A 60,948-nucleotide genomic window follows, 5' to 3' on the forward strand; every position below is an offset into this window, starting at 1 on the left:
ACAGAAGTAAACGCTACCTTAGCAGTAATTATAATACTGTAAATGGATTAAACACTCCAATTAAAGCCAGAGATTAAAAGAATAGATTTTAAAAACATGATGTAACTGATGATTCACTTTGTACTATAACAAGAGACCCACTTTAGGTTCAAAAACACAAATAGGTTGAAAGTAAAGGGGTGGAGAAGATAGACTGTGCAAACAGTAACCAAAAGAGAGCTGAAATGGCGATAGTACCACGAGACAAAATAAAACTCAATGCAAAAAAACTTTTACTAGAGGGGCACCTGGCTGGCTCAGTGGGTAGAGCATGCGACTCTTAATCTCAGGGTTGTGAGTTCGAGCCCCACAATGGGTGTAGAGATTACTTAAAAATAAAATCTTTAAAAAGAAAAAAAGAAAGAAATTTTCCCTCAAACATTAGCGAAAGAGAGATAGCAACCAAATGCAATGTATGCTTCTTGATTGGATCCTAGTTTGAACAAGTACCTGTGAAAGACAGCTAGAAGCAGAAAAGCTATGTGGTTTTCACTAAAACAGGGCTCTACTTAGTTCCACTGATTTGGGTTTAAACATATTATAGAAACCTGATCAAGCACTTGCTGTTCTCTCCTTTTGGAATACACTTGCCCTTTATTCTGCTTAGAAATTTCTGTTCTGGGGCACCTGGGTGGCACAGCAGTTAAGCGTCTGCCTTCGGCTCAGGGCGTGATACCGCCGTTGCGGGATTGAGCCCCACATCAGGCTCCTCTGTTATGAGCCTGCTTCTTCCTCTCCCACTCCCCCTGCTTGTGTTCCCTCTCTCGCTGGCTGTCTCTTTCTCTGTCGAATAAATAAATAAAATCTTTAAAAAAAAAAAAAAAAAGAAAGAAACTTCTATTCTTCCTTCAAGACCAAGTTCAGGTTACTTCCTTGGTGAACGTTTACATGTTCATCTCCCTCCCCCACACCCCCTCCCTCACCAAAAAAAAAAGTCTTCACTTCCTCTTCTGGATTCCCACAATATTCTGTTTATTATATCTAGTCTCATATTTCATTATGATTGTCTGCTTATAACTCTTTTTCTTCTTTCCCATCTGCTTGCCTTCCTTTCTAAATCATGCAGGTACCACTTTTTTATTCACTTACACACTTGTAGTCCCCAAAACCATTGGTAGAATGCCCCATATAAAATCTAACATCCATTCAATAGAACTGTACAATGTAGAAAGAAGAAAAACATACACCAGAGGAAAAGTTGAACGGGAAAACCTAAGGGCCCACATCATGTACTGGACCACAGTTTGGAGATCACTTTACTTAATGGGACATTAGGTAGTAGAAGTAAGGCCCCAAAAGACCTAAATTGTGAGATATCTTTCAGCTTCCATGGTTTTTTCCAGACCTAACTTCCTCTCTGACAGCAAGCTCTAACTCTCCTGTCTCCAACAAAGAGAGGAAAGCAAATCATAAATTATTCACTCAAATTTCCACTTAATGAGTTACCTGTTCCAGGAGTATTTCAGAGCAAATCTGAAGGATGGCCAGTGGTCAATCCAAAGGATTCAAGCTACTGATGAGATAGCTAATCAATATATGGAGATCTCTTGAATGGATTTCCCTCAAATTAAACCACATTAGCAATTACCTATGTCACACTGTACATAAGCTTATTCTTAAGTAGAAGCTATTTTTACATTTAGCATTTGGCAAATCCTTCCACTGTCATAATTAAAAGAACTCATTGTAGCCTCCACCAGGTGTTTTTTTTTCCCCATTATATTCTACCTGGGCTTTAGTGTACCAATCCCTAAGGAAGTCTGAGTAGATGAGCTTTTTTTGGAATCTGTGAATATCGCTGGCAAGAATGATCCACCCACACATTCCGAAAAGAATTACCAGTTTGGAGAATTGAGCACTGCTCCCATAATACTGGAAACTCCCTAGACTGTTTCAGTGTTGGGCTTGAAAAATCATTGCCTCTGGGACAAGAGCCACAGCTAAGAAAGACTAAGAGAAAAAAAGCTTTCAAGGCTTGGCCCTGTGAAAAGGATGCTATATCCATCCCATATGTGTCTTTCCAACCAAACCTGTCCTTGAACATTATCAGAAACAGCAATGACACAGTCTGAGCTCTGAAGGACAACAATCTCGAGTACAGAGAGTTGGGATGGGGAACGAAGAAGGTGTTTTATTTAAAACGTCATTCTTGGGGCGCCTGGGTGGCACAGCGGTTAAGCGTCTGCCTTTGGCTCAGGGCGTGATCCTGGCGTTCTGGGATCGAGCCCCACATCAGGCTCCTCTGCTATGAGCCTGCTTCTCCCACTCCCCCTGCTTGTGTTCCCTCTCTCGCTGGCTGTCTCTATCTCTGTCAGATAAATAAATAAAATCTTTAAAAAAAAAAAAAAAAGTCATTCTTTCCTTCCTGACAGCCAACGCCCCAGGAACCATGTAATCTGCATACTGTGAGGTAACCATGTTGTCTCTATTGCAAAACCTAAAAACTTCTGAAGAAATTTGGAATTTGGAAACCAGGAATTTGTAAAAGATTGGTTGTTACTATGTGCATAATGGTTAAAGAATGCTGGCTGTGAGGTCAAAAGACCTGAGTTTATATTCCAGCTCAGATGTTTTCTGAATATGACCTTGTGCAAGTATTTCCCCTTTCTGTGCTTCAGTTTTGTCATCTGTAAAAAAAAAACAGACAGTATCACCTTCTTTATAGAGTTAATAAGATGAGATCTAAAGTATTTGACACAAGGCTAGCACATAGTATTGCCCAATAGATATCTATTACAATTTATGACCTTTGATTGTTCATAAGAATCTCAGTAATGCAATACTGAGCCAGACTCAGGGCCTACTCAGCATGGTATTTTTCTCTGATGCTGGCAGCAAGGGGCATTTTGGGAGAGAAGAGAATGCTCTTTTTTGTTATCTCAAATGAATAAGGCTTTCTCTGAAAATATCTTTAAGTTCTTTGACTACCTCTAAGAATAATATCTCACTCATGAGTGTATCTACACCATTTTTGACATATTTATATTTGCAACTGGTACTATTTTTCTTACTTTTATCAAAATACTTTTAAAATGCAAAGGGATATCCCTTATTTTTTGTTTTTTAATTGAAGTATAGTTGACACTCCTTATTTCTTGTTTTATAATTTTTTAAGATTTTTTATTTATTTGAGAAAGTGCATACACATGTGCATGAGAGGGGGAGGGGGAGAGGGAGAAGCAGACCCCCTGGTGAGCACAGAGCCTGATGCAGGGCTCCATCCCAGGACCCTGAGATCATGACCTGAGCCAAAATCAAGAGTCAGATGCCTAACCAACTGAGCCACCCAGGCACCCCTTGTTTTCTGTATTTTGTGAACAGTTCTATATTTATCTTATCCCTTAGTCTTGATTTCATGTCTTGGTTCAGATTTTTTTCTATCAGCTTTAATTTCAGAGAATAAAAGCACACTAAGCTTTTAGCAGTTGATTATGTAGTTTCTAATTTATCCAGTTCAATACATCCTGGATACTTTTGAGTTCCTACTGCAAAGTGCAAAATTGAAACATGCAAAATATAAGATGGAGTTTCTATTTTCAAAAAGCTTAGAGTCTTCTGGATATTCAGTCAATGTAAACTTTTTTTTTTTTTTTAATGACCTGCTCTGACTGAGGCAGCTGTATCTAGAGAGTCAAAGCATTGACTCTGGAGCCAAATCACTAGGGTTCAAATTCTGGTTCTGCCACTTAGAGGATGACCTTGGGCAAGTTACTTATGTTCTCTATACTTCAGGTTCTTTCTCTGTAAAGCTGAGCTAACAATATTATCTAGGGTTGTTGTAAGGATAAAGAAGTTGTTCCTAGTTAAGCCCTTAGAACAGAGGCTGAGTGGCAAATAGTAAGCACCCAATAATTTGAGGTAGACATTAGAGCTGTTCACAAATATTCCTGTTGTCTCTTGCAGACACATAGAATGCATATATAGTAGGATCACAGTCCCCACCCCCTTTTTTAAAAAAAGGTTTTTTTTTTATTTATTTGAGAGAGAGTGCAGGAGAGAGGAGGAGGGGGCAAGAGGAGAGGGAGAAGCAGGCTCTCTGCTGAATGGGGAACCCAACTTGGGGCTTGATCTCAGAACCCTGGGATCACAACCTGCGGGGAAGGCAGATGCTTAACTGAGCCACCCAGGTGCCCCTTTTCTCCCCCTTTTAAGTTACGCATGGGGGCGCCTGGGTGGCTCAGTCGTTAAGCATCTGCCTTCAGCTCAGGTCATGACCCCAGAGTCCTGGGATAGAGCCCCGCACTGGGCTCCCTGCTTGGTAGGAAGCCTGCCTCTCCATCTCCCACTCCCCCTGCTTGTGTTCCCTCTCTCACATTCTCTCTGTCAAATAAATAAAATAAAATCTTTTAAAAATTTTAAAAAAAAGGAATGGTACTTTATTTTTTTTTTAAGATTTTATTTATTTATTTGACAGAGATAGAGACAGCCAGTGAAGAGAGGGAACACAAGCAGGGGGAGTGGAGAGGAAGAAGCAGGCTCACAGCAGAGGAGCCTGATGTGGGGCTCCGATCCCATAACGCCGGGATCACGCCCTGAGCCGAAGGCAGACGCTTAACCGCTGTGCCACCCAGGCGCCCCAGGAATGGTACTTTAGATTGGGTGGTCATGTGAGGCATCCCTAGGGAGGGGATGCTGAATTTGGAAATATGACTGTAAGAAGGAATCAACCCTCTGAAGATGTGGAGGAAAAGTGTTCCAGATGGTATGGCAAGTACAAAGACCCTGAGGCAGGAAAGAAGAGCATAGGGAAGAGTGGGAGATAAGCAGAAATAAAGGGATTATCATGGAGGCCCTTACAGGCAATAAGGTATTTGGAAGCTAATGGAGATTTTGAAACAGAAGAGTGATATAACTTAATTTATAATTTATATTTAAAAAGATCATCCCTGCTAGATGGAGGAATGAGTTAAGAGGCAATTTCAATAGTCTAGATAAGGGATTGGATAAGTGGCATAAGTAAAAGGAGTAAGAAAGGTCATGGCTGGATATAATTTGGATGAAAAGTGACAAGGTTCAGAACACACTCCCCCAAAATATAGCACCTTGGTATACTGAGTATTTTGACCTGAAAGAATCTGAGAAAACAGCAAATGCAGGAAACTCTCTCTGACCTTTCTCCACCGTGCTGCCTTGAAGCAGGTCCTAAAACCCCCATAGGAGAGGTGCCCTCCCTGTACCCAAGACAAGGACAGTGAGAGGAATCCAAACAAACAGCCCTTGCTAGTTTTCCCTAGTTTAGTATCCTTAGTCATACCCCCTTTTTTGTACTATCCCATTTTCCCATGACTCTCTATTCTTCATCAAACCTAATATTAAACACACACAGATTTACTTGTTTCTTCAGGTCTTCATTTCCTTATAAAGGCTTCCATGTCATGTAAAATTTATATTAAATAAATCTGTAGGCTTTTCTCCTGTCTTTGTCAGTTTAATTTTCAGACCCAGCGAGGAACCCTGAGGGGGTCAAAGGGGTATAATGATTTTTGGATGTGGGGAGTGAGAAAATTAAGGCTGATGGGAGATGCTGTTATTTCCTAAAATAAGGAAAGCTAAGGAAAAGGAACAGATTTAGGGGTGAAGACCAGGAATTCTGTTTTTGGACATACTATACTTGACAAACCTACTGGGCAGATTTTCAAGAAGGATAAATGAGATAATGTATTTAAAACACCTAATATATAATCAGTGCTCAAAAAAGTTATTTTCTTTCCAAATTTACTCAATCTCTGAAATTCAAGTGACCTAATAGAAAAAGAGAAGATAATATCTATGTTACAGATTCATAGTGAGCCTTAATACACTTAATATGTGTGAATAAAGGTTATCAATAATAACATGTATGTAGCTCTTACCATGTGCCAAGTGCTATTTTAAGTGTGTTACATTTATTAATGAATTTAATCCTCTCTAACTCTCTAAGGAAGGTGCTGTTATCTCCATTTTACAGATGAGGAATGAGGCACAGATGGTAAATAACGGGACCAAGTCTATATAGGTCGAGGGCAAAAGCTGAATAAAAATTTATTATTTAAAAATGTATTATTAAGTGCCCAATGTATATTGCAGTTAATAAATTTAGAAACAGAAGAAATGGATTATGCTGAGTATTTAACGAATATTTATCAACCATCTCATCTGTGTCAGGCAATGTACTAGGAACAAGAGATACAGCAATGAACAAAACAGACCGAAGTCCTGCCTCATGGTCTAGCCAAGAAAAAACTCAGAGAAAGAATGATGGCCTTAGCCTAGAAACATGTCAGCTCTGAATACAGAAGTGGGGAAAGCGGGGATCAGTTGGCAAACTATTGCAGCAGCCCCTTCAGCACACAGCCTGTGGTCTGTTCAAGCCAAAATGTTTTTAAATTTAAGTAAATCCTGAGCCTATCATGGGGCTCAAACTCACAACCTCGAGATCAAGAGTGACATGCTCCAGCCAGGCGCCCCTGTTTTTACATGTTTTAAGTGGAGAGAGAGGAGGCAAGGAAAAGGAGGGTTATAACTATGATGATCTGAACAACCTTGAAGGAGGAGGACATGTTCACCATGAGCAACAGGCCAGGCTGTAAAAGGTGCATTTGCTGCCTAGTCAGGATGCCACGTGGAGCCTATACTAAACTGGGAGGAATGGTAAAAAGACATCGACAGAGACAGGCAAGAGGTTAGAGGTCAAGGCTGCTGGATTTGACCGATTTTTCTCTGTAGGTGATAGGATGGCATTGAAGGAGAGTGAATTCATAGGAAATTCACTTCTGGATAGTTGTTTCTGACACTAAAAAATATGTGTTTAATATTGGAAGAGTTTAAAGAAATGTTTTGATGCCCACAACAAGAGCAGAACTCTAGAGAATTCTTTTAAAAGTAACCGTTAAAGAAAATGTCAGCCTTTTTATAAAAGCTCTGCCCAAGGAACCTTAGAAACTCTTTCTTTTAGGAGATGAACCATATCAAACACCGACGGAGATCTCCCAGTGCACTTTAAGCTCATTTTTGCTGGAAGGGAAATCTCATTTTTATCCAATGCAAGTTCTGGCCTAATTTTTTTGTTGCTGTTACCTTCATTTTTTTTTTCTTAGGGGAGAAATGAAATTTCATCTGTATATTTGCAAATTATACTCTGAAGTGTAACTGCAAAATGTGCCATGAAATAAATAAGGAATCTGGTAAAACATGGAGCCGGGAGGGCTGGGGCCCAGAGGTATGAAGGACTGGTTTGCTTAGGGGCTTTATTACCATGACAGAACAAAGGCCAAATAGGAACCTGAACCCGCTGAAAGTTAAATAACAAGACAAATGTGTACAGTAAAATGAGAAAATCTTTGAGAATGGAAAAGGATGTCTAAAGAGTTGGCCTTAGAAAGAGGAGAGCACCCTTAAAAAAAAAAAAAAAAAAAAAGGAGAGTAAACAGTTTTATCTTTCAAGGAAGGAAGAACTGGTTCTAAAAAACAAACCTGCCTGGCACTGAAATCATGTAATTGAAATGACTGAGTTAGCATGGATAAGAGACGACTATATGACAAATGACACGGAAATCAGGAAAATTCTCCACATTGTGGTTTAAGTACGGACTTAATGTTCATAGAGGGATGGTTAGTCAACTACACCTGTGGCTATTAATTGGTACTATACCTAGTACCTTTACCAGCATTTCTGGGATACCCATATGTCACTCACCCTGTGGAGCTGTGTAAGCCACTGAACTATAATAACCCTGGAATTATTTTATAAAACCTCAGAAAAAGAGATTGTTAAGGCATTTGTAATTGGCATGATTATATTTATTTCTCACTGAAACAATATTTTTAAAAAATGATTACCAATTTTTTAAGCGATTTCTTTAACTATTTAAGAGAGAGTGGGGGAAGGGCAGAGGGAAAGAGTCTCAAGCAGACTCCACTGAGAGGGGAAGCCCAGCTCGGGTCTCAATCTCACAACGCTGGGATCATGACCTGACATGACCGGAGCTGAAACCTAGAGTCTGATGCTTAACCAACTGAGCCACCCAGGCGCCCCATCCTATTAATGTTGTTTAAAATGGGTAATCATTGGGGTGCCTGGATGGCTTAGTTGGTTAAGCATCAGACTCTTGGTTTCAGCTCAGGTCATGATCTCAGCGTTGTGAGACTGAGACCCAAGTTGGGCTCCTCCCTGGGCATGGAGTCTGCTTAAGATTCTCTCTCTCCTTCTCCCTCTGCCCCTCCCCACCCTTCCACTCCCTACACACGTGCTCACTCTCGCTCTCTCTCTTTCCCTCCCTTGATAAATAAACAACATTAATAGGAAACACTTCTGTATTCATTTGCTGTTGTAACATATTACCATCTGTGGCATTAAACAACACAAATTTATTCTTATAGTTCTGGGGGTCAGAAGTCCAAAATGGGTCTCACTGGGCTAAAATCAAGGTGTCAGGAGGAATGCATTCCTTCTGGAGGCTCTAGGAGAAAACCTGTTTCCTTGCCTTTTCCAGCTTCTAAAGGCTGCCCACATTCCTTGGCTTCTGGCCCCTTCCACCTTCAGAACCAAGTCTCTTGTGCTGCAGCACTTTGCCTCCCTTTTCCACTTTTGAGGATCTTGTGATTACATTGAGCCCACCCAGATAATCCAAAATAATTTCCGTATTTTACTTATTTTCGCTTCTTTCTCTCTTTTTTTTTGTTTCTTTGTTTATTGGACACTTTTTTTTAATCTCCCTATTTTAAAGTCAGCTGATTAGCAAGCAACCTTAATTGCGTCTGCAACTTTAATTCCTCTTTGCCTGTAATGTAACACATTCACAGGTTCCAGAGATATCTGTTGGGGGCCATTATTCTGCCTGTCACAACTATATTGTGCAAGATGAACGTTCAATCTATCAACAATGCTGAAATCTTAGATTTGTTCGGCACCTTTACAAATTCCTCTATGTGCCTGAAAGGTAAATTTTGTACATAAAGGATGACCAAATGAATTGGTACACGTTTTGGGAGGATTCTTGGCTTGGAGGCCTAGGAAACTTTACTGTACTTTTCTGATTGACAGCTCAAAAGAAAAGATACATAACAACTATTGGAATACATATACTCTGTCTTGTCGGGAGAGTAACAATATACTAAAATCATTACATTTTGTCAAAACAATAAATGTTTACACTACAGACAGTAGAAAAAGTTAAGCATTTAATGTTTTAAAAGGATTTGATAAAGGAAACTAATTTTTTAAAATTTTATTTCAAGAGAATGAAAATAGTGAGAAAAAGGCAGTTTTGCTTCCAACTTTTACTCAAAACAAAAACAAAAACAAAACCCACAAATAAATTTGCAGTGATATTAGCCCACAGAAGTATTTTAAGGAGAAAAAATAAAAGCATTTTTTCACTAAATTGTATCCTTTTGTTCCAAACAAGTTATGCTTGTCTTGGCAAAACAGCCCCACCAAGTCTTGCCAACTTCTCCTTTGGGAGATGCGGGGGGGTGGGGGGGATGAGGCTAGACACCTGTCCCCAGTGGAAAAAGGAACACACCTAGAGAGCAGCTCAGACAAAGGGAGCCAAGGGAGAAAAAACAGTAATTGGAGAGGAGACTGCTTCCAATCTGTTGCTGGTTTATAAGGTAAATCTGATCCTGGAGGAAAGGGATACAGTAGCAGCACACTAAAAACTGGGACAAGGCATGTCTGTGCCAGATTGTATCTTCTTCAAGAAGTTTTGAAGCCCAGTTTGGATCAAATGACCAGCCTAAGATCGCCATGTGTCTGGCGCACATCTTATTCATTCATTCATTCATTCATTCATTCATTCATTCATTCACTCACTTATTCATATTGGGCACCTAACACCCTCTAAGCACTGTTGATAAAAAAGTGAACAAGGCATAATAGTACTTAGCACACTGCATTTATTTGCATTGGTTTTGGCTTTTTCTCTCTCCTACAGCAGCTTCTACGAAGGGGCCCTATTTCATTTTTGCATCCTCAGTGTCTAGAACAAGGGCCTGGCTAGGCGCTTAATGAACGAAAAAATGACTTTAAAGCATACTTTTGATAGAGGGCTATGTTCTCAAACCTGTAGCCCTATTTGGGGGGACAAGGGATGACCGGTACACATGATGAGAACGGGCAAGGCATATTTATTTGGAGTACATAACAGCAATCCACAGTTCTCCTGTGGCTTCTAGTCCTGAAGTTAAAGAAAGTACGGGAGTCCAGGGAGGGATGGGGAAGGTCCTCCTCCTCCTCCCTCTTCCCGCATGCGGAGGGCTGGAATTGGGGGACCCAGGAAGGGAGTCCTCGCAAGCCCGCCTGTCCGCCCACGCTCCTCACCAGGTCAATGGCCACAACGTCCCGCAGCGCCACGGCTCGCCGTATGGACTTGGGCGGGTTTTCGGTCAAGTAGATGAGCCGATCGCTGAGCACCACGTACTTGAAGGTGTGCTTCTCCGAGTCGGAAACCACGATGCACGGCTCGTAGGCGCGGATGGCGTCGTAGACCTCGGGCTGCAGCTGCCTCCGCAGGAACGCGTCCAGACGGCTATTCGTGTGCGCCGGGAAGCCAGACCTTGCGGGGCTGGCCATGAGCCGCGCCCGCGGCCGAGTGCCGGGGCGGCGGATGCCTCTGCCCAGCGACGCCCCTGCCCGGCCCCGCCTCCGCGCCGCCTGCGGTGGAACCCGCGCGCGCCACAAAGCCGCCCCCACCCACGCCGCTACCTTCCCCGGGCGCAGGGAGCAGGGCCCCCACCATCGATGCCCGTCCAACAGTGGACGGGGCGAGACGCTGGTCCCTCAGGTAAATCATCATCAAGCATCCTGTGGGCTGCGGGGCGGATATTTAGGGGCTCTCTTAGCCCTCTCATAACGGCAGCCCCAGCACCTCACCCCCGCCTCAGCTCTTGAGGACCACGCCATTTCTAATAGATGGTATTGATAAGGGAAACCACAATATCAAACTGGTTTTCTGTTAGAAACGAGATGAAATTTACCGATTTATTTTTAAATAGGCAGAATGACCCTAGAATCCTATGAAGACCAAGCACATAGATTTAGCATTTGATTGTAACATGGCCTGATACAGTCCTCTAGTTATTCATGAGTATAAACGGAGATCTTTTCTCTCCAACTAGTTGAAAGCGCTCTCTCTGGAGGAAATCTTATAAATTGATTTGGCACGCCCAAGCCTAAAGGGTATGCTTGTTTTCCCAAAGTGCAGGACAAAGCCCTGTAGATGGTCAGAGCTCAGTCTGTGTAGAATAAATGAATGGGTGAGGCCCGAATCTTGAAAAGTTGAAGACCAGAGGTGGAGGAATGCTAATTGTGCACCCTCGAAGCTGCATGGCAGTAAAAGTACTGCTTCGTTTTTACAGGTCAGGAGTCACTTATTATAACTTGGGCTAGAGCGTTGAGAAGGACATAGCAGAAACTTGTCGCTAATAACCCTAGGTAACAACTTTCATTTTGATTTCAAATTCTAGAAAAGTCATTCTCCCTGCCCATTCACCCAGAGTAATGGTACACAGTTGTGTGTGTTTTTGCTCCAGCTACCCACAACTCAGAATCAAATCATGTATTCTTTATTGCAGTTCATATTCCCCTCCTCATATTTTGCTGTTGTGTACTGTATGCTATAAACAATTTCAAATTTTGTGGGAAAAGTATAAACAAATTAAAATACATAAACAGGTATCGTAGACTAAATCACTGCAAAAAGGAACCGAGGAGAAATGTTGGGGTGGCTAACCAATTCTGAGGGAACTCAATAGAAGCAAAGAAAAACAGTATTTCTTTTATTGGAGAGATTCTATTTAGTGACTAAGGAGAGAAGTGCCACCTGCTGACAAAATCTCAAATGACCCAGCATTCCAAGTTTTCTTAGAATCTCATCAGACATCTGTCTGACTCTTCGTAATATCATAGGTGGATAAGAAGGGGGCCCCAGAGGCCTGACTATTTCCTCTAAAAATAAAGACTATCCCCTGTCTAAACCACTCTAAACAGTTTGTTGCCTCAAACCAACAGAAGGCAAAGGCCTTTTACCTTCACCAACGAGTTGCTGCCTCACAAGAGCTGTTCAGAGGCAAATGACTACATCCTACGTGAAATGTGAAGCCCAAGGGAAAAGGCCCCACTCCAAGCGGCTATTTAGTGTCCCTCAGGCTTTTGCTCCATACTCAGAACTAACAGATACAGAATGACTCCACCAGGACTAGAAAAGACCGTATATCTGACCTACCTGCCAAGAAGCCCGTCGTAAATGAGCGTGGCGACAAGGCCACTAGACTGAACAAACATTAAGATGAAGCACGTGAAGAAGGGAATTTGACAAAAGGATTGGTGATTAAGGTCACCTCAGTTAAACTTTTAAGTTTGTGGCACGCAGAAAGGGCAGCGTCATGGTTTCCGGCGTTTCGTGTTCTATACTGTTGCCAAGGTAACAACAAAGTTCAGATCGCAGGAAAGGGCATCAATAGAAAGGGTAGATCACTGGATTTGGAGTCAAGAGAACTGGGTTTATAGCGCAAACCCTGTTGTTCCGTATCTGTGAGATTTCTAGAAAGTCTCTTAACCTTTTTGGACTTCAGTTTCATCAGCCGTAAAATGAAACTACCAATACTTGCCTGGCCAACCAATTAGTTGGTATGAGGATCAAATGCAATGAATTATGAATTCTAAAAGCACTATAGACACATATTCATAATTTGTATTTCCTTATCTTTGGTAAGCTTTATGTGGATAATTGACATAAATACATCCAAGATAGGCAATTACTCTTTATCTTCCAAGTCCATCTAAATTCAAGAAGCATTTAGTGTAATTCCTGTGCAGTCAAGCACTTAATGGATGTTTTTTCGATGAAACTATCAAAAGTAATGGAACATTACTTATCCAGAACTAATCCCCAAGGCACTTTCCTTAACCAGAAGAACTTTCACCAGAACAGAGTAGCCTTAGGTTAAGGGATGGTCAGTTCAATTAGTCTAAAAGGGCAGTAGTTATGAACACAGGACTGTAGAGCCAGATGACCTGGGTTCAAATTTCAGCTCTCACATTCAGGAGCTAAATGATCTTGGACAAGTTAATTTCTTAGTGCCTTAACTTTTCCATCTTTGAAATGGGGTAATAGTACCAACTCTATAGGGTTATTATGAGGACTAGCAATGTTTCTGAAGTACTTTATGACAGGTACCTGAAACAGAGTAAATACTATTTAAGGGTTTTAAAAATAAATTGAACAAGTGTGTGATTTCCTAGCATATATATATGGGCCTTTGGTTCCCTATATACAAAGTAATATCAAATTCTTCTCTGTTGGATGCTAGCCTAAATTTTTAAACTTTAGATTAAGGCTCAAGACAAAAATCTAATCTGCCTATATACACACAGACAAAAGAATGGCTTTTTNAAAAAAAAAAGGGTTTTTTTTTTTTTTTTTTTTTTTTTTTAGTTTTGTTTTTGGTGGATAAGTGATCGGTGAGCCATAGGTCATAAGAGCCCTGTAAGGATTTCAAACTAGAAATACTCTTCAATTCAAGGCTCCTAAGTGTTTCCATCTCCCAATCTGAAACTAAAGACAGACAATATGCATAGAAAGAAACTTGAAATCTGTAGTAGGTAAATAGAACCTGAATTTTTAAAGGTGTCTGATTTAGGAATCTCTTGGTGTTTCTATTCAGTATCAGTGGATATTGACCATTTAAATAACTATTAACAATTAGCGATCGACTGACGTGGAGGAGAGATGTCGTTATAGTGAAGCCTAATGCACTATGCAGTGTTTTGGAATAAAAATAAAAAACTTTTTCCTTTACTAAATAATGCTTCAATGCTCTATTCTGCCTCAGGCTTCCTGCCTCACACCCACTTCCTCTAAGAAAAACCAATGATTGGACTAGGACCAGTAAAGACAGCTTACCTGACCTATTTTCCAACTTCTTTCTCTGCCAGGAAACCCATCTTGAATGAATGAGCTCTTGATGGCAATGGCACTGGACTTAACAAGCATTGAGATGAAGCATATGAAGAAGAGAAGTTGACACAGAGCTAGTGGTTAGCAGCTCACAGTTGTATTATTTTTTTATTCAATTCAATGCATCTCACAAATATTAACTGAGCAATTATTATCCATAAACAGGATCAAGATAAGATTTATTTTCAGTCTTCAAGAATTGAGTCCTAGGTAAGACAACCACACAAATTTAATACAAAACAAAAACATATCAAGATATATTCATGACGGGGCGCCTGGGTGGCACAGCGGTTAAGTGTCTGCCTTCGGCTCAGGGCGTGATCCCGGTGTTATGGGATCGAGCCCCACGTCAGGCTCCTCTGCTATGAGCCTGCTTCTTCCTCTCCCACTCCCCCTGCTTGTGTTCCCTCTCTCGCTGGCTGTCTCTATCTCTGTCGAATAGATGAATAAAATCTTTAAAAAAAAAAAAGATATATTCATGATATATAAGAGGTTAAAAAAAAAAAAGCAACATCAAAGAAATGATTAAATAAACCTGGTTGAAGAAATCTGGAAAATGCTTCATAAGGGACATAGCATTCAATAAATAAATGCTCAAAGAGTGAATGAAACTATTTTTTCCTCTTATTAGAGTCAGGTTTTTTTTTTTAATGTTTTTCTGATTATGAAAATACTACATGGTCACTATGGAGGATTTTTTACCCATTTATCTATTTATTTTACTTTTTTAAAAATTTAAATTCAATTAACATATAATGTATTATTAGTTTCAGAGGAAGAGTTCAGTGATTCACCAGTCTTCTATAATACCCAGTGCTCATTACGGTACTTTGTGGAGGATTTTTTAAAATCCAAAATGTACAAGGAAGAAAAAAAAATCATCTGCAATCTCACCACCTAGAGATAACAACCTTCCAGTACATATGAAGTGGGTTTGAATCTCAGCTCTGCTACTTTCAGTTTCCTTATCTATAAAATAGGGATAATGATAGTACCTACCTCATAGAATTATGAGGATTAACTTAGGAACACTTAAAGCTGTTTCTGGCACATAATAAATGCTCCAAAATGTTGGCAATTAATATGTAAAAATGTTGCTATATGCAAATATACATGCTTTAAATTAAAATGACTGCTATTTATCAACTTTTTAAAAAAGATTTTATTTATTTCACACAGAGAGAGATAGTGAGAGAGAGAGCACAAGCAGGGGAGCGGCAGGCAGGAGGAGAGGGAGAAGCAGGCAGAGTGAGGGGAAGAGGCAGGCTCCCCACTGAGCAGGGAGCCCCATCTCCGTCGGATTCTAGGACCCTGGGATCATAGCCTGAGCCAAAGGCAGACACATAACGACTTAGTCACTCAGGCGCCCCTATCAACATTTTGATAGCTGGCATTTTACGTTAGTCTAAGATGAGAAGGCCAGACTATAAAGTAGTCAAATTTAATAACCCTTTCCAGTCCTATTCAGTTGGATACCACCAAGAGCTGCTTTGTTTCAAAATAACCTAGGTTTTGGGACGCCTGGGTGGCTCAGCCGTTAAGCATCCGCCTTCGGCTTAGGTCATGATCCCGGGGGTCCTGGAATCGAGCCCCGCATCGGGTTCCCTGCTTGATGGGGGACCTGCTTCTCCCTCTCCCACTCCCCTTGCTTGTGTTCCCTTTCTCTCTCTGTCTCTGTCAAATAAATAAATAAAAAATATTTTTAAAAAAAGACTAGGATGTAAAGGAGTCTTTTTAAAAAATAATGTAAGTTTTCAAAATTGAAAGATATTTATAATCCTAGGTATTTGAACTACCATAAAGGGCCAATGTCACTACGTAAACTACAGATAAGCTGTAGATATTAGGTAAAGGGAATATACGTAGACTGAACATACTAAAGATTTTGGAGCCACTCAGACTAGGATTAATATTGAGTCTCCATAGTCCATGGTTAACGGACACAGGTAATGTAAGAATCAGTCATGCAATTATCTTATTGAGGTGTTTTTTTTTTTTTAAGATTTTATTTATTTATTTGACAGAGAGAGAGACAGCCAGCGAGAGAGGGAACACAAGCAGGGGGAGTGGGAGAGGAAGAAGCAGGCTCCCAGAAGAGGAGCCTGATGTGGGGCTAGATCCCAGAATGCCGGGATCACGCCGAGCTGAAGGCAGACGCTTAACGACTGCGCCACCCAGGCGCCCCCTATCTTATTGAGTTTTAACTACAGCTGGCACTGTCCTATGTGCTAGACTCCTGAGATACGCTGATATAGGACAGGAATCCATGCGGGACATTTTAAAATTACAAAGGTGATGAGAAAGTGATGGAAAATATTGTATACGTGAAATACATGGTGTAGTGTCTTGCACGTGGTGGGTCACTAAACAAATGTAGCTGTTAAATTGTTACATTAATTTTATTCTATTTCTTTTCCGAATTTCCCCTCTCAACTTTTGCTTGTTTCTCGCTATAGTCGAGTGACTGCAACCTAGTCTGTATTCAGTAGTGTATAATCAACAATGAAACGTAAATACCGAGCACTTATTGTGTGCAAACATATATTATCCCAGTCCTCACAAGAACCCTTTGAAGAAGTACTATTGTCGTCCCCATTTTACAAACGAGTAAACTGAAATACAGATTGATTATGTAAAGTGCCTCAAACAGGTCAAATGTGGGAGGGGAAAAGGGTTGGGGCCGGCATTCTAATGTAGATAGCTTGAGCCAATACGGCCTCTGAATAAACGAAGTAACAGTCCCAGAGAAGTAACCTACGAGTAGAACTCCCTAAGAATGCTCTCCTTTTCATGAATGGTAATATATTAGCACGTTTAAAGTGAAGTGTAAGAATTTTCAGCGCTCCTGAGAGGATCCTCACGCTCCTGGACCCTAGACACGTGGGACCATAGAAGAGCAATTAAACAACTCAATCATACGTGGTTTGGACCATACCATCTGGATCTCAGAAGCTCGGTACTCTAAGCTACCACCTAATGAAGCCTTTATGGAACATTCCAAGCCCACCCGACACGCAGCTAAGACCCACGCGAGATTCGGCGGCGTGGGAGGGACTCGCGCCGGTCGCCCCATCCCGGCATGCACCGCAGGCCCCGGCGAGCGCCCGGAAGCGCCGCCTGCCCGTTGCATGCCGGGAGTTGTAGGCTCCCGGCCGGGGCCCGCGGGCTGCCGTCCGCACTCTCCATGAGGCTGCTGGTGCTGGCCCGCGCGGCGCCGACACGGGGAGCGCGCTTCGCGCTGACTCAGCGGCGACGGAGGCGGCGGCGGCGGCGTTAGCCGGCCCCTTGCGCTCTTTCCCTTCCTGGGGCGCCGACCCCGCCCGCCTGCTTGCTAGCTTGCCGGCCGGGCGCCACGCAAGAGAAGGCGCCAGGGGACGCGGAGCGGCGCGCGGCCCCAGCCAGTTCGGTCTCCGGCGTTAGCGCTGCGGCCGTGGCGGAGGACGAAGGCGACAAGGACGAGGGCCGCTCTCCCCGCTCCCTGCGTGCGGCGCCGCTCCGCTCCGCTGACCAGCCCTCGGGAGTGCAGGCGGGGAGGCGGGATGGAGTGATAGGGAAGGTGACTCGGAGCTCGGGGGCGGCGGGACTCGGACCCGGCGGGACTCGGATCCAGCTGGGTCCGCGCGAGCCTGCGGGGAAGTTGGCCGGGCGAACTGGCCCGGGGAGCCCCCCGCCGAGGAGGGGCGCGGGCCGGGGGCCCTCCTTGGCGGCGCGCCCAGAGGCTGGGCGGACTGGGTGGGGGTGGGTACGAGCTGCGGCCGTCGCCGCGGAGCACGTCCCGAGTGCGTGGCCGCCCGTTGCCGGGTGTTTCATCACCCGAATTGCCACGAGGTTTCCTTTAGGGGAGGGACGGAGAGGGGGGTGAAGAAGGGGCAGGGGCGGCCGGGGAGGGTCGGCATCGTCTGTGGCCCCTAATGTAGTGAAAGTGGCCAGCCTCATTTGTAATAGCAGCATGTCCCACCAGTTTAAACTGCAGAGACCTCAAACTTGCTTTGCCCCCCCCCCGCCCCAGGACAAACAGGAGAAAAGTGTTATTTCTGTGTAGTAATTTGCCAGCACAGACACGCCATTTCTTCTCTTCCTTTCCTCGCAGTAATGCAGGAGTAGACAAGCGTGATGTTTCCCCGTAACCAGAAGAAACGAGTACTTTTTGAAAGTGCTAATTAGTTGTTACTGGGGGAAGTTACGTTTTATTAAAGCGACTTGTCAGCGTGGTGTTGAAAGACTGGAAAGATTCAGTCCTGGTCTTTGAACAGGTTTTAGTAGGTGTCGAGGAATTTCCCTAGATTGTTTGATTTTTTATTTAATGGCTATCAAAGAAAAGTTAGGGCTTAATATTTTAAGTGTGTTGCTTGCCTTCTCCCAAAACATTTACTAGATGCATAATTGAAATGTTTATCACATTGTAACAAAATGTGAAGCCTGCACGTCTATGCCACGTTAGAACATTATGTGTTGATGCACAACCTTTAACTGAGGGAACTGTTTACCTTTTCTGCACAGGTTGTAACTTTCAGTTGTTTGCGCACGTGTAGGTAATTCACCGTTTTATGGTTATGTTCCACTGCATATTGATTATTATACAAGTTCCTTCTCTATGGGGGATTCGTTCTGTACTGACAACTGTAACAAGTTTGTTTCCTTAGGTTATTCATTGGCCAGGTTTTTTAAGACCAGTGCTGTTTTCGCTTGATAGAATTAAAGTGACTTGACCAAGCTTAAGCAATTTTCCCTAAATTCAAGGAATCTTTTATAGGACTTTTTTTTTTTAAGATTTATTTATTTGACAGAGCACAAGCAGGGGAAGCAGGAGAGGGAGAAGCAGGCTCCCTGCTGAGAAGGGAGTACGGGTACATAGATCCCAGGATCCCAGGATCATGACCTGAGCCGAAGGCAGCCGATTACTGTCTCAGCCAGTCAGGCACCCCCCCCCCAAGGACTTTTTAATCTGGGATTCACGGGAACTCCAATTTTCTTTTTTGTGTTTGCATTTTTCCAGGGAATCATCAAATTTTCTTCTCATTTTTGGCAGGGATAGGGGAAGAAACACTGCCTTTTTTTTGTGTTTTCCCATCTGTTCAAATGCTCATTTATTAGTATAAGATGATAAATCTAGACTGCTCCAAGTAGTTCCCATTCCCCATGTGACTAGCTCTGAATTATAAATAATCTGTTGAGGGCCCACTATGTGCCAGGCATCCTTTACATACCTTATCTCATTCTAGTCTTTACAACTTTATGAGGTAGATGGTCTCTTCCCCACTTCATAGAGAGGCCTCTCTTTCACATTTCCTAATTGTCCATGTGGCCCCAGTTTGAAAATGACTAGATTGGAGTACAGTTCCAGGTATTTCCAAACCCAAAGCCTATGTTGTACTATGTCATAGAGACGTAGTGAGGAATATTTAAGACGGTCCTTTCCCTTTAAGATTATAGAGAGAGAACTGGTAAGCAGGCAGTGACAATATATCAGCATTAAGATGGGGGCATTTAATCCAGTTTGGGAGAATTGGACAATAGGGGTCAAAGAAGGGCTCTTGAAAGAGGTGACCTCTAAGCTGAATTTTGAAGGGCAGGCAGAGGTTAACCAAGTAACAAGAAAAGAGCAGTGAGTGCAAAGATGAAAGAAAGGCAGAATACCACTGGCCTTGCAGGGTTGGGGTGTAGAATAGCGAGGAGTCATTCAAAAGACTGCACCATAACCCTGAGGGCAGTGGAACTTGCCTTGCTGTAGTAGTCTAAACGAATGAGAATGATAGTAATCGTTAGAGAAAGGGCTGATCTTTTCCCTTAAAGGGCTCGAAGCACATAACCTGACTGACTTGTTTCAGGCAGACCCAGGGAAAGACAGGAAAGCATATTATAGTTGGAGTCCTCTAACCTGGATCAGATACTGGCCTCACCATTTCAAAAAAGCTGTTCGCCCCCACCCCCTGCCTTTAGTCTCTTGGCTACTTTAGGCTCTGATCTTCTCTTTGGTTTATGATAATTAAAACACCAAAAAAAAAAAAAAGCCCTACAGCCTTTTGATGGTAGTATAGGCATGGTCTCCCTACCTCATAGGTAAGAGAATAAATGTGATTTCACATCATTTAGAATTTGTTCCTTGTTCCCTTAGTTATACATTCTGTCAAAAATCAATTTGCATTTTGGGACTTAATCATGTTCTTATTTGAGAACTTTAGGCCGCATACTGTGAAAAAGTGCATTGCTTTTCAAAGACAAAAAAAAAGGTTCTTAAATAAGAGTAGTCAGTATTAAGTTCTGATTTATCAATTTTTATAGCTACTATTAATAGTGTTTTTTGAAATACGTTTCTAAAATTGTCCAGAGAGCCTATTGTTTAAAAGTTAAATGACTGGTGTTTCATCTTCTACTCCTTCCTCTTTCATTTGACTTAATCTTGAAGTACTTGATAGACACTCCCAATAAGGATATTGAACTCCAAGATTACTGTTTAGTCAGCCATTCTAAGCTATTTTTTTCCCCTAAAGGTTTGTAATAGTGGTGAATAGAAGTAGGCAAATTATTATAAGATAATCCAGATTTGTCCTATTTTAATATAGTTGCAGAGTTGCACTTTTAAGTACGGGGGATGATTACACTGCATAAATCAGATGCTTCTATTTAAAGTAGAAAAAGAATTACTTTCTATACTTGATGATCTTAAAGAATAAGAAAATTTGAGAACATTAATTATATTTGTTAGATTTTTAGAAATTACACATTTGTGGAGTATTTAGTAGGCCCATTCTTCTAAGACTTCGGTTCCTCCAGTTGTAATTTTGGATAGTTTCAAAAGAAGTCTTTCAACATTTATGCTGCTTTGCATAATGTCATTCCCTTGTTCCAATATTCTGGATAAGCATCAATTTTGTTTATCAAGTATTGTTTTCTTTCACCTTTTTTTGTGTGTGTGCAGATGTTTGTGGATTCTTCTGTGGGATCAGAGGGCACACCTATTGTAATCAGAAAACTCCAAGAATAGCAGCAGGGATGGATGAACAGGCTCTTTTAGGACTAAATCCAAATGCTGATTCAGACTTCAGACAAAGGGTAAGTTAAGTCAGCTTAATCATTTTTTAAAGGTTGTTACCACAGATTTGCATTAGAGGACTTGAATTTAAAAACAAAATACATTTGATGATGAAGATTTCATTTGAGTAGAAATGAACAGAGACAGACAAATTTGAGGTACTTGAGTATATTCTGAATACAGAAGCCCTGAGCATTGTGATTGATGTTCTTTTTAGTTGGCTCAACAAAGGTATTAAAATCTCACGTGATTCAAGGCGGCTCTTTATGTCACATCAATTATTTATTTCTAATTATTTAAAAGTTGCAGTGCAAAGGATTGCTTGAGGAACTTTCCATAGTGGCAGACATACGTATTTTATCTTTATATTTCCTGGCTTGGTCTGGACAAGTTGTTTAACCTTCATGTTAGTGATATTTAGTGTCCTTGTTATTTAGTCCAGGCAGACATGTAAATAAGCAGTTATGATATGCCATGTCTTCGGTTACATAAAATGATTAGATGACAAGGAATCCATTATGAGGTGCTGGGATATTTGAGCAAATATAAACGATTAAACATAATGTAGGCTATACCTGTAATCATAGCTATAGCTGAATGATAAAAGAAGAATTTAAAGAATAAGCCTATAATTATTTTTTAAAGACGTGGGTGTTTTGAAGCATAGGGTGAGTGGAAGGAGAAGTATTTTGTCTTTCTACTTCTCATAGCAAAGGATACTTTTTATAAATGAGCTAAATGAGTGTAACAGTCTCACTAAATATCATTGCAGTTTTTATTGTGCTTTTAAGGATAATTTTTGAAAAGATTTTATTTATTTTTTCGAGAGAGTGGGAATGAGTGTCCACGAGCATGGGGGAGGGGCGGAGGGAAAAGCAGACTCCCCGCTGAGCAGGGAGCCCTTGCAGGGACTCTATCCCAGGACCCTGGGATCATGACCTGAGCCAAAGGTAGATGCTTAATGGACTGAGCCTCCCAGGTGCCCAGGGAGAATTTTTTTTTAAATAAAAAAATCTCAGGTAGTTTCTAACATGGTTCCATGCCTCTGCTGTTAAATAAGTAACCAGCCATCCACATAAAGGAAAGTAACAGGAATTGAGATTTAAATAATCTGGCTAATTACAAGATACCTAACAAACTAGTTAAGACATCAAAAGACATTTGAAATCCATGTTTTCTGTGTGTAGACAAATTTCTTTATGTAGGAATTTACCTATCTTCAAAGCTTTAGTCACATAGTTGAAGTATCATAGATCTTTACCTTGGTATTACATGACTATAACCAAAAACCTTTTACTGTTTGTTTACTTATTAAATAGACTTTTCTGTTATTTTTTTATGATCCTTTTTGGAAATCATTTGTTTTTTATTAAATACCACTATCCAACAGATTATTTAAATGAGCAATGATTGTCTTTTTCAGAAAAGTAAATCCAAAGCATTGTTAGTGTTTTAATATAAAATTATGCTTTTTGTCAATAAAAATTAGTTCTGTCAGTTACAGGTTTATGTTAAGCATCCAGATTCAGGCTTAATTTGATATCCCGTTAAGCCAACCTGAGTGACAGAATTAATTAGGGTAAAAAAAGAAGGAATCTTAAGGAAAGTGAATTCTGATAGTTCTGATGTTGGAAATCAAGAGTATTGGAACACTAATTCATTTTGATCATAAGATAACTGTGCCAACCCCAATTCTCAGTTGTCTAGCGATAGTTCTATTTTTTTATAGGGACAGTAGCTGAAGTGACTCTCTTGCCACTTAGAGGCAGTAGAGCATTAGAGAAAAGGCACGAAATAGAAGAGAAGATACGAAATAGAAGAAAAGGTGATGAAAGATTTGACTTGTTCATAATTGCCACAAAATTTCACTTAAAAATGCTAGGAAATGGGGCTTCTGGGTAGCTCAGTTGGTTGAGCATCCGACTTTTGGTTTCGGCTCAGGTCATGATCTCAGGGTGGAGGGATCGAGTCCCGCACTGGGGCTCCTTGCTCGGCTGAGAGTCTGCCTCAGGTTATCTCTCTCCTCTCCCTCTACTCCTTCCCTATGCTCACTCCCGCTGTCTCTTTCTCAAATAAATCTTTTAAAAAAAATAAAAATACTAGTAATGCATGCATTCAGAATGCGAAGACTTTAATTACAAACTGAAAACTTGTGATTTTCACTTTTTTTATGGAATTGCTGTCTTTGGCTTAAAACTTGCTATTATTTAAAGAAAATGGTATGTCAGTGATAATTCTAGCAGCTGAATCCCCCCCCCTTCTTTTTTTGGTAAGCAAAATATTAGGTGGTAATGCAACATACATGATTGACTTCCACCTTGTCCTTAAATGGGACAATAAATGTTCCTAAAGGAAAGCCTAGGTTTCATGGAATATTGTTAAATGACAACTGGATTAGATTCTTTGCCGTGTCTGGGTTCTTCTGTTCTTAATTTCCAAAGATAGCCATTATTTATACTTAAGATAGTATTTGGTCATCTTCATCTACTTACCTTCATTTACTTGGTTCTTTATCAGTGGGAGCAGCCAGGAAGACCACATATGAAAACCCATTCCCTCATTCATAAAATTATAATAGAGCTTTTTTGCTTTTCTTTTAAAATCTCTAGCCTAAAGGAAAAAATTTTACATCTTGACTGTGTGTGTATAGACAGACATATATAACTATATATATTTTTTTATATATATGGTATATATGTACACACACAGAGAACAATTTACACAAAATAATAGCTATTTTTATTATGTACAATGCACTGTGATACTCTTTGTCATTTTTTGATTGCTGATCAAGACCTATAAAATTGATTTCATCACTAGCAGGGCACAAACCAGTTTTTAAAAATATTTACTAATTAAAATTAGGTTCCTCTCGGGGCACCTGGGTGGCTCAGTCAGTTGTGTCCAACTCTCAATTTCGGCTCCAGTCATGATCCCAGGATTGTGAGGTGGGAGCCCCACATCGGGCTCTGCTGGGAGTCGAGCCTGCTTGGGATTCCTTCCTCTGCCCTCTGCCCCTTCCCACCCCCCCCTTAAAAAAAAATTAGGTTCCTCTAATGCTTAATGTTCTTTCTATATCATTTCGAAGTTTGATTAGTACATCAGTTGCTTTAAAATTATCTAGCACTGTTTTTGTGTAATTTTCTTGACTGAGATACTTTTCACAGGTTGTTAGGATTACTATTTGTCCATTGTCGTATGTGACATCTGCATCTGTCATTGATGCCAGTTGCAACGTGCTAATGGAAAAGAGTGGCAGAAGTCATTCCCGTTTTCCCAGCAATTTGGTAGAGCACATGTACTTGATGCTGCATCCATTCTAGAGTATACTTCGTCTTTGTTTTTTTGTTTTTTTTTAAGATTTTATTTATTATTTGATAGCACAAGCAGGGAGAGAGGCAGGCAGAGGGAGAGGGAGAAGCAGCCCCCCCACCCCCCATGGAGCAAGGAGCCTAATGCGGGGCTCCATCCCAGGACCCTAGGATCATGACCTGAGCCAAAGGCAGACGCTTAACCAACTAAGCCACCCAGGTGCCCCTAGAGTATACTTGCTCTTATAACAAAGCCCTGAATTCATGAAATGAGAAACATTTCCTAAAGCTTTTCAATCATTCATACTTTTCTAAAATTTATATCATGCAGTTGTTTGGTTTGGGTTTGTTTTGTGTTGTGTTTTTTTTTAAAGATTATATTTTTATTATTTTGTTTTATTTACTTTTATTTTTAATTAATTTTTTAAAGTGAGCTCCATGCCCAGTGTAGAGCCCAACACGGGACTTGAACTCACAACCCTGAGATCAAGACTTAAGCTGAAATCAAGAGTTGGACGCTTAACTGACTGAGCCATCCAGGCACCCCTGGATTTTGTTGTGGGTTTTGTTGTTTTTGTTTTTTTTTTTAAGATTTTTTGAATTTTTAAGTAATCCTCTACACCCAGCATGGGGTTTGAATCCAGAGGTCAAGAGTTGCACCCTCCACCAACTGAGCTAGCCAGGCACCCCATGGACTCTAATTTTATAATTACCTCTTTAATAGCATTTTGCTATTAAATAAAAATGCCCTTTATATCCCATTTTATAATTGCATATGCCTCAGTAGCATAGCACTTAACAAAGCACTTGTGTATTTTTTCTCTTAATACTCAGAATTACCCATGGAGGTCTGCAGGGCATTTTTTTGTCTCCCTTGCTGTAAGGAAACAGATTTGAGTATCTAACTGATGGAATTTGTTCTTTACTTAACCTTTTTTCTAGGAATGACCAGTAGTTGCACTTACGCAGAAGCTAGAATTCAAAGTTTTAGTTATTTTTCTTCAGGTTGACTGATTTGTTATTGGTTTACTACTCCTAGAATATTTTAATATCAGTAGAGCACTGAGATCATCTATTCCAAATGCATTTACGGCTTTGCAATCTTACAGGCCCTGGCCTATTTTGAGCAGTTAAAGATTTCCCCAGATGCCTGGCAAGTGTGTGCAGAAGCTCTAGCCCAGAGGACATACAGGTAATTATACAAAATTTGCATGACTTAGAGGAATTGAAATTTCTGTGAGACCTGTATTTGGAAAATGTTTTCATAAAAATATTTATGGCTTGTGTTTTGGAAAACCATTCAGTGTAGAAATGAGAAAAATAGTAAACTAGTAATTTGGCCATTCCGGGATTGACTTTTCAGTAAAACTAGACTTTGCTTATGCTGTGTACCTGATAGCAGATCCCAGCTGGAATACAGTACGGTAAAAACTTCTTATGATGGGAAGTGATAGTTGGTTTTCTGAAAGGTTGGCAAAGGCGGTAATCATGAATTGTATATAACTTACTTTTTTTTTTAATATTAAAATATATAAACATTCAGTTGCCAGTTTCTTTATATGGGCCAAGGTCTTTCCTTTATGTATATTGCACTAGCATTCACTTCATCATTCTTACATTGATCACACTCAATCCATCCTCTAAATTTAGTTGAGGAACAATTAGTGCAGATTTCTAGACTTTTAGTCATTTTCTCCCACCTCTCCAAGTCTTCTGGTTATCTAGCCCACATCAAATATGCACAAGGTTTTTTACTTTTTAAAAATTTTTTTTATTTTAAATTTTTATTTTAATTCCAGTTAGTTACCATGCAGTGTTATATTGGTTCCAGGTGTACAATATAGTAATTCAGCGCTTCCATACATCATCCTGTGCTCATCACAGGTGTATTCCTTAATCCCCATCATGTACTTAACCCATCCCCCTACCCCCCTTTGGTAACCATCAGTTTGTACTCTATAGTTAACAGTCTGTTTCTTGATTTGTCTCTTTCTCTCATTTTTTTGTCCTTTGCTCGTTTGTTTTATATCTTAAATTCCAAATTTGAGTGAAATCATAGGGTGTCTTTCTCTGACTGATTTCACTTAGCATTATACATTCTAGCTCCATCCATGTCATTGCAAATGTCAAGATTTCACTCTTTATGGTTGAATAGTATTTCATTGTCTGTATATACCACATCTTGATCCATTCATCAGTTATGGACACTTGGGCTGCTTCTGTATCTTGGCTATTATAAATAATGCTGCTGTAAACATAGGGGTGCATGTATTCCTTTGAATTAGTGTTCTAAGGTTTTTCCTTTTTGCAATATGACTATGAAGTCTTTCTAAGGCATTCAACTTAGTTTTTACAAAAATAGGCACTCTCACACTCAGTTTATTAGTTTATATAATAATTAAGTTACTTAATTTAAAAAGACCTACAACTGACATAGTAAGGCTTAGGGAAACACAGCTGACTAATGATAAGCAAACAACTTGCTGGTATGAATAGACGCTCCTAGCTATTAGTGATAGCTTCTAGCTGGCATTCTCAGCATGCTGTGGCTGTCATACTTGCCACCTTTTACAGTCGGAATCAAGTGCTCCAACCCTCAAGTTAATTTTGAGAACATATACTATGTGCCTGAGAGGATATAAGATCTGGCGGGGTTTTTTGGTTTCTTGTTTTTTTTTAAGATCTGGCTTTTAATTAAAGGATTCCTGTAGTATACTTTTGAGTGGAAAATATAAGTCTTGTATAATTCATTAAGGCCTCAGTGTCATCCATGTTAAGAATAGAAACCATAAGTTCTTTTTTTTTTTTTTAAGATTTTATTTATTTATTCGACAGAGATAGAGACAGCCAGCGAGAGAGGGAACACAAGCAGGGGGAGTGGGAGAGGAAGAAGCAGGCTCATAGCCGAGGAGCCTGATATGGGGCTCGATCCCATAACACCGGGATCACGCCCTGAGCCGAAGGCAGATGCTTAACCGCTTTGCCACCCAGGCACCCCAGAAACCATAAGTTCTTAAAAGAGGTGCTGATTAAACCTGACTTAAAACTTTCAAAGATTAAGTTTCATCTTCTTGTGTGTGAAATTATTTTGTTTAGTTAATTCATGTGTTCTAGGTTAAGATATTGTCTATTATTATATTGACCAGTTAGCTTTATATATGAAAAAATTCTTCCATGACTAAGCCTGGTCCAAACCAACTGCCTTGGATGAACAGATCGCTGTTTACTAAAGAGATTTTATCAGAGATTGTAGCTGGCCTTCAGCCCCTCTGCATCACCCCTGGAGAGACCTTGAGAGTAGGTAATTGCTAGATCTGATTTTTGCTCCCTTTTTATAAGGGCAGTGTATTTGTAACTTGGTTTTCTGTATAAATTTTGGGGCTGAACTACCAGTCTGAGTGAGCCTGCTCGTTTTGGATTTGGCTGCAATGGAACTGTGTAGGATTGAATTTTAGGTATCACTTCAGTTACCATCTCTGATTTGACTCAGTCTCTGGCTCTGTGATCATTTGTCATTTTACACCCAGCCTTTCTATTGTAAAGTGTAGGAGTGGTTCCAGTAATCCTAACACCTAGAATTTAGGGGAATTCCTTCTGTTTGCCAAGCAGTATACTTAAGGTGAATCTTAATTTTTTTCATTTTTTTGCTTGTCAGATTTAATGGTACTATTGAGCGTGGAATAATATTTAAGTTCTAAACAGTGTAATAAATGAGATCGATAAGTAGAAAGTGTAAGTCAGAGGTCTTGTTTGAGAAACTTCAGCTGTGTTTCACTAGTACTGTTGATTTGTTTTTTCTACATTATATTCTGCTTATCTGATTTTCCTCTTTTCTTTTTCAGTGATGATCACATAAAGTTTTTCTGCTTTCAAGTATTAGAATATCAAGTTAAATACAAGTAAGGCTTTTCTGACTGTTTTGACTCTGAAATTTATGGGGAGAGGTCATTTTTTAAATTAGTTTTTCTCTCTTTGGGAAATCATGATACAGACTGTAAATTGAGAGTGTACGAGATACGTCCAGTTTATAGATGTAGTTTTGATTTGTCCCAAAGTGTTTTAGAAGTACTGAATTAATTGGTTACATATAAAAAAATCCAGACATTCCACAGAAAAAAATTCATTTTGATCTTCTCTGAAAAAATCGGATCTAGCAACACTAGACCCATTTCTACATGCCAACTCTGTTAGATGTTAGTGGCAGCGTGGCCACTGATATTTAGAATGCCTGCCTTAAAGAAGCAGAAATGGTGAATCAATGCTCAGAGGACCCTTCGTTTGCCTATTGATTTATTCTATAAGCCACAGACCTCAAAATGTAGACATATTTCCATTTGAGAAATTCCACTGCTGTCATTTTGTTTTAACATGAACTGGACCACAATTGCAAACTAAGGTAATGACACTACCTGTCAGGCCCACTCCTGTCTTTTCTTTAAAGCATGATGAGAAGCATTATTGATTTATTTTAGGAAATTTTAAGTTTCCTTTTCAAATATACGAGGCTGTTACTTTTTAAACCACAGACACCAAATATAGCTGTTATTATTTTTCTTCTCTATTTTGAACAGATATTCAGAGCTAACTACTGTTCAACAACAACTAATTAGGGAGACGCTCATATCTTGGCTTCAAGCTCAGGTAAAATAGTAATTTCATTCAGTACCTTAAATTACCAGATATTTAAATTTTTAGTTTTGTAAGAGTTTAGAACTTTGGCTCAAAAATGTTGATCACTTATCCTCCCTTTGATCCCTTACCTTTTTTAGGAAGTGCTGCTATCAAAGGTCTTGGGTATATGAAAACTTAGCAATAACTTAAAATTCTATCAGTATCTGAAACTTTCATGCTTTCCGTGACACATTGTTGAAACCTTGGTTTTAAGGTGGCGTTTTTGTTTTTTTTTTATTTAACTACTTGACAAAAACATTTTTGTTCACTCCTAAAGGTGAGCCCTCTACAAGAGAGTCATTAGAGTTCTTTATTCACATTGTGTTCTTTTTTGTTAATTTTAATCTTAACATACAAAATATTACTGTAGCAAGAATTTTTATTTTCCTTAAAGAGCAAACAGAAGAAAAACAGTTTAACTAGTAGAACCAAAAACTAGTAAAATTCTGCACGTGAAACTTTTCTTTAAAAGTGTAAGAATAAGAAGCAAACATAGTACATTTGTTTTTTTTCCATCTGGGTAATCACTTAAATACTTCGGTAATTTTCTAGCACATTTGTTGCACAGCTAATCTAGACCATGTTGAGGCTTGGTGAGTTTTTGCCTATTGATGATAAATAGGAAAATAGTGTGTTTGAGACTTTCCAACTTACATTTAATTTCATGGACAATTTCTCTTTGTCAGATGCTGAATCCCCAACCAGAGAAGACCTTTATACGAAATAAAGCAGCCCAAGTCTTCGCCTTGCTTTTTGTTACAGAATATCTCACTAGATGGCCCAAGTTTTTTTTTGACATTCTCTCAGTAGTGGACCTAAATCCAAGGGGAGTAGATCTGTACCTCCGAATCCTCATGGCTATTGATTCAGAGTTGGTGGATCGTGATGTGGTACATACATCAGAGGCAAGTAACTTCCCATTAATTGGTAGTTTTTAGTGTAGATTTTGTAAGAGATGATGGGCACATAATAAAAAGAACAGGAAGTTTTTCTTTGGAGACAAGTTTTCTGTTCTTCCTGGTTTGTTTTTTTCAAGTTCATTTTTTTAGTAATCTCTATACCCAGCGTGAGGCTCAAACTCACAACCCCAAGATCAAGAGTCGCAAGCTCTTCTGACTGAGCCAGCCAGGCACCCTCAAATTTTTTTTAATAATTCTAAATTCAGGGATGCCTGGGTGGCTCAGTTGGTTAAGCATCTGTCTTCAGCTCAGGTCGTGATCCCAGGGTCCTGGGATCGAGCCTGCATCAGGCTTTCGGTTCAGCGGGGAGTCTCCTTCTCCCTCTCCATCTGCCTGTAGCTCTGCCTGCTTATGTTCTCTCTGTCAAATAAATAAAATCTTAAAAAAAAAAAATTCTAAATTCACCCAACTTACTTTATTTTTTTTTAAACAGACTCCACACCCAATGTGAAACTTGAACTCATGACCCTGAGATCAAGAGTTCTACCAACTGAGCCACCCAGGCGCCTCTAAATTCACCCAACATTTTGAATTTTGTTCTGCAAAGGAGCTTGAACTGGGCTTCTTTTTCCCCAAGTGTATGTTGAAATTACAGTGTTACTTTAGATTTTTTAAACTATGAAAGCATTTTCTCCAATAAAATACACAAATTGGTTCTGTTTTATGAATTTTGGAGAAATGTGGTCTGTATTTACTACTGCTGTAGTTCCTGAGTGAGGAGGAATCATTGCTAATAAATCTGCTAGTTTCTTCTGTGTTCTCAGTCATAAAGCCCATCACCTTAGTCTTTCTTTATTCATTATCCGATATAACTTTCTCCTTATTCTTAACACAAAAGAAGTTGCTTGATTTGAAAAAGAAGAAAAGAAAAAGAAAAAAAATTGCTTGATTCAAATGTGTATGATAACTTAAGGTCATTATATGTCAGACACACTTATAACTTTAAAGGTTAGTATGCGTTTAAATTATTGCCATTCCTGGGACGCCTGGGTGGCTCAGTTGGTTAAGCATCAAACTCTTAATTTTGGCTCAGGTCATGGTCTCGGGGTCATGAGATCGAGCCCTGCGTTGGGCTCTGGTCTGGGCATGGAGCCTGCTTAAGAGTCTCTCTCGGGGTGCCTGGGTGGCTCAGTCAGTGAAGCATCTGCCTTTAGCTCAGTTAATGATCCCAGAGTCCTGGGATCGGGCTTCCTGTGTTGGGTCTCCCTGCTCGGGGGGGAGTCTGTTTATCCCTCTGCTCCTCCCCCGGCTTGCACGTGCTCTCTCTTTCTCTCTCTCAAATAAATACAATCTCTTTTTTTTTAAAGATTCCCTTTCCCTCTCTCTCTCTCTCCCCTTTCCCTTTCTCTCTCCCCCTCACCCATCTCTCTTTCTCCCTCTCTCTCAAAAAAAAAAAAAAAAAAAAAAATTATTGCCATTCTTGGAGCGTGCAGCTGGCTCAGTCGGTGGAACATGTGACTCTTGATCTTGGGGTTGTGAGTTTGAGCCCCACATTGGGTATAGAGATTACTTAGAATCTCTTCAAAAATAAAAAAAAAAATCATTGCTATTCTTGAAGAATTTATAGAGATACTGATTCACTGTGTTGTATACCTGAAACTAATGTGATGTCTTGCGTCAACTATACTCAAAGAAATTTCTTTTAATTAAAAACAAATTTCTATTCCCTTAAGTAATTTAAATATCATGTTTGCAGGGCGCCTGGGTGGCTCAGTCATTAAACGTCTGCTTTCAGCTCAGGTCATGATCCCAGGGTCCTGGGATCAAGCCCCACATCAGGCTCCCTGCCCAGCGGGAAGTCTGCTTCTCCCTCTCCACTCCCCCGGTGGTGTTCCCTCTTTCGCTGTGTCTCTCTCTGTCCAATAAATAAATAAAATCTTAAATAAATAAATAAATAAATAAATAAATAAATATCATGTTTGCATAATATTGAGAAGTACCTTTTATCATGTGCTTTAGATTTCTAACTAATGCTTATTTATAGTTTGTTTAATAAGAAATTAAATCTGGCTCTGAGGAATACAATAATGGAAAAAGGAAATTAAAAGAATCACAGGAAATGATTTTAGAGTTGATAAGTAGGAAATAGTGGCAGGGAATGTGTTAACAAGTCTAGAAGTTTAATTGTGAGGAAATTACTGTGTGCAACTAGTCAGATGTCAAAAATTAGTGCGATAATCTACTTTGCACATAAGGTGTTTTGTTTTGTTTTTTAGGAGGCCCGTAGGAATACTCTAATAAAAGATACCATGAGGGAGCAGTGCATTCCAAACTTGGTGGAATCATGGTACCAAATTTTACAAAATTACCAGTATACTAATTCAGAAGTGACATGTCAGTGCCTTGAAGTAGTTGGGGCTTATGTCTCGTGGATAGACTTATCCCTTATAGCCAATGATAGGTAAGTATGCTTATAGTTTTAAAGATCGAAACCTACAAAGTAGGGGCGCCTGGGTAGCACAGTCGTTAAACGTCTGCCTTCGGCTCAGGGCGTGATCCCGGCATTCTGGGATTGAGTCCCACATCAGGCTCTTCTGCTGGGAGCCTGCTTCTTCCTCTCCCACTCCCCCTGCTTGTGTTCCCTCTCTTGCTGGCTGTCTCTCTGTCAAATAAATAGATAAAATCTTAAAAAAAAAAAAAAAGAAACCTACAAAGTACAGTATATAAAACTAATGAGTTTGAAAACGTTGTAACATTTTTTTCCTCCTATTGATAGGTTTATAAATATGCTGCTAGGTCATATGTCAATAGAAGTTCTACGGGAAGAAGCATGTGACTGTTTATTTGAAATTGTAAATAAAGGAATGGATCCTGTTGATAAAATGAAACTAGTAGAATCTTTGTGTCAAGTATTACAGTCTGCTGGGTTTTTCAGCATTGACCAGGTCAGTAATTTTATGTATGAAGTTTTGAGAATTGTAGAACAAAGTAGGACAGGTACTAATTTAAATATGCTTTCCTTTTCTTTTCTTTACTTTTTTTTTTTTTTTTAATATTGTAAACTCTCCTTGACTATAAGGAAACATTGTATCCAGAAAGCCATAATGTTATCTGTAGCATTGGCCTGGACAGTAGGTTATACCATTTCTTAAACTTGAAGATCTGGGATAGTACCTGCAGTTGTGCATTTCTAACAAACTTGGAGTTGATTCTGATACTACTACTGATCTATACTTTAAGTAGCAAGGAACTATCCTATATACATTTTGACCAAATCTTGATTTAGTTACAAATGTTACATTTTCACCATACTTTTGAGTTGTTATTCATTTGAGCTGTTGGAGTTTAGCCCCAACAGAGTGAAGACTCTGAATGTGGTAAGTAATTTACAAACAGAATTTGAAGATTTTTTTTTTTACCTGTGACAGTGATAAAAAAAAAAATTTACTAAGAAATCTTTGTTTTGCTGTTAGGTCAGTAATACAGCTCTAGTGTTGTCCTTGCTGACAGAAGAATATTAGCGTTTTCTTACATTGCTAGTAATTGTCTTACTTAGTCTGTGGTAAAAGACCTAAAATGGTGAAGGTAGTATCTCTTTCTATAGGAGAACATCCTAAGGATAATTAATGAAAACAATCTGAAGTTTGAGTTCTGACTCTCACACTGGTATGACCTTAGGCAGGTGGTTGTAACAGCAGTTCTATATCTTGCAGCATAGTTAAGGCTCAAATTAAATAGTTTCAGAAAGGACTTATAAATTGTTATGCATCCTGTAATATGGCATTACAGCATATTTACTAACTTGAGCAGTTTGGAAGGAAGGTTTTGAAACCACAGATTTTTTTTTTAAGCTTTTATGAGATTGGCAATATCTGCAGGTCTGTAACCATTAAAAGTTGCTTGAAAGAGTACAAGTGGTTAATAATAGAATTCAAATTCTGGAAATTTTTCAATCAAGGTGGTAGAATGGCTAGATGTCTAATGTTCAGAATTGGATTTTATAATTGGCATTTGATTCATACTGAAGTTTAGAGCTTTTCTTCTCATGTGGGTGGGTTTTTTTTTGTTTGTTGTTGTTGTTTTTTATGTGGGTGGTTTTAAATTGAGGTCTCTTTTGATGGCTTAATAGGAAGAAGATGTTGACTTTCTAGCCAGATTTTCTAAGCTGGTAAATGGAATGGGACAGTCACTGATAGTTAGTTGGACTAAATTAATTAAGAATGGGGATATCAAGAATGCTCAAGAGGCACTACAAGCTATTGAAACAAAAGTGGCGCTGATGCTGCAGCTACTAATTCATGAGGATGATGACATCTCTTCTAACATTATTGGATTCTGTTACGATTATCTTCATATTTTGAAACAGGTGAGTCCTTGTTTTAATCTTTTTTACCCAGTAGATAATAGAGATGAGCCATAGAGAACTGTAAAATACAGGAAAAATGAAAGAAGAAAATACCCATAATTTACTAGCTAACGATATTTATTGTTAAATATTAATGTATGTCCATCTTTCCCCTGCCCCCAACTCAACTTCTTAGCCAGAAAATGGGAATAGCCAGTTCTAAAATTCACTAGACTTTAACAAGTTTCGAATTAGCTACAGGTTTAGGTTATTTTTTCATTTTGAATCTGTGTTTATTTTTTTCTTTCCTTTCCTTTTTTCATTAAGTAGGCTCCACACCCAGTGTGGAGCCCAGCACGCAGGCCTTGAACTCATGACCCAGAAATCAAGACCTGAGCCGAGATCAAGAGTCAGATACTTAACCGACTGAGCCACCCAGGCGCCCCTGTGTTTGTTTCAAATATAGTAGAAATTTTGTTAAACATTTTTCATTATTTAAATTACATATACATCATTTCTTATAAACAGTTTTTTTAAGTTAAAAATTTTCCTTTCCAGAGTTGCTTCCAGTAAGAACTTAAAAAGTGGATAGTAATAGTCTCCATATTATGGCGGGTAGCCTTTTAAAAATTAGTTATTTCCCATTATGTCATTAGATGACAAAACCATTCCTGTTTTACTTACATTTGATTAGTTAAGTCAAGCTTAAAATATTACTTCCTGTATTATTATTATAAATGTAACACATGTCAGCCTACATACCTTAAGAAATTTTAAGTAATGGGAAAGATATGAAGAAAGTAAAAATGACTCCTGGTAATCCCACTGTGTATCTCTTAACAGACCTCTAGCTTTTTTTTGCCTTGTTTGAAAACAAGGGAAGACCATATTTTACTGTCCTATAAACTTCTTTGGTGAATATATTATAAATATCCTTAAAGTTGAAATTCATCTACATGTCAGGTTATTTAGTAGGAATTGCTAGATCTTAGGTTAGGTGCATTTGAAATATAGAACGGTACTGCCAAACCTCCCTCCATGGAAGTTGTGTGCATGTTTAAAAGATCTTAATTGATTAGAAAAATATTTTGATGGGTGCCTGGGTGACTCACATAGTTAAGAGTCTGCCTTGGGCTCAGGTCATGATCCTGGGGTCTTGGGATTGAGCCCGGAGTCAGGCTCCCTGCTCAGCGGGGAGTCTGCTCCTCCCTCTCCCTCCTCCTGCACCCCGCTTGTGCTCCCTCTCAAATAAATAAAGTCTTAAGAAAGAAAACTGTTTTGATAAGCGAGTGTAACTTTAGGAAACCTAATAAATTATTCTTACTTTTTAACAGCTTCCAGTGCTCTCGGATCAGCAAAAAGCTAACGTAGAGGTAATTGACTTCTTTTGCCTATAAATCGATATCTGCTGTCTTTCTTGAAATATAGCTTAATTTCAAAGTATATCAAATTAAAGGAAACTGACAAAAGACATTTTATTCTTAATTTTAGGCAATCATGTTGGCTGTTATGAAAAAACTGACTTATGATGAAGAATATAACTTTGAAAATGAGGTAAGAATTTTACATTAGGGAGAGATCTGTTTTAATTCATTATTTACTTACCTCAAGTTAACGTTTTAAGTTCTGATTATTTTAGAGTCCTTTAAAATAAGAAGTATTTTAACAATCACTCTTGCTTATCATTGACTTCAACCTTAGGTGAAATGAGTAGAAGCTTCATAAGCCTTCACAATACCTTCAAAAAATACCTTTTTGGTGTTTTGTCCCTTCTTAAAGCACTTTGTAGCATTGAACTTTGTAAAATATTGACAGTATCATTGGTGATCATATCTCACTTTGTATGTAATAAGAGTGATGAGTCGAGGCCTGGTCAGTGGACCTCAGATCATAAGTGTCTGTGGGAGAGTGGGAATGAGTCACTTTACTCTCTGGACTTGTTCCATTCGTAAGTCTTGTCCAGGGTTGCCAGTGAGTCAGTTTACCCTCAAGCACAAGGATCATCAGCTGCTTTCTATCAACTCAGGCATCACTTATACTGTTTTGCAACGTGCTGAGAGTTCAGTTCCCCACCTGAACTTTGGATTCAAAAACTTTGGACTGTAAAAAGATAACGGTGATGATAACCAACACATTATGCACTTACAAAGAGCCAGGCTTGTTATATAAAAATATATATCTTTATATATATATCTTCATTCATAGGGTATTACAAGATACGAGGAGTATGAATAAAGTGGTGAAGTTCGCATAAAGCCCAGCGTGAACCCATTCTGGCTCTAGATTCTTGTCCTTAACCCCCTGCCTATACTGTTTCTGTCTCTAGGCTTTTGAGATCTAGGGCTGTGTTTAGAAATGCTTATTTGTGGGCAGGACAGGAAAGGCTACTAAACATAGTAAGTTTTCCTGTGTAAATAAATGTTAATGAAAAAATAAAAATACATACTAAATTTAGAAATGCAGAAAACTATATGAGAACTAACCATTTACATAAATTTTTTATGTTCTTTTAAGTTTTAAAATAAGAATTTAAAAATATATCTTAGGGTGAAGATGAAGCCATGTTTGTAGAATATAGAAAACAACTGAAGTTATTGTTGGACAGGCTTGCTCAAGTTTCACCAGAGTTACTGCTGGCTTCTGTGCGCAGAGTTTTCAGTTCTACACTGCAGTAAGTTTGTTACTGTTTTTGTAATGAGTCTACCGCTTTCCTTTTCTCTATGATAATGGTCTACAATAAATGATTCATATAACTTACTAATCGTTGTTACTTAGTAAGATCTTACATGTATCTCTGAAGCAATGCACTTGTCTCCATTTGTCTCCATTTATCTTTTTTTTAATTTCAGTGTAGTTAACATAAAGTGTTAATATTTGTTTCAGGTGTACAATATAGTGATTCAACAATTTTATACATCGTTTATTGCTTATCATAAGTGTGCTCTTAATCCCCGTCACCTGTTTCACTCATCGCCCCACTTACGTCCCCTATGGTAACCATCTGTTCTCTGTCATTAAGAGTCTGTTTTTTGGTTTGTCTGTCTGTTTTTCCTCTTGGTTCCTCTGTTTTGTTTCTTAAATTCCACATATGAGTGAAACATAGGGTATTTGTTGTTCTCTGACTGGCTTCTTTCCCTTAGCATAATACACTATAGCTCCATCCATATTAATGTTGTCTCCATTTATCATGATCCTTGTGGGGAAATACTGCTCTTTGGAATGTAAACAGTGAAGGGGATCACATCAGTTATTTCTAATTTTATTATGTAAATTTAGTTGCCTGTTAAAATTAATAATTGCTATGACTTCTTAATAATTAAAGAGGCTTTTGTTGGTATTATATAAAATGTTTATATTCACATCTCACATACATACTCTCTTTTGGTAGGAATTGGCAGACTACACGTTTTATGGAAGTTGAAGTAGCAATAAGATTGCTGTATATGTTGGCAGAAGCTCTTCCAGTATCTCATGGTGCTCACTTCTCAGGTGATGTTTCAAAAGCTAGTGCTTTGCAGGATATGATGCGAACTGTAAGTATACTACAGATAATTTATTTTGAACATAATTTTCTGTTTTCGCTTTAAGCTAGTGGGAGTTCCTTAATTTAGCATCTGTTAATATTGGGGCATTTTGATGTTACAATGAATAAGGACAGATTTCTTAACTTTTTCCTGCCCAGTTGGTAACATCAGGAGTTAGTTCCTATCAGCATACATCTGTGACATTGGAGTTCTTCGAAACTGTCGTTAGATACGAAAAGTTTTTCACAGTTGAACCTCAACACATTCCATGTGTGCTAGTAAGTATACATTTATTCTCCATATCTGGGATCTTTTTTTTTTCCAGGTATTTCAGCTAATGAGCAGATAGGATTCTGTCTTTTTAACTTTTCCCAGAGCCAAAAGTTCTCAGAAACTGTACTGACACCAACCTCTCCTCTCTTTCTTTAAAATGGACAATGTCTGGCTTAATCAGTCATCTAAAACAAGTCCTCAAGGGCCTGTTGGTGTCCTCAAGGATTACTTGTTATATATACTTGGTTCCTGCCTTCCAGGAGCTAAGAAGTAAAATTTGATACGATCAAAAATATATTGTGACAATACCAATAAAAATTTTAAGTAAGTGTAGAAATAATAAAAGTATCTCTGTTTCTTTAGATGGCTTTCTTAGATCATAGGGGTCTGCGGCATTCTAGTGCAAAAGTACGGAGCAGAACTGCTTACCTGTTTTCCAGATTTGTCAAATCTCTGAAGTAAGTACTAAATGTCAGCTGTTATGTTTACTTTTTGTTTTTAAGATTGTTAAATGAGACCCTATAAATTATTTTCTAAAAGCCTGTGGTAGATTCGGTTTTTGTCCTAAGGCTTTTTTTTTTTTTAATCAAGTTTTCTTTTTTGGTATCATAATGCTAATGACTTCTTTTACTGTTCATTAGCCAGATTCATCACTGCAAAATGATTTGTTTGCATACTTTTATGTATAACACCTGTCATCACTAATGACATTATTTATTTAACCTACAGTTTTATTGCTGTAGATTACTCTCTGACTTCTTTGAAATTCTAAAGAATGTATTTCTTTTTTTTTTTTTTTTTTTTTTTAAAGATTTTATTTATTTATTTGACAGAGATAGAGACAGCCAGCGAGAGAGGGAACACAAGCAGGGGGAGTGGGAGAGGAAGAAGCAGGCTCATAGTGGAAGAGCCTGACGTGGGGCTCGATCCCATAACGCCGGGATCACGCCCTGAGCCGAAGGCAGACGCTTAACCGCTGTGCCACCCAGGCGCCCCTAAAGAATGTATTTCTTGAATATAAACTTTTTGACCTTTCTGTTTTGTATTGTTTTTTTTTACTAGTACCATTTTCTTGGTATGAAAACTACCTTATAAGGCTTATAAGGTTGTAATTTTTAAAAAATCCTAGCTTGTCTTAATGATCACATCTGACTAGCTTAGAATTGAACTTTTTTTTTAGTTTCATCCTTTTTAAAAAGGAATTTGGGGGGCGCCTGGGTGGCACAGTGGTTAAGCGTCTGCCTTCGGCTCAGGGCGTGATCCCAGCGTTATGGGATCGAGCCCCACATCAGGCTTCACTGCTATGAGCCTGCTTCTTCCTCTCCCACTCCCCCTGCTTGTGTTCCCTCTCTCGCTGGCTGTCTCTATCTCTGTCAAATAAATTTTAAAAATCTTTAAAAATAAAAAATAAAAAGGAATTTGGTATTTTGAGCGTGATGGTTTATGTAATTGTGATTTTTTTCTTTTTTGCCTTTATTCAGTAAACAAATGAATCCTTTCATTGAGGATATTCTGAATAGAATACAAGATTTACTAGAGCTTTCTCCACCTGTAAGTATTTATCTTTCCAAATTACAGATTTTCCCCAAGTATCTTTGATGCCACACATGCCTTTAGCCTTCAAGTCCCCTTGTGGGCAGTTTTCTTAATGGAGGGTGGTGGTGGCAGGGATGAGAGGTTGTGTACAAGGATTAGTTATTTCTGTTTACTAAAATCCTGTTGATATTAGCAAAGTGTAGTAATAGAATTAATAAAAACGGAGGGCACCTGAGTGACACAGTCAGTTAAGCGTCCAACACATGGTTTTTGCTTGGGTCATGATCTCAGGTTTGTGGGATCGAGCCCTCCGTCAGGCTCTTCACCCAGCACAGAGTTTGCTTGAGCTTCTCTCTCCCTCCCTCTCTGTTCCCCCACCAAAATAAATAAATAAATAAATAAAAAATAAAAAGAATAGAAACGGAAAGGAGTTGACTGATAAATTTAGCAGAGTGAGATATGGTCTGCTCTCTCTGTTGAATGTTGAAGTATTTTATAGAAAAGGGAAAAATTCAATTTCTAAATTATTTCCTGTTTACTATAAGATCATATTAGCCATTCTAAGTGACTGCTACCATTGGATTGACTTTTGGGGGTAATTTAAAGCTTTGGGTAAAGTTTAAATGCTGGTTGATATTTTGGTATTCATTTCACAAGAAATAATTAAGCTGAGATACTTTGTAACTATGTTTTGACAGCTGCGTGTTTTTGTATACTGACATTGACTCATTTTGATGAAAGTTGCTACCAGAGCAGCCACTTGAGAAATGTTAAATATTTCTAGATAGAAATAGAAATACTTCTATCTAGAAATAATTTCTAGATAGAATAGAAAATACTTCTATTCTTTTAAGTAAATAGCAGTATTTAGAGTATGGTGGTTACATAATTTCACTGCATAAAAGATTACCCATGAATTATGTGGTTAAAGAGAATCTTTAAAAATAATAATAATAAGATTATTTATTCATTTGAGACAGAAAGATAGAGCATGAGCAGAAAGATAGAGCATGAGAGGCAGAGGGAGAAGCAAACTCCCTGCCAAGCTGGGAGCCTGACATGGCGCTCTATCCCAGGACCTGGAGATCATGACCCAGCAGAAAGCAGATGCTTAACCATCTGAGCCACCCAGGCACTACTTAAGTCTGGATTTTTTTTTTTTTTTTAAGATTTTTTTAATTTATTTGTCAGGGCACAAGTAGGGGGAGCGGCAGACAGAAGCTGTCTCCCCACCAAGCAAGGAGCATGATGTGGGACTTGATCCCAGGAACCAGAGATCATGACCTGAGCTGAAGACAGACGCTTAACCAACTGAGCCACCCAGATGTCCATCAGTCTAGATTTTAATGTAATTTTTTTTTTTTGACAGGGAGCTTTGGTATTAGATCTAGAGGGCACTGCTGATATTTTCACCCTCCTTTTGCCCTCTCTGGATGCATAAATGTGAAAAATAGGGGCACCTGGGTTGTTGAGTTGGTTAAGTGTCCAACTCTTGATTTTGGCTCAGGTCATGATCTCAGGGTTGTGAGATCAAGCCCAATGTTGGCTCACACTGCACGTGGAGCCTGCTTAAGATTCTCTTTCTTAAAAAAAAAAACAACATATATATGTGTGTGTGTGTGTATATATATATATATATATATACACACACACACATATATATGTAAAAAATAATAAAACTCATTAACAGGAATTTACCAGTATATGAGATATTTACTTGTGCTTAAATGAGAGCTATTTCTTTCGTTTGCAGTCTTATTTTCTAATGTTTTAAAGGAACACTTGCTGCGTGTGTGTGTGGATTTATTGTGTGGTTTTTATTGTTACTCAGTTCTTTTTTTTAAGATTTTATTTATTTGAGAGAGCGAGCATGAGCAGGGAGAGAGAGAAGCAGACTCCCATGCTGAGAAGGGAGCCTGACGTGGGGCTCGATCCCAGGACCCTGGGATCACGACCCGAGCCGAAGGCAGATGCTTAACCAACTGAGCCACCCAGGCGTCCCTCAAAGCACCTTTGTACATCTCGTTTTTAGTCTCTTAACAGTTGTACAAATAAGATTTTTACAAAAGAAAACAAGTTAGAAGGCTAACTAAGATTATGATATGGTAATTTCTATGGTAATTTGCAAAGTTTTATCAAGGGTAGAATTAAACCCATGACCTTTTGACCTCGAATTCAGTTTTCTTTCCATTATATGGTCCTAGGAGAAAATTTGTTTTTTTTAAGTACTTGATCTACTTTTTAATAATGAGTTGATGTGATTTTATCTCTTATGTCTGTTGGACTTACTATGCTTAAATGAGAGGAACTGAATGAACAATGGTAAACACCAAGAGGACTAAATTTCTTTCTAGGAGAATGGTTACCAGTCTTTGTTGAGCAGCGATGATCAACTGTTTATTTATGAGACAGCCGGAGTGCTGATTGTTAATAGTGAATATCCAGCTGAACGGAAACAGGCCTTAATGAGAAATCTATTAACCCCACTAATGGAGAAGTTTAAAATTCTGTTAGAAAAATTGATGCTGGCACAAGATGAAGAAAGACAGGCATCACTAGCAGATTGTCTGAACCATGCTGTTGGATTTGCCAGGTGAGTGTAATTAGAATCAAAACTGTAAATGGAGTGTCTGTACACACACACAACCATTTACTTGGATATTTTAGAATTGGGCACACACATCCATGTTTCGAAAACTGAATTGTCGAGAGAATTATCTAAACCCTTCTTCTCTAAATCCAGTGAATTAGATGATTTAGCTGAAGAAGGGAATATCACATAACATTCTGCATTTCTGGTTTGACAGCTGTCTAAATTCTTAACTCCTCTGACTTCTTTAGTATAAATTGATCGTGTATTTAGGGGGATTTAGCTGAAGAGTTTTTTGTTTTTGTTTTTCAAAAGATTGTATTTATTTATCTGTCAGAGAGAGAGCACAAGCAGGGGGAGCGGCAAGCAGAGGGAGAAGCAGGCTCCCTGTCGAGCAAGGACCCGATGCAGGGCTTAATCCCAGGACTCTGGAATCATGACCTGAGCCAAAGGCAGATGCTTAACCCACTGCGCCGCCGAGGCGTCCCTGGCTGAAGAGTTTACATAACAGTGACATATTGGGACATCTTGGATCAGTTTTGAGGCTTTTTAGCTCTCTCATTGTGTCCTGAGGACTACCCAACCTGCCTTTTCTTTCTCTCTGCCCATACATTTTATTGGCAAACCATAACAGTGTGAAAGTTGTAGTGATTGCTAATTAGAAGCTGCACAGAGAAATTGCACTACACAATACTCCAGTGCAAAAGCTAATGTTAGGTTGTGTAAATAACTTGATTCTAAAGATTGTTTTCTAAGTTTAAATCAGTAGTTTGCAGATTGTCTAGTACAGCCCAGTCATAGTAGTGGGGTTTTTTTTTTCCCCACTCTTTTCTGCATACTCTATCAGTAGGATTTTAGTAAAACATTTAGGTGCGTTCTCATTTGAAGGCTTATATTAATTACCTCTCATTCATTCAATTTGAACCCTTTCTGGAATGGCAACTGGAAACAATAGTATACAAATAACCATATTAGCTAAACATAGGAGCAGTTGTGACAGAAAATAAATATCAGTTGTGTAATTGGTTGTGCATTATTTTTCATTACTCCATAAAACTTTTATTAAAGCATAAAGTTAAAACAAGTTGCCTGATTTTGCTTGTGTAGCCGAACCAGCAAAGCTTTCAGCAACAAGCAGACCGTGAAACAGTGTGGCTGTTCCGAAGTTTATCTGGACTGTTTACAGACGTTCTTGCCAGCCCTCAGTTGTCCCTTGCAAAAGGATATTCTCAGAAGTGGAGTTCGTACTTTCCTTCATCGGATGATTATTTGCCTAGAGGAAGAAGTTCTTCCATTCATCCCATCTGCTTCAGAACACATGCTCAAAGATTGTGAAGCAAAAGACCTCCAGGAGTTCATTCCTCTTATCAACCAGATTACAGCCAAATTTAAGGTACCACAGACCTTTAGGGCTCAGAGAATTCCCTGACTTACAAATTAGATATATTGATCTTTAGATACATTTTGGCATTAGCCCTTGGTTTTGTTCTGTTTTGTTTTTTTTAATAGAAGTCGCTTGAGGGCATGGACCGTAGATATTGTTGTCATCTCCAGTGTCTGGCATACTGCCTGACACATAGGTCATGCTTAATGGATGTTTTCATAAAAACAAATCTTACCTGCTCTGTGCAAAAGAAAAGAGTCTGCTATTTTAGAAAAGCAAATGAAAATAGCATTGAGTACTAAAATGTCTAGAGGTAAATAAAAACTTGTAACTTGGGTGCCCAAGCAGGAGTTTAAAGTCAGTTTTCTTTAACAAGGAAATGTAAACCAATTTTAAGCTGGCTAATAAAAATGGCTAACACATAGTGCTTTCTGTTCAAAGTCCGTCCTGCACCTTTTTTTGCACAATAATTCATTCGATCCTCCTAACAGCCCTAGAGATAACTGTTGTATTTAATAGACAAAGAAATTGAGACAGAAATTGAAGCAATTTGCATCAAGTCACATAAAGCCTTGAGAGCCCAATCCTATAACTTCTACTTATAATTTAACAATAGAATTCATTTCTTGATAATTTAAATTTGAAAATATTCTATGGTGATATTTGATTGTGAAATATATCTGAATCCCTATTATTTTAACCTGAATCTTGAACTATAGGAAATGAGTTGAACTTAACAATTTTGAAGATTTCAATAATGTATATACTTCAATACAGATTCTTGTCCTAATATTGATATTTGCCAACAGAATTATGTAAATATATATCCTAAATAGAAACGCTGGTTAAAGGCTTTATATAAAATGTGTTTTTCTAAATTTCATATTAATATTTATCTTTCAAATTTCTGGAATAGTAATTTTTGTTTTTTATCTTCAGATACAGGTATCTCCATTTTTACAGCAAATGTTCATGCCTCTCCTTCATGCAATTTTTGAGGTATTGCTCCGACCAGCAGAAGAAAATGACCAGTCTGCTGCTTTAGAGAAGCAAATGTTGCGAAGAAGTTACTTTGCTTTCCTACAAACAGTCACAGGCAGTGGAATGAGCGAAGTCATAGCAAATCAAGGTAGGGCGCTGAGGTTATCTGCTTGGGGCCTTGTCGCTGTTGTATGTCAGTATGAGCAAGAGCTAGTTGAAGTAAATACCAAACTTTTAAAGTGGTTGTATGTTTGCCCCTGGGGTGACAGTTCATTATTATCAAGGTGGGAATCAGTTATATGTAGAGGACCTTAAAATTAATTTGTATTCGGTTCCCTTTTTCCTGGGGCAGTATTCTTTAATTGGTTCCTCAGTAGTGTAAATAGCATGGTGGCAGCTTGCCGGCATTGACCTGACAGTTGAGTCTTACTGGCCAATTTGCCATTGTGAAATTAAAAAATAAATGGGACTGTATTGATCAACATAGAGAATTTTGCTATACAAGAAATCCAGAGGGCAAAATAACAAGGGATTAGTTTTCAATGTTTTATGCTTAAAATTTAGGAGCCCAGTTAACAAAAATTGAGGGATCTTATCAATTCTGTAAATGCTTTTGTCTCGTTACACTATATGAAGTGAGAAGTTCACATTCTACAAAGCCAGTATTACCTTGATTCCAAAACCAAAGACCCCCACTAAAAAGGAGAATTATAGGCCAATATCCCTGAGGAACATGGATACAGAAGTTCTCAATAAAATACTAGCAAATCAAATTTAGCAGTACATTAAAAGAATTATTCATCATGATCAAGTAGGATTTATTCCTGGGTTGTAGAGGTGGTTCAATATTTGTCAGTCAATCAGTGTGATACGTGATATTAATAAAAGGAGGATAAGAACTGTATAATCCTGTCAATAGAGAAAGCATTTGACAAAATGCAGTATCTTTTCCTGATAAAAACCCTTCAACAAGGGGCGCCTGGGTGGCTCAGATGGTTGGGCGTCTGCCTTCAGCTTGGGTCATGATCTGCGGGTCCTGGGATCGAGCCCTGTGTGGGGCTCCCAGTTCAGCGGGGAGTCTGCTTCTCTCTCTGCCTCTCCTTCTGCTTGTGCTCCTTCTCTCAAATGAATAAATAAAATCTTTAAAAAAAAAAAATCTCAGCAAAGTAGGGATAAAGGTAACATACCTCAACATCATAAAGGCCATATACAAAATATCCACACTTAGTACTATCCTTGATGGCAAAAAACAGAGCTTTGCCCCTATGGTCAGGAACAAGACAGGGATATCCACTCGCATCATTACTATTTAACGTAGTACTGGAAGTCTTAGCCTCAGCAATCAGATGACAAAAAAAATAAAAGGCATCCAGATTGGCGAGGAAGAAGTCAAACTTTCACTATTTGCAGACAACATGATGCTCTATGTAGAAAACCCAAAAGACTCCACCAAAAAAATTGCTAGAACTCATACAGGAATTCAGCAAAGTCACAGAACATAAAATCGATGTGTAGAAATGTGTTGCATTTCTATACGCCAATAACAAAGCAGCAGAAAAAGAAATCAAGGAATCGATCCCATTTGCAATTACATCAAAAACAATAAGATACCTAGGAATAAACCTAACAAAGAATTAAAAGATCTATACTGTGAAAATTATAAAACACTTATGAAAGAAATTGAAGAGGACACAAAGAAATGGAAAAACATTCCATGCTCATGGATTGGAAGAACAAACATTGTTAAAATGCCTATATTGCCCAAAGCAATCTACATACTTAATGCAATCCCCATCAAAATACCACCAGCATTTTTCACAGTGTTAGAAAAAACAATCCTAAAATTTATATGGAACCACAAAAGACCCTGAATAGCCAAAGCAGTTCTGAAAAAGAAAAACAAAACTGGATGGAGGCCTCTCAATTCTGGATTTTAAGCTATATTACAAAGCTGCAGTCATCAAGATAGTATAGTACTGGCATAAAAACAGACACCTAGATCAATGGGACAGAATAGAAAACCCAAAAATGGACCCATAACTATATGGTTGACTGATCTTCGAAAAAGCCAGGATAGACTATCCGATGGAAAAAAAGTCTCTTCAACAAATGGTGTTGGGAAAACTAGACAGCCATATGCAGAATGAAACTGGACCACTTTCTTACATCATACACATAAATTTAAAATGGATGAAAGACCCAAATGTGAGATTGGAAATCTTCAAAATCCTGGGGGAGAACAAAGACAGAAACCTCTTTGACCTCAGCCATGGCCACTCCTTACTAGACACATCACCACAGGCAAGGAAACGAGCAAGAATGAACTATTGGGACTTCATCAAGATAAAAAGCTTCTGCATGGCAAAGGAAACAGTTGACAAAACTAAAAGACAACCGACAAAATGGGAGAAGATATTTGCAAATGTCTTATCAGATAAAGGGCTAGTATCCAAAATCTATAAAGAACTTACCAAACTCAACACCCAAAGAACAAATACCCCAATTAAGAAATGGGCAGAACACATAAAGAGACACTTTTCTAAAAATGACATCCAGATGGCTAATAGACACATGAAAAGATGCCCAACATCACTCATCATCAGGGAAATGCAAATCAAAAGCAGATGAGATACCATCTCATACCTGTCAGGATGGCTAAAATTAACACAAACAACAGGTGTTGGCAAGGATGTGGAGAAAGGGAAACCCTCTTGCACTATTATGGGAATGTAAATTGGTGCGGCCATTCTGGAGAAGAGTATGGAGGTTCCTCAACAAGTTAAAAATAGAACTGCCCTATGATCCAGCAGTTGCACTACTAGGTATTTACCCAAAGGATACAAAAATACAGATTCAAAGGGATACATGGACCTGGATGTTTATAACAGCATTATCAACAATAGCCAAACTATGGAGAGAGCCCAGGTGTCCATCAGCTGATGAATGGATAAAGAAGATGTGTCATATATATATAAAATGAAATATTAGCCATCAAAAAGAATGAAATCTTGCCATTTGCAATAACATGGATGGAGCTAGAATGTATTCTAAGTGAAATAAGTCAGAGAAAGATGAATATTGATGATCTCACTCATGGAATTTAAGAGAGAAAATATGAACATATGGAAATAGGGAAAAAGAAAAAAGAGCAAAACAAGCTATAAAAGACTCAACGATAACAAGGTTGACGGAGGGAGGTGTGTGGGGGTGGGCTAGATGGGTGATGGGTATTAAGGAGGGCAGTTGTGAAGAGCACTGGGTGTTGTATGTAAGTGATGAATCATTGAGTTCTACTCCAAAAACTAATGTTGCACTGTATGTTAACTACCTAAAATTTAAATTAAAAAAAAATTTTAAAAATTTTAAATAAATTAAATAAAAATAGAAGTTAATTAAATTACCCAAAAATAAAAATTAAAAGAAACAGCGAGGGGTGCCTGTGTGGCTCAGTCAGTTAAACGTCTGTGATCCTGGAGTCCTGGGATCAAGCCCTGTGTCGGGCTCCCTGCTCAGAAGGGAGTCTGCTTCTCTCTCTGCCTCTGCCCCTCCCCGTGCTCCATTTCTCTCTCTCTCTCTGTCAAATAAATAAATAAATAAAATCTTAAAAAAAGAAAAGAAAAGAAACAACGAAGTGAGTGCTTCAGGTTGCCTTTCTAGGTCTTTTTAAAATTAAGCTCAGGGCGCCTGGGTGTCTGTCTCAGTCCGTTAAGTGTCGGACTCTTGGTTTTGGCGCAGGTCAGGATCTCAGGGTTGTGAGGTGGAGCCCCATGTCAGGTTCCCTGCTCGGTGGAGAGTCCACTGGAAGATTCTCCCACTCCCCCCACTCACGTTCTCTCTCTCTAAAGTAAATAAATCTTTAAACCCAAGTTTTTTTTTTCTCTTCAGGTGCAGAGAATGTGGAACGAGTGCTGGTTACGGTTATCCAAGGAGCAGTTGAATATCCAGATCCAATTGCACAGAAAACATGTTTCATCATCCTCTCCAAGTTGGTAGAACTCTGGGGTAAGGATTTTAAAAAATAAAAACAAAAAAACAAAAAACTTCATTCCACGACTTGTTTCCTGAGACCCTTAGAGGTGAGATGGAACCCTAGCTCTAACACAGACAAGGAGCTGGGAGTTGACTTCCCCAGGGGTAACTAATTGACTTTCTTTTTGTACAAGATGAAAATCTGAATTCTCTTGACAGGAGGTAAAGATGGACCAGTGGGATTTGCTGATTTTGTTTATAAGCACATTGTCCCCGCATGTTTCCTAGCACCTTTAAAACAAACCTTTGACCTGGCAGATGCACAGACAGTGTTGGTAAGCACCTAGGAATCTTTGTTTACCTCGTGTACATCTTGTGTACTCTGACTCACAATTCTTTAATGCCAGGTTGACCATATTAATCTCATTGCTGTTATTTTTTTAATTAATTTCAAATTAGGATTCATTTTTAAAAGGTTGATGATAACTTCTGGACCTTTTGTAGATTCTTACTGAATCCTGATACTAAAGTTCAATATATAAAATCCAGCTCCTTCAGCTTTAACAGCCTGCAACTCCTCTTTTTTTAGGACCATGAAAGGGTACATGATACAAGCACTCATTAAAACTCAATTGAGTTACTACTTTATATTACTTTCATTCTAAACCTTGCGCTTAATGGTTTTTTCCTAACCATTAAGAGTAACTTTCTTTTGCTTGGGTGATAGTTTCCCTAGAGCTCATTTTCGGAATACTAATGTCAAGCAGTGCCCTTTGCTCATTTCCCCAAAACCAAGTAAAAGCTAGATTTTATGATTTCATATACTGCATTAAGACAGCATTTTTGTATTTTTTCCTTTTTCTGTCCAACCTACTTATTCCATATGCCTGTCACTTTCCTTCCTCTGTCCCTTGTTTGGGAGTAGTTGTTAATGAGCGGTGGCCAGGGAAATAGAGACAAGTGAGATCAGTAACCAAACATTGAGTGTTTTAAAGTTCTCACACTTGTTTTTCATAGGCTTTGTCTGAGTGTGCGGTAACATTGAAAACAATTCATCTCAAACGGGTAAGCCTTGCACTCTGTGCCCCTTCGTTTTCGTCATTCATGTAGATTTGTTATGGTTTTAATTGTGTTTGACTTGTCTTGTTGCTGTATCTTTTGTAAAAGTTGATTTAGTTCTGTCTTTTTTGAACATGAGGAAAGGGTTGAATGAAAGTAACAGTATCTATTACTGTCCTTTATGTTTCAGGTCACAAGTTTAAAATGTATGTTTGTTTTGGTTTGACAAAGAATGTGAAAAATTATAAAAAGATTCACATTTCATGACTGAGTTGGCTCTTCACAGCCAGATTTCTCCAAATTCTTAGTATTATAAATGGTTCTAAGTGCCTCAGTACTTAGAATGTTTTGTTCTCCTTGTCAGTCTAATCACTTGTAAAATTGTCAATGATTCTGGGCTAACTCCAGCTGGTGAATTGTTTACCTTGTACAGTATTTTTTAGTAACATGAATTGATTGTGAACATTTAAAAATCAGGTACTGGGGCGCCTGGCCGGCTCAGTCAGTGGAGCACACAACTCTTGATTCAGGATTGTGAATTTGAGCCCCATGTTGGGCATGGAGCCTACTTTAAAAATTAATAAAATTTTGAAAGTAAAATCAGGTATTTTTTTAAAAAAGAAAAATTCCCGGGGCACCTGGGTGGCTCAGTCGTTAAGCGTCTGCCTTCGGCTCAGGACGTGATCCCGGTGTTCCGGGATCGAGCCCCACATCAGGCTCCTCCACTGGAAGCCTGCTTCTTCCTCTCTCACTCCCCCTGCTTGTGTTCCCTCTCTCTCTGGCTGTCTCTATCTCTGTCAAATAAATAAATAAAATCTTTAAAAAAAAAAAAAAGAAAGAAAGAAAAATTCCCATCTCCAACTTCTCTCAAAGCCAGGATGCCAACAAAGGACTGGCATTTCCACAGAGCAGCTTCCCCCACCCCCCAAAAAAGTATTCACCAGTCTCCATGCAGTCCACTCCCTCATTTGAACTTGAGTTTTTTATTCTGATACAGATTTGAAAGGTTTTCATTTCTGCAGCATTTTCTCTATGCCTACAATGCTAGGGTAAAGAGTATGTGGGGACTGGGCGGGGGGAGGGGGGTAGCAGGGGAGCTGTATAAAGATGAACTAAGTTTAAAAGTCCCTAAAAATTTTGGGGACTTAGAATCAGGGGACACGATGTGTAAATAACTCAGTGGGTTAAGTACTTGAGTAGAGATACATTAAATTAATACATCTGTGTTGAATGTAATACTGTGAGACTAAAGGTGAGCACCAGTTTTGCCTATGATGGCAGTCTAAGAAAGCCCTAGGAAAGAAGTGGATTTGGTTTTGTTTTTTGATAGGCCTTAAGACACAATTGGACTGATAAGAGGAGGAGCTGTCATTCTGGGCGAAGTTAAGCAGCTATGTGAGGACAGAGAAGACGTTGCCTTGTGGATTTGATAGAAAGTAAGAGAATTACCCTGTTTAGCTCAAGTAGGGAGGTAGAAGTAACAGCTAAAAAGTAAAATATGATTAGGTGGTAAAAAGCCTTGTGTTATGTATGAAAAGTTGGGAAGTCAGTGGGCACTTCAGTTACAATTTAGGATGGGTTGGAAACCTATTCAGAGAGCAGGTTGGAATATGGGTCTGAAGCAGTTAAAACTAAATACTGATTTGGAGTCCACAGTGCGTAGTCAAGGCGAAGTGGTAGGAATGAATGAGACTTTCTAAGACCAGAAGAGAAAAAACCCTGGCTAAAGCAAGAGTCAAGAGAAAGCTAGAAGTAGAACCAGAGGTACAAATGCTAAGAGAACAGAGTCATAAGAGAGCATGCTGGAAAGTCGGGGCGGGGCGGGGGGACCTGGCTGTCTTAGTTGGTGGAGTGTGTGGCTCTTAATCATGGGGTTGTGAGTTTGAGCCTCACATTGGGTGTAGAGATTACTTAAAAATAAAATCTTAGGGAAAAAAAAAAAAGGAAAATCAAGGAGGATGAAGAATGAATAGAAAGAGTAAGAATGGTATTTACGATTCAGAAGTATTTGGTTCTTGGAAGCTCTAATTTGGACACACAGAACTGAATCAAACAATATTCTATTTGAAAATGTTTCCCTTGGTTCTATTTTCTCATTTATTCATTTGACTGATTTCCTCTTGAGGTACACATTTACTTTTCCTGATTTAAAAACAACAACAACAACAACACCACTCCATTTTTAAGTGAGAACAGTGGGTTATATGAGGTGATGGGCAGTGCACAGGCTGTAAATATAGGAGAGTATACTGGAGAAAACGGTGAGGGGCACCTGGCTGGCTCAGTCGGTAGAGCATGCGACTCTTGATCTTGGGGTCGTGAGTTCAAGCCCCATGTTGTGCGTAGAGCTTACTTTAAAAAGGTAGAGAAGGAGAGAAGGTGAAAAGTCAGCTATACTTTGAATAACTTGCATTTTGCAGTGAAATGCGGCCAAAAAAAAAAAAAAAAGCAAAAACAAAAAACCAAAAACGTGAGAAGGAATGTAGAAGGGATCTGAGAAACTTTCACAAACATTGTATTGTTAGCTCCTCCGAATTAGGAATAGCTTTCCTTTGAAAGGGCATTAAATTATGCTGTAGGTCCATTGGGTTAGAGGAGCAGGAGTCAGGGTAGAGGAAGAAACAAAAAATTCTTTGATTCAGCAGTATATTAAACAGGAAATTCAACTGTTAAGGCAGGGAAAAGTGCATTGAAGAGAGATGGATTGATTTTTTTTTTTTTTTGGATGATGATGGTTTCATTTCGATAACTGTTATTTTCAGTTGGACCGGGGTTGGAGTCATCAACATATTAAATCTTTAAATCAGATTCAGGTTTGAAAGTGAGAATAGCTTGTGTGTGTGTGTGTGTGTGTGTGTAGTACTGGATTTATTCCATTTGCTTTAGGCCACCTTCTTGAATGCATTGCTATAGGAAACATTTTCAAATTGTATCCTAAGTTCCTTTGTAGCTTCTGAGAAGGGGTAGGGGCTTGGGATTAGTTCGTAGAATAGTTCTGCCTTCCCTCCACTAAGTTTACAAAACAAACGAACAAAACACAAAAAACAGAACACTATTGTAATTTTTAGCATCCAGAAGTGCTAAAAGATGGCAGAGAAGAGCAATGGTTTTAGAAATCAGGTGACCTGCTTTTCAGTACAGATGAAATCAACAACACACTGGGCAAATCACCCTGTCTTTCTCGGTCTTGGTTTCTTCATGTGGCTTTTTAATTCCTGTTCCCTGAACAGGAAAAAGGCAGGTGTACTTTTTTGTTGTTACCTCTTAACATCATTTCGTTCTTTCTTGCTTGTATTTTAGTTTCTCAGGATGGTTACTACCTAGCACTTGCCCAAAAGCTTCCCCTCATGTACCCACAGACACCACATAATCCACCCAGTGGTAGATTGAACAAGCGCACCTCTGTTTGCTTTCTTCTTTCAGTGTTTGGAAGACTCTGGCATTGTTACTTCCCTGATTTAGAAGAATATTTGTGTAATCTTCACTATATAATGCCAAGTAATGTTAACATGTAGTGAATGCTAAGCACTGTTCTAAAAGCTTTACATTTCTTAGCTCATCCACTCCTCACAATATTCCATGTTTCAGATTGGAAAACTGAGGCTCAAGTTAAGTAACCTGCTCAAGTTACCAGAAATTTGCCAGGGTGAGGCCTCAAACCAAAGCAGTCTGGCTCCAGACTATATTCTTCTTTTTTTTTTTTTTAAGATTTTATTTATTTATTTGACAGCACAAGCAAGGGGAGCAGAGAGGGAGAGGGCGAAGCAGGCTCTCCACTGAGCAGGAAGACTGACACGGGGCTCAATCCCAGGACCCCGGGATCATGACCCAATCTGAAGGCAGTTGCTTAACCAACTGAGCCACCCAGGCACCCCCAGACTCTTCTTAATAACAATAGTGTATTGTGTTTGACGTATACATGTGTCATTCTAATTTCGCTTTATGCATTATTAATATCAAAATAATTCAGTTATAATTATCTTTTGATTTTCAGGGCCCAGAATGTGTTCAGTATCTTCAACAAGAATACCTGCCTTCCTTGCAGGTAGCTCCAGAAATAATTCAGGTAAGAGCTGTCAGAGCAGATACTCCTCTTAATTTAATTAAAGAAATATGACTATGTAGTTCGATCTAAATTTTGATTCAAGAAAGTTAAACTGCAAAAAAAAAAAAAGAAAAAGAAAAAAACCGCATTCAACTTGATGTTTTACTGTATACAGGACCACAGAGTTCAAACTTCAGAGGTATATGAAATTGAATGGGAGAAAATTATATTTTCATTTTCACTAACCTTTGACCAAAAGTTTAACTTCCTACCATTGTGTAGGTGACAAATCACAAATCACAGTAGCATTTGCATTGCCTGTGACTTTGTCACCAATAGAAATCACAGATATTTTTGTGTCACATTAGTTGTTCCAGGGATCTCTCAATACTGTTTATACTTCAAGATACTGAAATTATGAGTTCTTAAGATACACCACTAGACCTTGTTATCTGAGTCAGTAAGTCTTCTTATTCTAGCACATACCAAAATATTTTTTGATAACCATTATAATTCGTTTTCTCTGTAATCCCATGTATTATAAATTTTAAATTATAGATTTTAAAAAACATTCTAAAAAGAGTCCAGTAGGCTCCCCCGGACTGCCAAAGAACACCACAACACAAGCCTGTTGTGAAGATTTGTGCTAGGTAGTTCATTTTACATACGCTTTATCCATGCTTAATTTGTAAATCTGAAACTATATTGTCAAGTATCTGGAAAGCAATCTTACATTTTTACACTATTGCAAAGTAATTTTTTTAATGGCATTCAGTGATGTCTTTGGCATGTAGTTACCCAGACTTGCACAATAGCACATAGATCTAATTGAGGTATCAAAGTTTTGATTACAGATCTCTTCGTCGTTGTCTAAGAATTGTTTTTTCACCAACAGTATTCTTAAAAAGTTTTTATAATGCTATTTTATGAAAGACATTGAAAAAATTGAATGAAAAATAGGGTAGGTCTTGCATAAGAGTGATCATAAAATTCAGTTTTAATGAATTTATGATCTCTTATTTCATGACATACCATCTTTAAAGGTATTAATGAATTTTCTCAGCTATAATTTGTTACATAAGAAAGATAATGTTTTAATGAAAGGAATAAATTACTAATTACTCACATGATCTTAATGTCCATCAAAAATAGAAATATACCAGATTGCTAAGTAAAGCAAAATTATATTTCTGTCTAATAATTTGATTATAAAAGATAAGCATTCCCAGTTTTCCCTTTTTCATATGCCTTCTGACAACACTTTGCAGAATTCTATTAGAGAGACTTAACCTCTTTTTCTTTTGGTCAAGCTCTGCTTAGTTACCATTCTTACTATGTGAGAACAGTCAGAGCAATGTAGTTTTTATCCCATTCTCCCTTCTCAGGCATGAGTCAGCCTTGTTTAGGAGAGCCATGTTCTCAAAAGTGAAAGTAGCCTATATCTGACAAGTATTACATTTGAAAATGCCATAGAACCTTTTTTGGTGAGGAACTGTTGTAGTTGACTTTGATAAGTTACCGTACTACTACTGTAGATTTAAAGCAACTTAAATGCCTTTCGACAGATGAATGGATAAGTGAAATGTAGTATATACATGCAGCGGAATATTATTCAGCCTTAAAGGACATCCTGTTACATGCTACAACATGAATGAACCTTGAGGACATTATGCTAAATGAAATAAGCCAGCACAAAAAGAGACATACTGCATAATTCCACCTATATGAAGTATCTAAAGTAGTCCAACCCTTAGGAACAGAAAGTAGAATGGTGGTGGCCTCGGGTGTATTGGGGGGGGAATTGATGTTCAGTGGGTATAGTTTCAATTTTATAAGGTGAAAAGTTCTAGAGCTCTTTTGCACAACAGTGCATATAGTTAATGCTAATGTACCGTACATACAAAAAAAAAAAAGGTGGTTAAGATGATCAGTTATGTTTTTTTTAAATCACAATTCAAAAAAGAAAACTGTGGATTTGAATTACACTGAATTTAGTACAATTAGATTCATTCTCTTTCTCCCTCCTATCTTGGCCCCTCAGGAGTTTTGTCAAGCGCTTCAACAGCCTGATGCTAAGGTTTTTAAAAATTACTTAAAGGTAGGTATTTGGAATACTTACACATCTTCGTACAATTAGGTAATACTTTAGAGCAGAAAGAGAATACATATTACAGGATACTGTGTCATACTGTAGTCTTACCAATTATTACTTATTTGGGATGTCTTCTAAAACCTTCTAAAAATCTGTAGTTACAGATGTTATACTTCAGAGTTTTCTCTAAAGCCCCTTTCAACTGAGTTCTTAGAAAAGATCATGAAAAGTGAAGTAAGCACACTCTGTACATGCTTGAACATACTATGAAAATACCAGTTTCCTTTTACAGTTTGTGATGTAATTAAATAGGAACTACAGGGTTGAGACAACAAGTAATGTTTAAGAACATGTGCCCATATTGAGTTGAAAGAAAGGAGCTAAAAATATATAAAAACAGAAGTATGGGTTACTTGGTTATATCCTATTTTTGAAACTTCTGAAGTGTAAAAGGGACAAAGAATCCTAAGGTGTGGCAGTCAGGGCTCTTTTTACAGTCATTAATTGAGTGAATTTTTTCTTTTAAAGATTTTATTTATTTGAGAGAGAGAGAGCACGTGGGGGAGGAGTGAGGGGGGGTGGCGGCAAGAATCTTCAGCAGACTCCACTTAGCGTGGAGCCTGATGCGGGCTGGATCTCACAACCCTGAGACCATGACCTGAGCCAAAACCAAGAGTTGGATGCTTAACCGACTGAGCCACCCAGGCACCCCACAAATTGAGTGAATTTTTTAAAAAACACCCCAAGTTGGCAAGAAGTACCAAATGTTTATTTGGTATTCATATTTACAGTTTAAATCATGAGGCAGAACCATCTTGCTGTCACCCAGTTAGTCATTCATTACTCCATGATGGCTTTTTATGTAACAGGTACTATGCTAACTGCTGCAGATAACCACATGAGTTACTTTTCTTGCCGATAAAGAGCTCGTGTTCTGGAAATAAAATTTCAGTGTGACAGTATGAAGAGCTGTTCTTTGTTTCTGTTACCTTCATTCAACAAATTTGAGGACAAAACACGATGCTGAATATATTGGTAGCAGGTGACTTAATGGATGACTACTTGGTTCTTTTGTCCAGGGCATTCAATAGAATTCATAAGTCAGGGCCTTTGCTGAGGAAATAAGTGTGTCGTGCTTTGACTTTGCTTCTGTAACAACTTTCCTTGTCAGTTTTTTCCCTGTTAGTAGTTTGTGAGCTTAAGCTGACAGGAGTTTGTGAGAAGAATATTAGAAGTTGCTGTTGATCATTAGGAACCCTCCCAATCCCATCTCCCTATAAAAGGAAAGTGCCTGTGGACGTAACATCTGTTAAATAAGTGATCCACCTGCGTGGAAGGACTGTGAAAAGTTGTAACTCTCTGTTAAAGGTATCTGTAACAGCAGATCCAGGTACAGTGTAGCGGGCTTGTGCTCCGAACATAGTAATTCATCCAGCTGCATTTAGAAAAAGTCTTCCTCCCAAGCCCAACTTTTTTTTGGTGTGAGCATTATCTCCAGGATAGCACTGTTCTTGTTGGGAAAAGTGAAGTTTCTTCTTTTGTGCCTACTCTCTTTAGAAGTGATCGATCCTTAGATCTTCCAGATTCTGTCCTCACTCTGAACTTGCTGTCTCCACTGCTGCTACTCTGGTGTGGATTTGGGTTCTCTCACGCCAATATCCCTTCCCTTGTAGCCGAGCTGAGCTGTTTGAAAACCCTGAACAGTCCTCTGAAATTCATTCCCCTTCATTCCCCTTACACTCTTCATAAACCTATATTGTTGACTAAAAATAAGTTCATGTTCTTAATTTGACATTCAGGGTTTGTTTTTTTTTCATATTCTGATCTCAGACTGCCTTTCTGGTTTCTTTTGCCAGAATTGTCTTGCTATTCTTGCTGTTCTTCAAAAATTCTGCCTTATTAGCAACCCTCCTCCTTTATGAATTCTACCCATTCTTTTAGGCTTGCCTCAAGCATGGCCTCTTTGTAAGGCTTTGTTTTGCTCATGTAGTGATCATTCTTCTCTTCACTTAGTCAATAGATTATTTGTTAAATAAATGCCTGATCTACTAGGTGCTAAGGATACAATGATCAATACAGTCCTTCGTGAGTTTATTGCCAGTAGTCTTTCCAGTGCTCACTTAACATGTACCTAACTATGGGGGCGCCTGGCTGGCTTAATCTTGGGATCCTGAGTTCATGCCCCACATTGGGTGCAGAGATTACTTAAAAATAAAATCTTTATTTAAAAACAACGACAACAACAAAAAACATGTGCCTAACTATGGAAGGTAGTTTGTAATACTGGACCTGTCCCTAGCACAACGTCTAGCTTATTCATTCATGGTCTCAAATGTTGAATTGCAAGTGTTTTTTAATAGTCAAATAAATGGTAAATTCCTTAAAGGAAAACAGCTGCTATCTTTAGCTTTGATTTGTTTCTTCTTCCTCAAAATTTAATTTCCCAGTATTAGCTATGACAGTGTCCCAATCAGCAAAAGGTATAAAGAGCATGTTCTCCTCTGACCACTTGCATTCTCATCGCATTAGAGTTAATAACCATATTTTCACTAGTGACACTAGATAACTAATGTCAACATAAGTTATCTGCAGATTTTATCAAATTGTCCAGAATAGAGAGTTCTTGTACCATGTGTGGATTTATGCAATATGTGAAATGTTCTAAAGATTGATTAACAAAAGAGTGACTGGCACTTACTGACTTGGAGCCATTCTTCAGGTGAAAGGTGGTATCTTCTGACATCAGTACTAATTGTACTAATACTTTATTTACAGGTATTCTTCCAGAGAGCAAAGCCCTAAGGACTGGATCTCCCTGTGCCTACTTTATGATCAGGAATTCCAGTTAATTTATAAAGAAGCAGTTTTGTGTGCCATTCACACTGGTCTTTTTAACATTGCTTTAAGCTTATTGCAGTATATGTATTGGGATTTTTCTGTAAAATGGGTGTAATTTTCTCTGAATACAGGTATGTGACAACAAGAGAAGTTGCTTGCATGCCAGTTCAAATTGTTCTGTATAAAAATGCTGTTAAAAGATACAGCACGATTATCCTAGTATCTTTTTTTTTTTACTTGAAACGTTAAATCCTTTATAAAGACCATAGCAGGAAAACAGTGTACTTTTTTTTCAATTGCTAAATATAAAATGTTTGAAAATTTTAATTTTCTTTTACGTATGCCATCTCAAAAAATGGGGGGGATACAACAAATCAAAACTAATGTTTTGTAGATAGCCATTACATTTCTTTAAACGAAACAGATGCCAATGTGTGTTCTACGAAAGAGAATGGTTTCATAAATTAACTGATTTACGAGTAGGTACCAGTGTTACACAATTTTTATAAAAAAATAAAATAAAAATAAATTTTACGTAGTGAAATCTACCAAGTGTTTTTTGGCATTATTATTATAAATTGACTTCAGTCTTATTTTCTCATCTCTCCCTGATTTCCCATTTAAAGAATTGCACATATAAGCTTATAGATGATTTATCTGTGCTCCCAAAAGGTTACATGCAACTTAGTTCTCTTAGATTCTTTTTAAAATGCTTTAAAAAGCCAATTTCAATATGTTAATAGAATTTAAAATCCAATTTTCCCCTCTTTTATTGGATTTACTTAGGACACTATACTTATGTGTTGATGCTTAGAAATAGCTGCCCATTTAGTTACTAGAAGTACTTTTCCCCCATTTTTATCCATGACTCTGCAAGCAAGCAAGAGGAAAAATAATAGTATCAGTAAGTAGTGTTAGGAAAATAAGAGAGGAGGGATAAACTGAACAGCAGAATTATGTTACTACAGTCATTGGGGAGGGTATATGTTGTAATGAGCACTGGGTATTATACTGATGAATCACAGACCTGTACCCCTGAAACAAATAATACATTATATGTTAATTGAATTTAAAGAAAGAGAGAGGGAGAAAGGAAGGAAGGAAGGAATAAAATTACTACAGTCATTTAAGATTAAATTCTAAAAGCTCAAGTAAGATTTTAGGGGAGGGTTTTTTTTAACCTTTGGCCCCTGTGGTTCCCCTAAAGGTTTCATGATGGCCTTCAGTGGTCTATAAACTCCCTAAAACTATTCTAAATTACATACATAAATCTTTTTTGGTGTTAATTCCAGTAGTGATTTTAAACATTTTCCTTACATCGTAATAGAATAAAAGTACTAAACTAAACCGTTAGTTGTAAAAAAAAAAAAAAAAGTGAAATATATTTCAATAAAAATGTTTTAAAGCATAGGTAAGTGATGGGGTGCCTGGGTGGCACAGTCGTTAAGCATCTGCCCTTCAGCTAAGGGCGTGATCCTGGCGTTCCGGGATCAAGCCCCACATCAGGCTCCTCTGCTAGGAGCCTGCTTCTTCCTCTCCCACTCCCCCTGCTTGTGTTCCCTCTCTCACTGGCTGTCTCCGTCAAATAAATAAATAAATAAATAAATAAATAAATAAATAAATAAATAAATAAATCTTTAAAAAAAATAGGTTGGGGCGCCTGGGTGGCACAGCGGTTAAAGCGTCTGCCTTCGGCTCAGGGCGTGATCCCGGCGTTATGGGATCGAGCCCCACATCAGGCTCCTCTGCTGTGAGCCTGCTTCTTCCTCTCCCACTCCCCCTTGCTTGTGTTCCCTCTCTTGCTGGCTATCTCTATCTCTGTCGAAAAAATAAATAAAATCTTTAAAAAAAAAAAATAGGTAAGTGAGGGGGATCTAGCTAGCTCAATCAGGTAGAGTATAGGACTCTTGATCTCAGGGTCATGAGTTTAAGCCCCACATTGGGCATACAGCTTTTTTTTTTTTTAAGATTTTATTTGAGGGGCGCCTGGGTGGCACAGTGGCTAAGCGTCTGCCTTTGGCTCAGGGAGTGATCCCGGTGTTATGGGATCGAGCCCCACATCAGGCTCCTCCTCTGTGAGCCTGCTTCTTCCGCTCCCACTCCTCCTACTTGTGTTCCCTCTCTTGCTGTCTGTCTCTACCTCTGTCAAATAAATAAATAAAATCTTTAAAAAAAAAAAAAGATTTTATTTGAGAGAGAAAGCATGAGCAGGGGTAGGGGCAGTGGAAGAGGGATAAGCAGACCCTGCTGAGTGCAGGGCCCGATGTGGGACCTGATCCCAGGACCCTGAGATCATGACCTGAGCTGAAATTAGGCACTTAACCAACTGAGCCACCCAGGCACACCCATAGAGCTTACTTTAAAAAATAAATTTTTTCTCAAAAAAAAAAGGGGGATACCTGGGTGGTTGTCAGTTAAGCAC

The 60,948-nt window shown here is 38.6% G+C and overlaps 2 protein-coding genes across 8 annotated transcripts in view; one reads left to right on the forward strand and one right to left on the reverse strand.

Annotated features, from left to right (window-relative positions):
* C15H12orf56 (chromosome 15 C12orf56 homolog) overlaps positions 1–10,610 on the reverse strand; it is an 82,159-nt gene extending 71,549 nt beyond the window's left edge. For all 5 annotated transcript variants that reach the window (XM_034644469.1, XM_002920050.4, XM_034644468.1 and 2 more), the window contains exon 1: positions 10,340–10,610. In XM_034644469.1, the coding sequence (XP_034500360.1) occupies positions 10,340–10,591 (252 nt within the window). In that variant the 5' untranslated portion in view covers positions 10,592–10,610. The remainder of the gene's footprint in view (positions 1–10,339) is intronic.
* Positions 10,611–17,179: 6,569 nt separating this feature from the next.
* XPOT (exportin for tRNA) lies at positions 17,180–59,074 on the forward strand. 3 transcript variants are annotated; one of them, XM_034644464.1, is made up of 25 exons: positions 17,182–17,532; positions 20,896–21,029; positions 25,430–25,512; positions 28,163–28,219; positions 28,892–28,961; positions 29,678–29,896; positions 32,167–32,351; positions 32,667–32,835; positions 34,020–34,256; positions 35,570–35,608; positions 35,727–35,789; positions 36,782–36,906; positions 37,624–37,768; positions 37,918–38,037; positions 38,396–38,490; positions 39,514–39,583; positions 41,923–42,161; positions 43,266–43,551; positions 44,482–44,671; positions 48,409–48,525; positions 48,712–48,827; positions 49,510–49,557; positions 53,546–53,617; positions 55,638–55,694; positions 58,464–59,074. In XM_034644464.1, the coding sequence occupies exons 2-25, from the start codon at positions 20,970–20,972 to the stop codon at positions 58,488–58,490; spliced, it is 2,889 nt and encodes a 962-aa protein (XP_034500355.1). In that variant the 5' UTR covers positions 17,182–17,532; positions 20,896–20,969; the 3' UTR covers positions 58,491–59,074. The 3 variants fall into 3 exon arrangements, with proteins under 3 accessions (XP_034500357.1, XP_034500355.1, XP_034500356.1); XM_034644465.1 differs by having other exon boundaries at positions 17,182–17,527; XM_034644466.1 differs by lacking the exons at positions 53,546–53,617; positions 55,638–55,694; positions 58,464–59,074 and adding an exon at positions 50,882–50,988 and having other exon boundaries at positions 17,180–17,532.
* The last annotated feature ends 1,874 nt before the right edge of the window (positions 59,075–60,948 follow it).

The sequence above is a fragment of the Ailuropoda melanoleuca genome, chromosome 15, assembly GCF_002007445.2.
Source record: "Ailuropoda melanoleuca isolate Jingjing chromosome 15, ASM200744v2, whole genome shotgun sequence".
NCBI lineage: Eukaryota > Metazoa > Chordata > Mammalia > Carnivora > Ursidae > Ailuropoda > Ailuropoda melanoleuca.

What these genes read in the sequence shown, in the direction of transcription:
- XPOT (XM_034644464.1), top strand. Translation starts at nt 20,970, where the DNA reads ATGGATGAACAGGCTCTTTTAGGACTAAATCCAAATGCTGATTCAGAC. An exon ending in TGCAGGATATGATGCGAACT is followed by an intron (nt 37,769 to 37,917) that starts GTAAGTATACTA and finishes TTTCCTGCCCAG; the next exon opens with TTGGTAACATCAGGAGTTAG. An exon ending in AAACAATTCATCTCAAACGG is followed by an intron (nt 49,558 to 53,545) that starts GTAAGCCTTGCA and finishes TTTGATTTTCAG; the next exon opens with GGCCCAGAATGTGTTCAGTA.